The sequence below is a fragment of the Lissotriton helveticus genome, assembly GCF_964261635.1.
Source record: "Lissotriton helveticus chromosome 1_1 unlocalized genomic scaffold, aLisHel1.1 SUPER_1_unloc_84, whole genome shotgun sequence".
In the NCBI taxonomy this organism is placed as follows: domain Eukaryota; kingdom Metazoa; phylum Chordata; class Amphibia; order Caudata; family Salamandridae; genus Lissotriton; species Lissotriton helveticus.
The window spans coordinates 47822-119910 of record NW_027611730.1 but is presented as its reverse complement, the minus strand read 5'-3'; the positions used below and the strand labels follow the sequence as shown (position 1 = coordinate 119910).

Here is a 72089-nt window from a genome sequence, read left to right as displayed (position 1 = left end):
TTATTGAAATTGCTGGAACCACTTGATCACTTGTTACTTCGTTGTAGACAGGTGTTTCTTGACAAACTGTTATTTGGGTTTCAAGAGGCACAAGTTCCATAGCTTTTTTTTTTTTATATTTCTTTTAATTAAATATAAACAAAAGAGAATACAAACATAAACATTGCATCGGGAATACTTCGTCATTGATACAACAGTGCTAGGAGCAGAAGAAGTCTCGCCAACAGGATAAAAACAAAAACTGTAGAGACTTGGGATCAAGGGGAATCCAGAGTGTCCAAATCAGTTCGCCTGGCTGGGGGAACACAAATGTCTCACCGGTAAACATTCCACAGCCCCCATACCTTCGCCCATTTCTCCGGGCAGCCCCTAGCAACATATACAGCACGCTCTCTAAACATACACCAATTAAGGTCTTGGGCCCACTTGGCGCGCTGTGGAGGGATAGTGGCACCCCACAATTGTGCTATATTGCGCTTGGCAGTCATACAATCCAGTGTAACCCATTGCTTTAGATATTGAATAAGATCCGTGGGTTCCCAAACATTTAAGAGACACCTACGCGCCTCCAATCGCACTTCACAACCCAGGACATCTCGCAGAATATCATGTATGTCCCGCCAATAGGCCTGCACTCTATCACAGTGCCTCAGTATGTGAAAAAACGTTGCGAGCTCTCCACATCCTCTCTTGCATTCACCAGTCGTACTCCATCCCATCCTCACCAACCCCGGACCACAAACATAGGACCTATGTAGAATCTTCAATTGTACCAAACGCAACCTCATCTGTACAGCCACTACCTTGGGGGAGGATACCGCATCCACCCAGTCCTCATCATCCAATTCTATTCCATCGGCAACCCAAGCCTCTCTAGGAGACCTCAGCGGGTCACCCATGTGATTGATTAGCTTGCAGTAAATTAAGGCGATGGTTTTTTTCGGGCAGATGCCCATCCAACACACGATCCTCAAGGGGGGAGGCTTCGGGGAGGGAATCTCCCGGTGAAACATGGGACAAAAGGGCATGTCTGACCTGTAGGTAGCGAAAATGTTCATTGGCATGAAGGTGGTGACTATGCTGGAGGGCCTCGAAGGTCAATATCCCCTCCCTCCCCCAGACATCTTTTATCCGGCTAAGTCCAATCAACTCCCACTTATCGAAGCCCTTGGATGTACACAAATTGCCCAGTTTGGCAGAGCTAAAAAGAGGGGTCGCGAGGGTCAATCTACCTTCCCATCCCATATTTCTATTAGCCGCATGCCAAACCTTTATTGCATGCGAGGTGGGACCCGTGAGAGAAAAGCGTGCATGCGAGGTGGGACCCGTGAGAGAAAAGCGTCCCGGCCGGTTATACAGGGCCCGAAGGAAATCCCCCCCGGGGTACTGACTATGATCCACGGCATACCCAGGGTCCCCCCGCAGGCCATAAACTATCTGATTGATAGCCGCTAACTGGGAGGCCCAATAGTATTTCCGCAAATCGGGAAGCCCAATACCGCCATCATACCAGGCCAGGGTAAGTTTAGTGTAAGCAATACGGGACCTGCCACCCCAAAGGAGGAGTCTCTGGAGCGCCTCAACCTCCTTGAAGTATTTGACAGGCACTGGGTCCATAGCGTTCTGGAGAACGTACAAGAATCGCGGAAGGGCTAACATTTTAAAGAGAACCGCTCTACCCAGAAGCGACAAAGGCAACGCCCTCCAACATTCAACATCAGCGCGCAATCTAACCAATGGTGGCAATAAATTCTCAGTATACCTAGTCCTAGAGTCCAAAGCAATATAGCAATATAGATACCCAAATAAACAAAACCTTTGGTAGCTACTTGAAGAGGGCAGTTCTGCGGGACCACTGGCGGATCTCCGGACAATACCAACAATACGGACTTAGACCAATTGATCGCAAAGCCTGAGAAGTCGCCAAACACTCTGAGAATGTCAAGAAAGACATCCAAAGAGCATCTGGGTGTGGAGAGATAGAGAAGCACATCATCAGCATAGAGAGAGATCTTATCCTCCCAATCAGGAGACCACCTCAATCTACGTATCATCCTTTCCCATCTAATCCAGGCCGCCAGGGGTTCCAGTGCCAAAGCAAATTCGAAATCGCCAGACTGACAATTATTAACAATCACACGGGCCAAGGGGGCAATATAAAGCAAACAAACCCATCCAATAAACTCGGGCCCAAAGCCCAGTTTCTCCAAGACAGGAAAGAGATACAACCATTCAATCCGGTCAAATGCCATGGTAGCGTCAAGAGACACCAACACAGTGGGTTGTGACAAATCACGGGCTCTACCCAAAACGCCATGCAAACGTCGAAGATTAAGTGCGGTGTTACGGCGTGGCATGAAGCCAGACTGATCTGGGTGCACCAAGGTGGATATCACCTTGACTAACCTGATCGCCAACAACTTGGCCAATATCTTGGGCTCAGCGTTGAGCAGGGAGATGGGTCTATATGAAGAGGGGGAGGCGCGGGGCTTACCGGACTTATGTATAACGACAGCATTAGCAATACGCTGATCATAGGGGAGGATGCCAACCTTTTTACTTTGAACGAACATGGCTCTCAAATGCGGCGCAATTTTTTGAGCATTCAGTTTATAGAGCTCAATGGGAATACCATTGGGGCCCGTAGCCTCCCCGGAATTAATGCTCCTAATGGCTCTCCCTATTTCGTCATCGGTAATAGCAGAATCCATATACTTCCGGTCATCATCAGACAAATGGGGCATAATAATATCCCTAATCATCTCTGTGTGTTCAGGGCCGTCATGTGTGTCCGAAGAAGAATAGATACTTTTATAGTATGAACCAAAGGAATCCGCGCTCAACTGAGGGTCCGTCAAAGTCTCCGAACCATCACTATCAAGCTCAGGGACCAAACGTGAGGCACGATCTCCCCGCTCCAGCCACGCTATAAGTTTACCGGCCTTATCCCCATGTTCATAGATCCTACTCTGGACCTCATTATGTTGCGTTACAGTCGACTCCCTAGACAACCCACGATACTCATCTTGCTTGAGGCGCAGTTGATGCCGATTCGCATCAGTAGCATCCCCAGCGGCTCGTTTTTCCAACCGGACAATCTCAGCCTCAGCCGCAGTGATTTCCGCCAACCGCCTCTTCTTCTTACCCGCAATGAGAGACAACGCTTCTCCACGCATGACCACCTGATAGGCCTCCCATAAGGTCTGAGCCGAGCCTACCGTTCCCTGATTGTACCGGAAGTAGCGCTCGGAAGCCCCACATAGTTCCTTCTTAATAACCGGGTCCCGAAGATGCCAAGCATTGATGGATGCAATTCTACCTACTGTAGGTTGTCCCAGCTCCACACGGACCCAAACTGGAGAATGATCGGATATACCCCTACCCAGGTGACGAGCTTCCCGTACAGTATCAACCATCGCAGCGGGCAACAAGATGTAATCGAGCCATGACATAGAGCCATGTGCCGCTGAGAGATGTGTATAATAAGTGCCGGATTTAAAAGACGCCAAACATCAACTAGACCCAAAGAATCCAAGAAGTCAGAAAGCCACTGACGGGCCGGGGGGAGCGATCTCGGAGGAACACGGTCCAGGCTACCATCCAAAACAGTATTAAAGTCACCCCCCAAGATCAGGAGACCAAGCGGGAACGAGAGGAAAACCTTAGGAAGATCCTTAAAAGTGTCAGATTGGAGGGCCGGGGGAACATAGACAGAAAGGAAAGTGACAACTTTACCCCCGATTCTCCCGGACACTCCCACATATCTGCCCCGTTGGTCTGACAACACAGCCTGCACTTCAAACGGAAGGGCCCTCCTCACCAAAATCCCAACACCCCGAGAACCCGTCATGAACCCAGCATGTGCGATCAATTCATAGCCCCCTCTATGAAGGGCCATACAGCGATTGCCCATGAGATGGGTCTCCTGCAGAAGTACCACATCTGGCAAGTGACGCCTAATAAACTGGCTGACCATGCCCCTTTTAATTTTGTCTCCCAAACCATTCACGTTCCAACTCAGCACTCGAATCTCCGATCCCTGATTGAGGCTAGACATTCACCCCACTCCTCTACGCACGCTCACATCCACAACACCCAATGCAATGTGAAACTAAACCAAAAACAGGAAACAGAAAACAACCCCCCTCCCAAACTCCAAAGACCGCCCCCCTCCCTGCACCCCTGCATCAGGACTATGCCCCAACCCCAACTCGCAGTGTGCCTGTCCCCCGCCCAACAATGGCTACTAAAAGTAGGAAGAGGAGGCGCCTGCCGCGCAGCCCCTAACTCATCCCCCCGAAAACGTCCCAAGGAACAAACTTTTCAGTCCAAATCAATACAGTTACACGTTAATGAAAGGCCATACCCACCCCCCCCCCATGAGACTAACATCAAATAAACACTCGGGGCAGGAAAGTCTCATACTGGGTCGTGCTGACCCTCCTCAGTGGCCTGCTGCTGTTCTGCAGTGTTATCCGGTCTCACAGCGTCCAACCAGTCCGATGCCATCTCCGCATTATCAAAAAACCAAGTCCGCTCATTCGCTTCAGCTCGTAGCTTAGCCGGGTACAACATAGAGTATTTAATTCCTTTATCTCGCAACCTCCGTTTAACATGGAGGAAACTCTGACGCATCCTTTGTACTGTTTGCGTGAAGTCCGGGAAGAAGGACACGGTGACGTTCTCATACCGTAGCGGGCCGTCCGTCCGCGAGCCCTGCAGGATGGCGTCCCGGTTCCGAAAGTTCAGAACTCTCGCAATCATGGGCCTAGGTGGGGCACCCACTTTCGGCGGTCCGCCCGGCACTCTATGCACCCTCTCCACAGTGAAGAACTTGCTGAGTCCCTTAGGCGTCAGATGGTTAAGGATCAGGTCCTCGACAAAGAGATCAGGCGTGCGCGATTCTGCATTTTCGGGAACACCCAAAATGCGACCGTTGTTGCGACGATTACGACCCTCATAATAATCAAGCAGCCTTTTAGTCTCCTCTCGTGCAGCTTGCAAAGCCCGGACCTCTCTTTGGAGCTCAGCGGTGTCATTGACCAGACTCGACGTTTTGATGTCGAGGGACTTCACTTTCTCACTGGTTTTGGCGTGATCTGTGCGCAGAAGGTTAAAGTCAATCTTAACCGAGTCCAATTTAGAGTCGAGCGCATCCATCCTAGCCACCATAGACGTCTCAATTCTGGCAACGACTTCCATTATGTCCTGTAAGGAAGGCTCGGAGCCGATAGTCGGGGAAGTGGTCCCGGGCACAGGAGGTGGTCTCTGGTCGCTAGGAGATCCCTTCGGGAGAGTATACCTGTCCAATTTATTGGATTGGACCGATCTCTGGACCCTGCCACCCCTGGTGGAAGGTTTCTCGGAGTCCACTCTCGCTGCCATGATGGGTGAACAACCAGGATTCGGGCGACCTAGGCAATCGCTACACAAGGAAACACCTCCGACAACACTTCACACATCCCCAACGCTCCAAGATCAGGACCATGGGCAGCCGAGTCAATCAGGGAAAGCCACAATAGGAGCGCCCCACGACTAAAGGCGAGCCCAAGGGGTGGTTCCAGAAGGGGGCACCACTTCCGGTAGACTCTGCCGCTGTTGTCGCATTAGGTCCCGGCCACATCCAATACCAGTGTCCGCTGCCTAGATGACAGGAAGGCCAAAAATTTCGGACGACGATTTAAGGGGGTAGAAATGCACCCTTCGAGCCGCAATTGGACAAGGGAGCAGCAATACTATTCCACTACAGAAAACTGTCCTCGGGTCTCAGGATAAGTGACAGGATAGACGAACGGAGGAACGGGTCTCACGGAGCTACGCGATCACGCGGCCATCTTGGTCCCGTGCTAGGCTCCTCCCCAAGTTCCATAGCTTTATTGCATAGTCCTTCTTTTTGCACTGCAGATTCCTCAAAGGTGATGAGTCTCTCAGTTTGAACCTCTTGGATAGTAGCTAGAGGAGTGCACCATGGTCAGAGTCCACTTGGCCTACTGCTTAGTATCGGCCACATAGTGTGGTTTAATCAGGTCGATGGACACAAACCTGTTTTCCTTTTTACCAGCAAGGCGTGGCAGTAAAACTGTTCTTGATCCGCGGATTGCTAGGACAGGTACTGGTTGTCTGTAAGAAGGCCCAAATGCCTTCTTGTCCACGATCTTTTCTCTGACTACATCACCAAGCTTTGGGATCCAGACGGACCTTCCTGGGACGGTTGGTTTTCCCCAGTGGTGGTTGGCTTGAGGAACATGTTACTTTGTTTCGTTCTTATTTCATTTAAGTCCTGTAAAACAGCCAAACGATCTTTGATATCAAATTTCTTTTGGTCCACCACTGATGTCTGACAATCAAGGTCCGAGACCAAAATTCCTGTCCCAAAAAGGACCTCATATGGAGAGATACCCCCTAGAGAACTTCTTGGCAAGTTGTTAAGACTATGTTGGACACTTATTAGATGTTTGACCCACCCGTCACCGGAACCTAATACCCTAGCTGTTATAGATTGCTTTATGTCCCAGTTTTTTCTCTCCACAACCAAATTTCCCTCAGGATGGAATGGACTAGAATACCGCAATGCAACGCCCAAATTGGCCATGGCCTCCTTATGAGCTTGAGAGCTAAACGCAGGACCCTGGTCAGAATGTAGCGTGCTGATTGCGTATGTGCCGATAAAGACAAATCTTTTATAACAGTTTGAGCGTCAGACGAGCGCTGTGGCCACATCCAAATGAACCTTGAACACAAATCCACTGCTACCATGATATATTTATAGTTACCATCCCTTTGTAAGGGACCGCAGTGGTCCAGGTAAATACACGCTAACGGTTTATCTGAAATTAACAGTGACGTCTGCACAGGACGTTTCACAGTTGAGACTTTCATCTTTTGGCATATTTCACTTTTCAAAACATGGTTTCTGGTTTGTTTCCTCATGCGTGGCCACCAATAACTCTGTTTTAATAATGATACCATGGCGGAAACACCTGCAAGTGCAGAGGCGAACCCTTCATGTGCTGCTAGGATTAGTCCTAATCTATCCCCAATCCAGGGTTCGAGCAAACTGAACATTGTTTGCATCAGTTATATATGAGTATTTGAGTGGAAATCCTTTAGGTAACGTACTACAGCTGCCTTTGCTTGTAGCATTGACAGCCAGCATTATTTCACTGTCTATTTTCATTTTTGAACGAGTGATTGCATCTACGGAAGCTGTTGGTTCAGCTGCCTTCGCAGGTTCGTCAGCCATTGAATTCCCTTCAACGTTAACGCCATCACGTTGATGACTCAGCGTATGTATCATGTGAGTGTTTTGTAGTAGTTCTTGTAACTGAACTACTTGTTCCCAAAGAGTTTTATGCTTGATTGTGCCACCTTTTGCATCTTTGATACCGTTTTGAAGCCAGTTTTGCAAGTATTCATTGTAAGATTGAACACAATAAAATGAATCGCACACTATGAGTGTGGGGAATTTGCAATCCGTATTCTCAAGTGCCATCTTGAATGCTTGTAGTTCAGCACACTGAGCTGTACAATCTCCTAAGGATTGAGTTTTCGTGACCATTGGTCTAAATTTGCCATCGCGCCAACGACTTTTAACGATCGCGCACACTATAGGCTTATTTACCCCCCGTAGCGGGTTGAGCTGATCCGTCAGTAAAAATTATACATTCATACTGGTCAAGAGGTAGAATTTCAGTAGGCAGAGGACATTCTTGTTCGTATTGTAGAAATGTTTGTGTTTTCAAATAATAATTAAAAACGTATTCAACGTCAGTTGCAGTAAGAGAATTAACCCATTGTATCCATCTCGGATGTAAAGCTTTAGCATTAGGAATGCTCACTTTTGTCACTGCCTCTAAGGCAGGTACAGGAGTTATGACCATAATGTGTTTACCCTGTGCTAGGGCTCTTTCTTTTGCTACAGCAGTTTGAACAGCTGTCAGAATTTCTTCTGTTGATGTAAATTTCATTTCTGCTTGTGTATACATATGTGATTTGTAAGCTATTGGTACTTTTTTACCTTCATTAAAAGTTAAGTACGTAAATACGCATTGTCCTGGAATGATCCGGATCACAAAGTTGCGTCGTTTACGCGTGTTTGCAAATGTTTTGTTGCTAACATGTCTGTTTGGAGTGAACGCAAAATTTCTGTGTGTTTTTGTGTCCAATTTACTGTTTTAAAATCAGGTTTTATTGTAGAGAGGTTTAACCCTTTCTGCATAATTTAGAATGTAAGTTCTTCCAAAATGCAGGAAACCCAGAATTGACTGTAAATTTTTCAGTGGTTTTGGAGGTTAGAGCAGCGCACGCTTTTCTAAAAAGTTGGCTGCCAGACTTTTGCCTTCACTTGATAGCTCATATCCTAGAAATAGGACGCTGAGATGGGCAATTCTCGATTTTTAAAAATTGAATTTGTACCCTTCAGAGGTGAATCCAAGTATAATGGTGTTCACCTTGTTCAAGTGCCTATCCAAGTCATCGTCTGTCAGATAGATGTCATCCACATATGACAATGCTTCATCATCATAAGTGTGTATTAACTCTGTTACTCTTGCTGAGAATAACCCAGGACTATTCTTGAATCACTGAAGGAGACAACAGAAGTGACACTGTGTCACCATTATTGAGAAAGCGGTCAAATACCTACTTTCTGGTGCAATGTTTTGACAAAAGGAACCGTTAGAAATATCTAATGTGGTTTCGTACTTTTTACGCACAATGTTATTCATTAATTCTGTACTATGTGTATTTTGCACTGCAAATGTTTTGCAACAAGAATTTTGATGTCTGTAATTCAATACTAGACGATATATATTGTCTGGTTTGGAGACAGGAAACAAAGGATTGTTCATTGATTGAGGTGCATGTTTCAATCACTCCTTGGTATTCAAGTTGATCTAAGTTCTTCCTGACCTGTTTTTTAGCTTCTTGCTTAACTGGGTACTGCCTTTATGTAGTAGGTTGATTTTTTGAGCTGGATTTTATGGTGAGGTGAGTCCTCATCCCATCCTACATGATTTTTGTATAATGCTGGGGCTTGGGCAACTGCCCATTTCCTGACATAAGTATATTTTAAATAAATTGGAAAATGGTTGGAGAATGCTGGCATAATGATGTCCTCACCATGTGGGCACTCCCTGACAAATTCTGGTGGCCAGTCTTGTTCAGCTAGAAGAATGTCATAACCCTTAGAAAGTTGCTCCGAAAAGGGTGTTTTCACTTTTCGTGGTATGCCTCCGTCCATCCGGAGTGTTATTTCATATAACTTATGTGGAGAACTAACCCTGGTGCCTGCAGTTTCCACTTGAATGTATTCATTCAAGTTCACTGTCTCCAGAAGATCCTTCAGGTTCTGGCGAGCTATTGTGACTTCTATAGCGCTGTCCTACATTGTCTGGGCCCATTCTCCGTTCTGAGTTGTGTCCTCAAGATCCTCTGCATGTCTGATTTTTAGACCTGCTACCTTCTTTTTGGTGTATTGAGTTTTCTTGTTTTTCTGAACGTGTAGATTGTCTTTGGACTTCACGCGTTCTTATTTGTTTTCTGACCGTCCTCTTCTTTCGGATTTCCATGACGAAGTCTGAAAGGTACGAGAGGAACGTGTATTAGCATCTTGATATCTATCAGGTTTTCTCAAATTATCCCTATTCCTGAGGTTATACCTCTTTTCAGAGGCCTCCTTTTGAGGAGACCTACCCCGGGAATGAGAACGCTTCTCTTTAGAAATTTGTTTGTTATTTTCCTACTTCTTTTTAGAAGAGGTAGGAGTGTTTTTAGAAAAGAACTTTTCAGGACTTTCAGACAGTTGTGGTTTAACTGGTTTACCACTCAAACTGTTTCTGCCTAATTCTTCATAGGATTTTTCAATTATTCTGGCTAGTTTTTGTAGTTGCTCAGTTACATCAAATTCCCTTAACTTCTGTCGGATCGCCACTGATGCTGCTTCTCCTTTAATATTAATATTATTGCTGAGACCTGTTTGAAATCTTTTAGTAGTTTCATACCCAAATTTAATGTAGGCTCTGCCCGTATTCATTTTGAATTTGGTTCAGGACGTCAGGTATTACCGCCATAGATAGAACACCATGTGTTTTAGTGTAAATTGCAGCAAAGACTGTACCCCAAGTGGTGCAGTCCTCCAGATGTGATGTGATCCCCATTGGTAAACAGATTGTTAAAAAACTGTGTTTATCATGAGGGCTAGTATTAGGAAATACTGCTTCGATTTGAGTAATTTTTTGAGCTATGCAGAATGGAATTTGTTCACGTTTTTCAGGTAATTTACCCATGACTGAGTGTAAAGCCTGTGGTGTAATTTTTAGTGTATTACCCTGGTGAGAGGTATGTTGTGGAATAACCCTGTGCATAGTGAATCATTGGACAGGTTGGACTGTGAGAGTCCGCATGACATATTGAACCAATTGTTTATAGATTTTGATTAACTCTTTTATTTGAGTCAGAAATTCATCAGTTGACATTTCTTCAATGTCAGGATGAGGTGTGTAGCCAGCTAAAACCGGCCATGGAGCTCCTTGTCTACCTAGTGGACCGAGCCTGGTAATGTGATTACAATGTTTTAGGGTGCCTTTAAACCAGAGTTCATGCTCCTGGTATGTGAGAGGAATTTCAATATCCTCGAAAGGAATATATTCCTATGGTGGTTCATCTTCTTTGTAAAAGTGAAACACGTGTTACTGGATTAGCTTCTGGAAAGATTATCCATGAATAGAATACCTGTCTGGTGATATTCATGTGCCTCTATCACAAAAACTGCTCTACCACCTCTAGATGATAGGCCATGTTTTATAAGTTTTATAGTGATGGCTTTCCTTAATTTTGGAGGAATGATTATAACATTCTCATCGATTTCTTGGAAACTTGTTAGGTTGAAAGCTGGTACGGCGTTTTCGCCTACAGCTCCAGTCGAATTGTTGTCCTCATTTTCAGTCATTGTGAAATGAAAATTGCAGAGCAAGTTTCAAGGAAACAAAGATAAGGTGCACAATATTTTGAAACACTGTATCCTTCAACGTTGAACAAACCAAAAAGCTAATACATAGGATTTTTGTCCTACTCAGCTATGGCGGATATTATCCCTTTACCCTTTCCAGATGTCTATTGGAGTATTACGGGAAAAGGGGTTTCTGAGAAAAGCACAACTAAGTTACTTCAGTATCTAGCATTAAATTAAAGCCTTACCAAACCTTTGGCCAACATGTAGTGTAGTTCCTATATTCCCAATAGGCTCTGCGCATTGGAATATTATACACTATAGATTTGACATAGGACTGAGGTCAGTATGTCTCTATCGAGTATACTAAACTTAATTGTGTGTGCCAGCTAACTCAGAGGTCACTAGAAACTTTCTCGAGTAAACAAGAAGGGATTAGTCTCTGACAACCGCATAAACATGACAACTTTGTTTCCCCTAGAACCGGAACAATATCTTCAGAGTCGTGGAAACAATAGATAACTATTTCACTCAGTCAATCGTGAATGCTTTGTTCCTACAGAATTGCATAGAAATAGAGAGACGGGCGTTTCAATAAAAAGGGCTTATTGAACAGTCTTCTTTCTCATGCAAGAGATATGAACTGCTACAATCATTAGACAAAATGCCAAGTGTAATGTGTACAGCGTAAACAGTAATATAAAATAATACTGTAATAGCATTGTCTGTTGCTATGCCATATATGACAAGCATTTGCAATGCAATAGGTCTCGCATTTGCGAGAGTAGGAGCTATTGGCATTGTAAATGACAATGCCTTTTATTTATGCGTTTGAAAACCTGCAAGCTGTGCGTAAACAAGCACTTTGTACTTATAGCCCTTGCTTATGAGAAGCAAAGTGGTCAGTCTTTTACTGACAGCCTTGCTTCTCGTAAGTAAGGACTATACATACAAAGTGCGTGTTTATGCACCTCTTGCAGGTTTTCAAAACAAATGAATAAAAGGCATTGCCATTTACAATGCCAATAGCTCCAACTCTCACAAATGCGAGACCTATTGCATTGTAAATGCTTGTTTAAATAGTCTTTGCTGAAAAATGCTTGGTTTTTACACCTTTTTGGAACACTAAGCCCTTACCTCCCCCTCTTCTTGGCTTTGGCGACACATGCTACACCTCACAAGGCTCCCCCTCCCCCAAAGACTTTACATTTAAAGGCCTGATGCCATTATTGTTGGTTAGGTTATGCCTTGCTTGTATAGAACTGCATAGCATATGCCACTTAAACGCCCTCGATCTTTGAAGCAGGCTGTCTCTGGCCAGTCTTTTCTACGCCTTTACGCTTCTACCTGATAATCTAATGCTTTGACGTAAGCCCCGGGGTCATTTTTACATGCCTACATGTGCGATTGTGCACCAAGATGTACCTCACATTGTGGCGACTTAACACCTTTTGCCCATGCTTTACCATCTGATAACCATTCAGCAGCAAGTGGCATTACTAGGCAATGGGATTTCATTTCAGTGCTACGAAGTGGTCCCTATCACAAGCCAGCGCTATTCAAACCCTTGAAATGAGTATGTAACCCAAGGCTACAATAACATTTGAGATCAGTGCAATGATGCATTCTACATTCAGAGCCAGTGTTAACACACCACATTATGCTGAAAGGACACAATGTCTCGAGGCTTGGGCGTTGATTCCTACAATCGGTGTATTTTGGGAGTTGTTTGCTTTAATTGAACCAGCTGTACTAATGCAACTGATTATTTGTAAAACAAAAGCCAGGAATTGAAACATGGAGGCAATCAGGCGAAGCAGATCCAAGCCAGCACTAAAGACGTGCGTGGAGGCATCCGAAAAAGATACATATGTAAGCGATTGGCGTTGCAGATGCTAATTGTTTTTTTTTTTCATTTTAAAGTATGCCAGCAGTAGGCAAAGAAAGTTCTTTCATGAAGGAAAGGGTGCAGGACCAGGGACACCTAGGGACATCCTGTGCTACTGCACCCTTTTCTTCATGAAAATAATTTCTTTGAGGGAAAAACAGAGAGGCTTGTGGCAGACTCAGAAAATGTTTGTAAATGAAATCGCCGCTGCCCCAATTTCTAGTGTGAGCCTATGTAGAAGAAATCAAAATGAGCAGCGGGTGGTCGTTGCTGCAGGAAGCAAAGACTAAACCTTCAATTTGCCCGATATAAGTTAAAAGGTAGGACACAGTAAAAGGAAACAGGCAGCCATGGAGGTCAGAATAAAAAAAAAAGAGCTTAAAAGGAAGGCTGAATGTGAGGTTTCCCCTGATACAACAAAGCTGCAAAGACAAGCGGCCGCGCTGAACGGGGGAGGGGGGTCGCGCCCACAAACCAAATGGCACACTGCAGCTGCAAAGACAAGCGAGGGGAGGAGGGCCCAACCAAATGGCACTCTGCACGCAATTAAGTGCGAGTAGAGCGGAGCGAAACTGTAGTTAGGCGCTGCTACCTTGGGACTACACAGAAGTAACCTTAGGGCCAACAGCCAACAGCCAACAGAAATCAGTAAAATAAAAGCAATGATAGAATTTAACCAATGGCGATGGGCAGGAGAAATTACAAAGAGATGAAGCCAATATAGAGATTACTTAAGTCTCGCTGAGACAGCGCATGCTGCGCTGCCAAACACGAGACCTAAAAATACATACATAAATAACACAGGCTAAACTACTCAACTGGTGCTTCTAAAATACGCCTACCCCAATGTACCTAACCTAGGTCTAGTACCAGGGAAGAAGTAGGTGCTATTTAGCTTAAGTTTAGCTTTGCCAATAATCTGCCAAAGGTTTCTCTAGGTTCTAATCCGCTCCATACCTTAGAATGAGAGAGGTTGGTATCTCTTTCTCACGACTCGATTTCCCAACACCCCGCAAGGGGGTCAGAAACACTAGAGCTGGATTCTCTGCAGGAGGATGACAGCCTGTAGTCAGTGTGTCAGCTGGAGAGTTGGCTTCCTTCGGCACTTGCTATAGCGAGCTGCGTCGTGCAAGTAGGTAGTTGAACTGCACCAAGCCGCACTGTGCTTTAAAATAGCAAGTAAAGGTATATTTATACCTTGAAGGTGTTTAGGAATGCCAGTATTGACGTAAAAGTCGGGCATATGAACGTCATGAATGAACCCCTAAGGAATAACCCTGTGCGTAGTTTGCGTAGCAGCACCACCCGTAGCTTCACGTAGTATAGTTTGAACTACACGTAGTACTGCATAGCATAGCTGATGGCACTGTGTACATGTCTGCACTGTGAAAGAATTGCAAATGGCATTCTGCACAGTGCCAGTTATGAGAAAATAAGTATCTCTATCTTAATATGGTAAAGTGCATATAGTACTTTCACGAAAGTGAAATTGAAAAATTAGCAAGCAGGGAGAGAAACAAGCAGATGCCTTGAAAACAAAAAGCAAATCTTATTGAACGATTCAGTGGTGGTCCTATCCTCTTAGGAATACCCCAAGCACAGTTATTGGCAAAAAAATATCCCAACCAAAGGCCCAGCAAAACATTATGGGATGAGATTAGCAGTGGGCAGTGAATATTATATAGTATCCAATATCAAAATAATTCTACAAAGAGCTGCAGTTCAACAGTGGTTACTAGATGTCCCTCACGAGTCAAATGCAAATGCTTGATGAAAGGGTTTCAATGGTTTTGCATTTGACTTGTGAGGGACATCTAGTAACGACTAGTGGAACTGCAGCTTGATGTAAGAATAATTTCAATGCTTTGCATTGGACTTGTGAGGGACATCTAGTAACGACTAGGTGAACTGCAGCTCTTCGTAAAATTATTTTGATATTGGATACTATAATATTCACTGCCCACTACTAATCTCATCCTATAATGCCTTGCATGGCCTTTGGTTGGGAATGTTTTTTTGCCAATAACTGTGCGTGGGGTGGCCCTAAGAGGATGGGACCACCACCAAAGTTCAACAAGATGTGCTTTTTGTTTGTGCTCTTCGTGTTCAAGGCATCTGCTTGGTGCTCCCCCTAGGTTAGGAGGGACCCCAAAATCATCACCTCTCTCATTGCCTGATGTTTTCATTGAAATAGTTCACTTTTGTGAATTGGTTATTTTCTTTTAAGCATGTAAAATTGCTTTATCAAAGCATCTGAGGATGTTGTTGTTTCAGCTGCAACGCTACTTGATTAAGCACAGTTATTGTACTGTGCTACGGCAATTTGCAGAGTGTGAATTAGTACAAACTACGTATGCTCCATTAGCGTAGCATAGTACTATGCCCAGGGTTACTAAGGAATAGATGTTCATGCATAATAAAGGAGTTCTTGGAGAAATCAATATCCAGACAAGGGGAAGTCCCTAACGGCTTAAGAGTCTGGTTTTCCAAGAAATCGTTGTGACATAGATGAACTGATGGAAGTAGCCATGCCTGTATTTGGGTAGCATGGACTATGCCTAAATGAGGACTGGATTTCTGTGCCTATATAATGAATGCATGAATGAAGGGGGACTTAGTACCGCGCAACTTAGCTCAAAGGCATCAAGGCGCCAGAAAAAACATCAATCAAGGGCAATGCAAATTGTACCTCTATAAGGGCATGAATCTGGTAATTCATTTTGAATCTAAAATCGTACAAAACAGCGGTAAAGGTAGACAGTGGGCGGTAAAGGTAGACAGTGGCAGTGTCTCCCGACCCCGCTTGGCGCCAGGTATACATTTGCAGAGCAGAAGAATCTGCTGGCTTTGTTGATCTCTCCTGAATAGCTCTATGGCTTTGTTACGCTAATTTTAAAAATTGACTACGAATTTTTAAACTTCACTTATGTGTCACCTATGTGTTAGAATTGACTAATAATTTTAATACACGTATTCGCTGTGCACTTACGATTATTTTCGGAGTTGCCAGGGTCATTAAGGCTCGTTTAGGAAGTCTCTGCTCAGTGTTGCAGCCTGCCCGCCCCGGTCCGACTCGGTATCCAATACCGTTGTGCGGAGGGCGGGACAGGCAAGAGCCAGAGAGACACGCCCAGGCACTTCCTGAGAGGTTGAGTCGAGCGGTTAGCGCTCTAGCCTTCTAGCACACAGGGCTATTTAGGCTGCGAGGAGGCAAGGCTGATTGCGGTAAAGGTAGACAGTGGCAGTGTCTCCCGACCCCGCTTGGCGCCAGGTATACATTTGCAGAGCAGAAGACTCTGCTGGCTTTGTTGATCTCTCCTGAATAGCTCTATGTCTTTGTTACGCTAATTGTAAAAATTGACTACGAATTTTTAAACTTCACTTATGTGTCACCTATGTGTTAGAATTGACTAATAATTATAATACACGTATTCACTGTGCACTTACGATTATTTTCGGAGTTGCCAGGGTCATTAAGGCTCGTTTAGGAAGTCTCTGCTCAGTGTTGCAGCCTGCCCGCCCCGGTCCGACTCGGTATCCAATACCGTTGAGCGGAGGGCGGGACAGGCAAGAGCCAGAGAGACACGCCCAGGCACTTCCTGAGAGGTTGAGTCGAGCGGTTAGCGCTCTAGCCTTCTAGCAAACAGGGCTATTTAGGCTGCGAGGAGGCAAGGCTGATTGCGGTAAAGGTAGACAGTGGCAGTGTCTCCCGACCCCGCTTGGCGCCAGGTATACATTTGCAGAGCAGAAGACTCTGCTGGCTTTGTTGATCTCTCCTGAATAGCTCTATGTCTTTGTTACGCTAATTGTAAAAATTGACTACGAATTTTTAAACTTCACTTATGTGTCACCTATGTGTTAGAATTGACTAATAATTTTAATACACGTATTCACTGTGCACTTACGATTATTTTCGGAGTTGCCAGGGTCATTAAGGCTCGTTTAGGAAGTCTCTGCTCAGTGTTGCAGCCTGCCCGCCCCGGTCCGACTCGGTATCCAATACCGTTGAGCGGAGGGCGGGACAGGCAAGAGCCAGAGAGACACGCCCAGGCACTTCCTGAGAGGTTGAGTCGAGCGGTTAGCGCTCTAGCCTTCTAGCACACAGGGCTATTTAGGCTGCGAGTAGGCAAGGCTGATTGCGGTAAAGGTAGACAGTGGCAGTGTCTCCCAACCCCGCTTGGCGCCAGGTATACATTTGCAGAGCAGAAGCCTCTGCTGGCTTTGTTGATCTCTCCTGAATAGCTCCATGTCTTTGTTACGCTAATTTTAAAAATTGACTACGAATTTTTAAACTTCACTTATGTGTCACCTATGTGTTAGAATTTACTAATAATGTTAATACACGTATTCACTGTGCACTTACGATTATTTTTGGAGTTGCCAGGGTCATTAAGGCTCGTTTAGGAAGTCTCTGCTCAGTGTTGCAGCCTGCCCGCCCCGGTCCGACTCGGTTTCCAATACTGTTGAGCGGAGGGCGGGACAGGCAAGAGCCAGAGAGACACGCCCAGGCACTTCCTGAGAGGTTGAGTCGAGCGGTTAGCGCTCTAGCCTTCTAGCACACAGGGCTATTTAGCCACTCGTCGGCTCTAGCGCGCAGCGGTTGCGCGCAGGGGGGTGCCTAAGCCAGCGCCTAAGACGAGCCAAAGACCAGCCCGTCTGCGCCCGTCCGCGACAGGACGGGACCAGGGGCCATGGGGGAATCCATGCACAATGTGCACACTCCTCTCTCCTCCAGGATAACTTACTCTGCACAGGCACTTCGGATCTTACATGTAAGCCCAACAGAAGTTTGTGGTAAATACAAAAACAATTCATTGGAGGGCCCTTTCTCATGTATTCATTGCAGAGCTCAGTTTACCACTCGTTGCCAGGTAGCCTGCGTTGAGAGAAATGCTACAGCCTCTATTCCCTTCCCCAAAGTTAGGGAAAATAGTACCTATACCCCTACTCTTATTGGAAGGAAAAACATCCTTTGCAACATAAGGTCACTACCCAAACACACATCTGAAGTTTGGGACCTTATTTCCTCTAACGAGCCAGATCTGTGTTTTATCACCGACACCTGGCTCAAACCCCACTCGACCCCCGCTATCGCTTTAGCAATTCCAATTGGCTATAAAATAATTCGACTAGACCGCCCCACGAAAATAGGAGGAGGGATTGCGATCATTCATAAACAGGAAATTACCTGTACCACAGTAGCAGAAATAAGCGCTCCTGACATCGAATTACTCATTTTTAAAATTGCCCTCTCCCCTAAACAAACCAGAATGGGTGCTCTAGTGTACCGCCCTCCAGGACCCAGCACGAACTTCTCAAATATCTTACTTGAGAATCTTGCACCTTATGTCTATAATGACAGAGACTTTTTACTAGTTAGAGATTTCAACATACACAGTGAACAGAAAGACTGTAAAGAAGCACAATCTATTTTAAACGATCTTTCTCTATTAGGGCTAACACAACAAAATATAGGCCCAACACACCAGGCTGGGCACACCCCAGATTTAATATTGGCTAATTTCCCTACAGTCACCTGTACTCCTCCCATTCAAGTCAGCTGGACTGACCATTTTATCATTGAGTTTCACACCCCGTATCCCAAACCTACTCCCTATGGGCCGATTTCTCTTCCTAGCAAACAACGTCAATGGCATAAAGTCAATGAAACTATATTTTTAGATAAATTCATCGAACCCTCTTTTTCCACGTCGGAAAATATTGAAAATGCTCTTAATAAATTTGAAAGAGCCTCAAAGACTGTCATAGACATTATAGCCCCCCTAAAAAAATTTAGACCTCGGCCAGCTAATAAACAAGAAATATGGTTTTCTGACAACCTTAGGACATTAAAACAAACAGCTAGGAAGTTAGAGAAAAAATGGAGAACATCCCACCTAGCAATCGACAGAGGTCTTTATTGGGATTCATTAACCATCTATCACAAAGCTATCCGTACTGCACGGAAAACCCACATAACATCTCTTATTACAGCCGCAAACAATTCCCCCAGGGTTCTATACCAAGTAATACAATCTTTTGTTAAACCGACAGCTAGTGAAAGTCCTGACACTTCATCGCAAAAGCTTTGTGATGAGATATCTCAGTTCTTCTCAAATAAAATAGACTCTATCTACGAGAAAATAATTCACTCTAACAAAACCATGACCAGCGATGCAGGTCTGGCCTTTCACGAAACACAACGTAATCAAAATTCTCACACATTAGAGATCTTTCCCCCTATCAACTCAGAGGAGCTGTCAAAACTTACCAATCAGATTAAAAGTGGCAGCCCTGACGATATAATTCCAGCCAGACTCATGCCTATTTTACAGGAAGCACTAGGTCCTACAATTGAAAAACTTGTCAATCTGTCACTCAGTACAGGCTCTGTCCCGAAACAATGGAAACAGGCGCTAGTGAGGCCTATTAGGAAAAACACTGCTACTCCGTGGACCGAATTAGCAAACCTCAGGCCCATCTCCCTGCTTCCATTTTTGGGCAAGCTTACAGAGAAACATGTAAATCAACACTTATCCAACTATGTTGAAACCAGCGGCGGCCTAGACTATTCTCAATCTGGTTTTAGGCCGAAACACAGTACAGAGTCCACCCTCCTGTCTGTTACTGATGATTTACACATGTTCCAGGACAAAGGCCACTCGGTGATCCTAGTGCTACTAGATCTGTCGGCAGCGTTCGACACCGTGTCACATAACATTCTGGTTGACCGGTTGTCGAACATAGGAGTTAAGAACAAAGCCCTTGACTGGCTAAGGAGTTTCCTAACCGATCGCACCCAGACTGTCACCATGGGTGCATATTGATCAGCGGAGGTAGAGATTTCTAAAGGGGTGCCACAGGGCTCTTATCTGAGCCCAACACTCTTTAACATCTATGTGGCACCCCTGGCAAGAGTGATGCGCAAATTTGGTTTCATCCCCGTGTCATACGCGGATGACACGCAGCTCCTCTTCCCCTTTAAAACTCTCACCGCTGAATTATGGAACTCCTTCTCTGCAGGCATGAAGGCCGTTGCACAGTGGATGTCTACCAACTATCTACAGTGCAACGTCAGTAAGACTGAAGTTATGTTATTCGGAGAGGCCAAACTTTTGTGGACCCCGGCTTGGTGGCCTTCTGATCTTGGTATGGTCCCAGAACCCAAACAGGTCGTGAAGAACCTGGGGATCCGCCTCGATCAGGATCTGTCACTTAAACAACACGGCAACTTCGTTGCAGGCTCATGCTTTCATATCATTAGCATGTTGCGAAAAAATGTTGTCTTACTGCCAGACTCTTATAGGAAGACTCTAGTGCAAGCCCTTGTTTTGAGCCGTATTGATTACTGCAATGGCCTGCTTCTCTCTGTCAATGAGGGAGTGCTGGCTAGACTCCAGGTAGTCCAGAATACGGCGGCTCGCCTGGTTATGAATGCCCCTCCAAGAACAGCATCCAACCCTCTCTTAAACCAACTTCACTGGCTCTCCATACGACAAAGGGCAAAATTCAAAATATGCTGTATCATTCATAAGAGCATAAATGGACAAGGCCCTACCTATCTGAAACAGAAATTCACTCCCTACATCCCTTCCAGATTGCTTAGATCTAGTACAAGCCATCTACTGGTAGTGCCTCGTGCCAACAAAGCTAGGCACGGAGGTAAGGCGCTATCTGTAGTAGGACCCACATTGTGGAACCGACTTCCTTTGACTCTTAGACAGTGTACTGTACATCTCAAATTCAGAAAACTCCTCAAAACCTCACTGTTTAAAAATGGGATCTAACTCTAGCTCCACTCACTCTCCTGTGTCTGTAAACCGGCCCAAAAGCGCAGAGATACTCCAGATGGAGTCGATTCCAGCGCTATACAAACTCGCAAATAAATAAAAATAAACAGTAGATTTGTAGATTCATAGAGCGCTTCTTGTCACCCGTGAGGGTATCCAGGCACTTTGTTCCCTACTCCTCTGGTGGATGATGCTTGTCAAAGCAGCTTCAATCAATCAATCAGTAGATTTGTAGATTCATAGAGCGCTTCTTGTCACCCGTGAGGGTATCCAGGCGCTTCGTTCCCTTGCCCTGTGGTAGCTGATGGTGGTACCGGCGGCTTCTTTGAATCAATCAATAGGTAGATTTGTAGATTTATAGAGCGCTTCTTGTGACCCGTGAGGGTATCCAGGCGCTTTGTTCCCTTGTCCTCTAGTGGCTGTTGCTGGTCCCGGCAGCTTCTTTCAATCAATCAGTAGATTTGTAGATTGATAGAACACTTCATGTCACCAATCAGGGTATCTAGTCGCTTCGTTCCCTCATCATCTGGTGGCTGATGCCAGTCACGGCAGCTTCTATCAATCAATCAGCTGATTTGTAGATTTTTAGAGCTCCTCTTGTCACCCATGAGGGTATCCTGGCGCTTTGTTCACTTGTCCTCTGGTGGCTGATGCTGGTCCCGGCAGCTTCTTTCAATCAATCGGTAGATTTGTAGATTTATAGAGTGCTTCTTGTCACCCTTTAGGGTATCCAGGCGCTTCGTTCCCTTGTCATCTGGTGGCTGATGCCAGTCACGGCAGCTTCTTTCAATCAATCGGTTGATTTGTAGATTTTTAGAGCTCCTCTTGTCACCCGTGAGGGTATCCAGGCACTTTGTTCCCTTGTCCTCTGGTGGCTGATGCTGGTCCCGGCAGCTTCAATAAATCAATCTGTAGATTTGTAGAATTAAAGAGCGCTTCTTGTCACCCGTGAGGGTATTGAAAAATGAAGAACAGAACGACCAACCAAGGTCCAGCTCAAACAAGACACATGTACCATCAATAATCATAAGTTTGGTGCAAAACACTTCCCACACCTGTTTTCCCAAAGTGCAAATCGGATCAAATTGTTCATCGGAAGGTGGAAGGTGCACTCGTTGAAATCAAACACAAGTTCATTTAGTCTAATAAAATTTCTTTCTTTATTCTAGTAAAGTAGAACTGCACACAGCCAAAGCGTTTTGTTCCAAAAAGGAACTTCGTCAGGGCTGGCAATTATGTTTGAAAATCAATATGTAGACAAAAAAAAAACTTGTGAATTCCCGGTGGTAATAAACACCAGAAATGGCAAGACAGGCGGTAGCTAGCAACTATCACTCTTCGAGGGGATCAGCGATTCCCGGCATGATAACTGGAGAATCGCTGCAGTCCACGCAGAGAACCGAGAACTTCTCACATCCCCGGAGAAGCGTGCTGCATCTGGAAGATCATCACTTCTTTATTTCTTTGCACCTGAACTCTGCCGAATTTCCGGCGCTGCAACATTGCTTGTCGTGGAAGCGCAACTCTACCTAAGGTACATTGACGCAAAGTGTCGCATCATAAGAACTGAACTGAACTAAGCTAAATCTACCATCTTAAAGTAACAGTTTTGTGTATTTTTGTTGTTTATGGTCTTGTGGTAGATCTATATAAAGTATACTTATTTTTGATATAAAAACCTTGTGTGGTGTCCATCTGTAGTCTTGTCACTGAGTTACTGTATGTGGTCACAAATGCTTTACACACTGCCACTGAGATAGGCCTGTCTGCTTGTGCCAAGCTACCAAGGGGGTGAGCAGGGGTTATTTAGGAGTGTAATCCCCTTATCCTCCTGACGAGAGGTAAGGGTCCCTATGTGTCACAAGTACCTACCTCTGCCAACTATGTTATGTTATGTTAAAACAACTTATATAGCGATCAGCTGCCCCAGCAAAGGGGCGTCCCGGCGCTTCTAGCAGCTAACAAACAACTGACTACGATGGAACTCAGCAAAACAATGTCCAGGAAAACGTATTTTACTTTTCGTAGACAATCAGGAGATTTGGTCCAGGGCCTGGTGGCCAGATACGCTTTGATCTTGCCCTCGCCCTGGCCTCAGTACCAAAGATCTAGGCATCATGGTTGATACCTCCCTCTCCTTGGGCCCCCAAATAAATAGAACAGTCTCCACCTACTTCTGAATGATAAGAACCCTCAGAAAGATATGTCAATTTCTCTCCCCCTCAGCGTGGAAACAGGCAGTGGTGGCCCTTGTGTTGTCCAGATTGGATTACTGCAACACCCTTTATGTAGGGATCAATAAGGGTCTCCTACACCGACTCCAACTTGTGCAGAATGCTGCTGCCAGGCTGGTGATGGGCCTTCCTAAATTCCTCTCTGTTGCAGCTACCATCAAGAGCCTTCCTTGGCTTCCTCTGGGTCGGAGAATTGAGTTTAAAGCCCTGTGTTTGGTGCACAAGGCCTTTTATAATATGGGATCAGAAGGCATTAAAAAACTGTTTCGGAGATATGTCCCTGGTAAGCAGTTAAGATCTTCCAGCAAGAATTTGGTTACTGTGCCTAGATTCAGAAAATCTAGATGGGGGGGAGGTCCTTTTCGCTGGCTGCGGTCAACTTGTTGAACTCCCTTCCTCTTTCAATTTCGATTCTGGAAACTCATTCCTCATTCCGTAAGGCCTTGAAGACCTGGCTCTTTACCAATACGAATCTGTAACCCCTGATCATGATCCCTATCTGCAGCGCCTTGATACCCCTGGGCTAAGTTTACACTTTATAATTCCTATATTCATTCATTCATTCATTACATAATACTATCCTCCCTCTGTCCGTTCTTTCAGCATCTTTTATCTCTGGATCTGACTTCCATCTCTTTGCGTCCTCACATCCTGCCCTTTTCTGTCTTGTCTACTACAATCAAAAGACAGTACATGTGCGTGGACACACATGCACACAGGGCTTGCTTTAGGGTGGTGCGACCAGTGGAGCTGCACCTGGAGCTGACCTTGGGGGCACTGTGTTTAGAAGTAACTTATGTGTTTACAAGCATCTGCCGCAGAGTTTCCCATGCCGTACCCCTGTGGTAAAAGTGGAAGATAGCCTTTTTTCTCTTTTCTCTGTTTTGTGTTTTTCTTTTCTTGACCCTTTTTGGTTTCCTTTACTGTTGTGCTGTTAAATAAAATGTCCCTTCCTAGATCACTGGAAAAAGGATTAGATTAACAGTCTAGGTGGGCAGGGGAGTAAATAACATCTAATAATTCATTGAAAGAATTACAAATATCTCACTATGACGCCAGCCGTTGCCAGAGAAGTTGCAAATTGATAGTGTGGTCTGCTTCTGAGAATCTATGTTTCTTTCTTAAATATTCACTTCTTTTGCTCTCACATCCTTGATTTCCAGTGATTCCAAGGTCTCTGTTTCACCACTATCAGAAATGCAACTCAAACCGATTTCCAAACTTGTTTTTGTTAATACTTTCTTTGTGCAAAGTATAAGGTCACAAATATTTTTTCTTTGTGTTCATTTACAATTTTTGACTCCATTTCTACAGGTGACAGAAGCATGAACAGAAAAAAGAAGGTGTACATTTAGTGAAACACAATAAAAAGGATTATTTCAAGGAAAGTTAAAACATTCTCGAGCACTAGAGAAGAAACACATTCTATGTGCCAGGAATGGTGAGGATGTTGGAGCGGAAGAAACTGGTGAATGTGAAAGTTGTCAAATCCCTAAAGTAAAAGGACCATAAATGTTTACCAAGTGTCAGTAACTGAGATTAAGGAGAACATTGGCCACAACTGATACCCACACAGTGCACTTGAGAAAACTCAGAGGTTGTAAATTCTGTTTGATGGTTTATGAGAAATGCTTTGGAGACCGAAACCCTCCCCAACAGATCAGTATCCGTAGACATGTTGTGATGCGACAGAACCGTCAAAAAGACTAATATCCTTGGTTTACAAGTGCAAGCTTTTGTCTCCGTCTCCTGGAGACAAGAGGAAAGAAAAGATTGTTTAAAAGAAAGTCATTGTAAATGCTCTTTCTCAGATGTCGTTACAGCAAAGAGGCTGGATTATCATTTCCAATATAGGAAGATTTTCCCCCACCAACTTTGTCTCTTGGATTGATCCGAGTGGGTTCAAAGTGTCCTGTAACTCCAAAGTCGATCATGTACCTGTCTTAGCAACTGATCAAAAAAGCATATTCTGGCACAGAAAGTAGAAAAGGGGCCAGTGTTACACTATTGACAATTTATAAACCACCCTGGCATGCCCTAATCATCTGTCATTACTTGTATGAACAAACATAACTAACAGGCAAACACTAAAGCCCAAAGACCCAATCAGTGCTTTTAGAACTCCTAAATCAAATGTGATAAACTAGAAACACTAAATGAGACTAATTAAACTTGAGAGAATTCACCCGGGCATAACTTGGAGAAAATGAATCCACGAGGGGCCTCTTAATCAATACAAGGGGCTCCTCAGTGAAAGTTAATAAGACAAGTTAGGAAATGATCTCCAGGTAAAAACTATCATTAGTTAAATACATATGTTAAGAAGAGCATCTGAAATGTATTTTAGAAGTTAATGCTGAGTTGTAACATAAACACGTACACAATCAGAAATCAGATTCATTCTTAAAATGACTTGTATTCAGGAACAAACCCAACTTGGAGAAAAAAACAACTCGAATAAGAGCAATGCCTGTGAGGACTGCTGTAGTAATCAATCCCACCTCACTAAATATGAGAAAACTAGCACTGGACGAAAACCCTATCAGTGCTCTGAATGCCAGAAAGGCTTCAGTCACAAATCCAACCTTACGGTACATGGAAGAACCCACACTGGACAAAAACCTTATCAGTGCTCTGAATGCTGGAAAAGCTTCAGTCAGAAAGACACCCTTACTAAACATGAAATGACCCACACTGGGCATAAACCCTATCAGTGTTCTGAATGCCAAAAAGGTTTCTATCAAAAAGCAGGTTTAAATCTACATCAGAGAATCCATACTGGGCTCAAACGGTATCAGTGCTCTGAATGCTGCAAAAGCTTCAGTCAGAAATCCAGCCTTACTGTACATGAAAGAACCCACACTGGACAAAAACCATATCAGTGTTCCATGTGCCAAAAAAGCTTCAGTTTTAGTGGCAGTCTGATTCAACATCAGGTAACTCACACTGGACAAAAACCTTATCAGTGCTCTGAATGCTGTAAAAGCTTTAGTAACAAATACAATCTCACTTTACATGAAAGAACCCACACTGGACAAAAACCTTATCAATGCTCTGAATGCTGTAAAAGCTTCAGTCAGAAATCCAGCCTTACTGTACATAAAATGACCCACACTGGGTATAAACTGTATCAGTGCTCTGAATGCTGTAAAAGCCTCAGTAGTAAATCAGCTCTCTCTCAACATGAGAGAGCTCATACTGGACAAAAAACTTATCAGTGCTCTGAATGCTGGAAAAGCTTCAGTCAGAAAGACACCCTTACTAAACATGAAATGACCCACACTGGGCATAAACCCTATCAGTGTTCTGAATGCCAAAAAGGTTTCTATCAAAAATCAGGTTTAAATCTACATCAGAGAATCCATACTGGGCTTAAACCATATCAGTGTTCTGAATGCCAGAAAAGCTTCAGTCAGAAATCCAACCTAACTGTGCATGAAAGGACCCACACTGGGCATAAACCGTATCAGTGCTCTGAATGCACAAACACTTTCTATAAGAGATTGAGTTTAATTGAACATGAGAGAACCCACACTGGGCTCAAACCCTATCAGTGCTCTGAATGCCACAAAAGCTTCAGTCAGAAATCCAACCTAACTGTGCATGAAAGGACCCACACTGGGCATAAACCGTATCAGTGCTCTGAATGCGGGAAAGGATTCAGTTGGAAATCCAACCTTACTGTGCATGAAAGAACCCACACTGGGTATAAACCGTATCAGTGCTCTGAATGCCAAAAATGCTTCAGTCATAAAACAACTCTCACTAATCATGAGAGAACTCACACTGGGGAAAAACCCTTATTAGCTCTCTGAATGCTGGAAAACTTTCAGCCGGAAATCTGGTCTCACTCAACCTGTGAGAACTTACCTGGAAAAAAACCTTGTCATTGTTCTAAATGCCAGGGAAGTGTCTGCTGGAGATTCAGTTTCATTCAACAAGAGAGAACCCACAACGTGAAAGAAAATGATCTGTGCTCTCACTGTGACAAAAACTTCAGTTGTAAATGTAACCTTTCTACATAAGAGAGACAATGTGGGAGAATACAAGGTGCTCACTGTAACCCCTGAGAAGGAGCTTTCAGCATCGCAAAACCTTAACATGAAGCAGCCACAAAGACATCAATCCATTGATTGTCCAACAAACTCTACTGAGAAAAGCACACAGCGAGGGATGGAAATGCATGAATTAACCTCATTCCTTTGTTACTTGTTGTGGCCTCATTCCATTCAGCGTGTTTTGCTCCCTGCGTGTTAATAAGCGGTGGCTCTGACCCACAAAGTCCATTGGATCCTGAACTTTGAGGCCACGCCCCTAGGATCTGGAATCCAAGTAACCTCAAACTGTTTCCAGCTTTAATGAGCCTCCCCAGGGGGCTGCAGCAGGAGTCGCTTTGTCATAGGTCTTAATGGGACCAACATCTGTTCATGTCTGTGCCACGTCGGCTGATCATTGAGAAAAACCAAAGGTGATGGATGGACTGGTAGTTAATCTCTGCAACATCCCACCACATCATTCTCTAGTCTTTGTGTAACTACAGACATGGTCAGCCATATGCAAACCATTCTTGGCTCCATCCTAAATAGTCCTAATGACTTCTGTTCCAAAAGGACACCACCTCGTATTACAAAGATCCACACAAGAGGCCTCTTTCCATCTTTTTTTGTTTCAAATGGAACCTGCTATGCTCTTAACCATGCCTCAGGCCTGCCACGTTCCATGCTTTGGCTCTTATCAACATTGAACCATCTCCATAACTTGGAAGCTCCGAAGACTTCGCAGCTGTTGTAACTGCTTTAAGTTTCCCACATTTTGATGGCCGTGGATTCAGGTTCAACTTGATAACCCAACTCTACTCTGTGGAAATTTTGCACTTCAAGCCACTTCTGTGCAGCTCGTCACCTTCTAAAACTGATTCAGCCACAAACCTTGTTTCAAATTCCAGTGTTCATCATCATCAGAGACTAAACTTATCTTTGTCCTCTCGAGCATAGCTACCAAAGTCAGCTACAATTTTGTAGGTGACTTCCTGATTGATTCAGTGGATCTGCTTTTTTTTTACTCATTTACCTTTTTGTTTGGTTTTGACAGTTGTTTTTGCTAATTAATAATCCTTAAATCACAGCCGACCTTTGCTTCTGAATAATTATTAAATATTCTTTTTAATCTAAACTTGGTTTGAATCTTAAAGTTCCGTGTCTATTTTTAATAAACTGTATTGAAATTTGTGATTTCCACTGTTTTGCTTTACCTTCGAGTGTGCCTTAGGCCATACTCCTCAAGCCACGTTACCAAAAGCGAGCTAAGAACACTTTAGTAGAAGACACATTTACCTTTGCTGACCAAAGTTTGGGAAAAGTAAAGCAGGCTGACTCCAGGAAACACACTACCTAGCTGGAAAGGTTACTCTCTTAGGTGGCATCTGCACCAACTGTAGATGCAAAAATCAAGGATTATGAGGGAAGCTGTTGGGATCTGTGCCCCCAGAATTTGAGACTGCCTCTCAAACAGTTGAAAGAGTTAAAGATGCACCCGTCAGAGATTCATGTCTCAGCAACTAAGACTGCCCGCTCCTGTCATACAACACTCACACTGAATCACACTCCCTGTGCAATGTACAAACTTTTACATAAACAAGTTGTGTTGTGCTTTGTGAACAGGCTTTCACCCCCCTTTGTATGCAAATGAGTTTCTGTGATCTGACACCCCAGGCTCCCATCTCTTCTAGTGCAGATGATAATGTGATAACTAACGAGTTAACAAACAAGGGCTGTATTGAGAAATAATCGTCTTCCAAGTCACACAGTAGTTTGTAGTTTGTAGTTCTTTATTAGTCGTTTAAATGTACATCCCCCATCCCGTTCCAAGTTAGAGTATAGTTTGCGAAGCGCGGCTCTCTTGTGGCCCGCTCCCCAGATTAGGTCCATAAGAACAAAGTCCAATTTCCTGAAGAAGTGCAGAGGCAGGTAAACTAGAGGGATCGAGAAGCAGTATAAATGTATTAACAGCATTTTTGCAACTTCCACTCTACCCATGGGTCGATAGTTGCAGGGAGCCTCAAAACAACAGTGAGCTGCAAACCTTGGATATCACCTAAGTTGCCCTGTACACGTTCATTGTCGTGTGGGAAGTTCGTCGCTTAATACCTGAAGATGTTAGGGTGCCACCCTAGTGCTAATTGGGGCAGCACTTCCTGTTTTAAGTTGTTAGTTTGCGCATGGGATATAAGCTGGTTTGGTCAAATTTAGCCTTAGTCTATAAGTCCTACCAAAATCGTCTAGAACATCCATCACCTGTGGTAGATACGAATGCACGTTCCTGAGGTACACAAATGCATCATCAGCATACAGTGATATGTCCTCTCAATTTGGCTCACTCGGTATACCGACTGCTGGGTCCTGTGAACGAAACAGGGCAGCAAACAGATCCATGGCTAGGGCAAAAGTAATCGACAGCGGGAATCTTTGCTGCATGCTTCAAAAGAAACTGAGATCTCTGCCTGTCCGGATGCGGGCCAGCGTGTTGGTGTAGAGGAGATTTATCCAGTGTAATATTTCTGGGCCTAGTTCCATGCACATCAGCACTTTCGTTAAGTAAAACTACTCGAGGGTGTTGAAGGCCTTCTCTATATCTAGTGAGAGTGCTGTGTATGGAGACAATTCATGAAGATTCTTTTCCATCAGCCGGAGAGGCGCCATAGGTTAAGACATATTTTTCTCCCAGGTACGAAATCATTCTGGTCTTGGTGCCATTGTAGAGAGGCAGGGGAGCAACCTGTTTGCAAAGACCTTACTGCAAATCTTGTGGTCGGTGTACCGTGGCCAGTAGGACCGTAGCTCCAGGGGGTCCCTGTTGGGCTTAGGCAGTACCAATATCATAGCCTCCCATAGGGATCCCAGCAATGTGCCCTCTTGCCAGGCCTGTTGGTACATTTGGAGTAGCTTTGGAGAGAGGGTTGCTCTGTAGGTAAAGTAAAAGTCCACCAGGGACCCGTCCATCCCAGGAGTTTTGTTGCATGCGATCTAGTCAATCATGAAGCTAATTTCCTCAGTGGTTAGGGTTTTGTCTGGTGTATGTCCCTTAAGGGGGTTAAGTCTGGGGATTGTCAGTCTATTCTAATACTCATCTGATTGGGGCGCTTGCACTCCCAACACAGCATGGTATACAGACATCTGGTACTACAGGAAAGCCTGGTTTATATCTGCTTGTACATTCAATATCACTCCCACCGGGGATCTGCTGGCCTTTCTGGGGGTCTTTGAGGTCAACGACCTTAGTAGCCATTCTAGTATCTGATAGTGTAGTGTTCCTAGTCGGACCACCGCCTCTCTTTACTCCTTTCGGAGAGGGTTGATTGTGTTCTAGTTTCATGCAGCTACCCCAGATATATTTCCGTTGTTCATATTGTTTGTTGAAGAGAGAGGTTCTGGTCTTGCAAGGCATGTTTTACACAATGCGACATCTTGATGCACTGGCCTTATGTGAGACCCTTAAAGGTATCTCACTCTATCACTGTCGTAGAGGCAGTTCTTTCCTTCGCCTCAAAGATGGCGATATGTGTACCTTCCGTATCACAGAAGACTCTGTCCTGTAGGGCCGGGGCATACAGCCTCATAGTAGGTAGTGGTGCATGTTGTCTGCCCCATTGAATCATCATTTTGAGGTGGTTGTGGTCCGAAAGTGTGTGGCCTAGACATCCAGGTCACAAGACCAAGGAAGCCACAGAGGGATTGCATAGGAGCAAGCCGATTCTGGTGTGCAATTAGTGTACTGATGAGAACAACTAGTATTCTCGTGTACGAGGATTCATCTGTCACCAGATGTTGCATATCTGGGTAAGCATAAGCCAGTCCACAAACCATGGGTCATTCTGATTGCATTCTCAATTTGTGGTGGGGGAAGGATCTATCTAGGGAGGTGTCATGGGCAGAATTAAAGTCCCCACCCCATATACTCCGCGTTGCCAGGGCTTGTATCAAGGGCTTGGATGAAGCACACCTGTCTCAAACTCAACACAGACAAGATGGAAGTCCTCATTTTTGGGAACAACACCTCACCATGGAATGACTAATGGTGTCCCATGGAGCACGGCATACCCCCCGCATCAACATACCATGCCCGCAACCTCTGCATCATTCTGGATTGCAAGCTATCCATGAAGAAACAAGTCAATGCAGTCTCATCCACCTGCTCCCACACCCTTTGAAGGCTCCACAAGATCTTCAGGTGGCTCCCGGCAAACACCAGAAGGACCATTATGCAAGCTCTCATCACTAGCAGACTGGACACTGGAAACAATCTGCGTAAGAGTCACTACACGCCTCCCGACGAGACTCCAGACGATACAGATCTCAGTGGCAAGACTCATACTCAACCTCACAAAAGGACCCACGTCACACCCCATCTCAAGAAACTACACTGGCTCCTGATTCAGAAGAGATGGCAGTTCAAGATGATGAGTCATGCCTACATGGCCTTGCACAACGAAGGACCAGCATACATCCGCAAACGTCTGACCTTCCACCAACTGACCAGACACCTTCTATCAGCTTCCCTCTCCCTTGCAGACACCCCACAGATCTGCTGAGCCAACAGCAGAGGACGCCATTGGAACCGCTGCAGCACAGCGCTTACCCAGCACAAGATCCTCGCATCTACCATGGATGGCAACCTTGATGACAACACCGACACTGGCTTTGTAGGGCGTTAGTTCTATCGAAGTTCAAGCCATCATGTAACCCCGTTTCTCAGCCTCCCTTCTGCACATCAAGAGCACCTTTGCTTTCCTTCACTATGTTCAGTCTAAGGCTGTCAACGCAGGGTCCTAGTGGTGTTTCTGGGGTCATATCACCTTGTCCTCTGTCATCAGGGCAAGAGCAGGGCCCGTTCACAGTTCTACTGGAATGTTCTCCAAGGCGAGGGCCAGCTCTCAGTGTAGCAAGGCTCCCCCCTGAAGTGTGGGTGATGGTGTGGGGCTGCTGCAAGATTCCAGTTCCACCATGACCCTGGCTTGTTTGCCTGCTGCTTGCCCATTTGTAGGCTTGCTATAGCACTTGGCGCCCTGCAGTTTCCCCGGTCCACCGCCAGTCATTACCGGACTGTTTGACGTGGAGGGAGACTCCAAGGGACAGCCTACTCTTTCTGGGTGCTTCACTTCCTGCTAGAGTCATTCACAGCCGCCATCTTGGCTAGGTCAGCGGTCTAGTGTCTCCGCTACTAACCAGGCAGGGCACCATAAAGCCAGCAAATGCCGCAAACGCGGAGCGGACGTGCCGTGGGCGCGCCGAAGGCGCACCAAAGGCAAGCACATCTGCGCCCATCTGCGCCTTGACCGGGCCCAGGGCCTGTCCCCCTGGCTATTTAAAAACAACTCCAAGTATAAAAGCACTATCTTACACTAGTCTTCAGCTTATGGATCTAAACAACACTAATTACAATCATTATTGCTCCCCTTTCAGCGAGGATGCACTATTTAATAAGCCACTCTCCATATGCCCAAATTGTATGTTTAATATAGCGCCAACTAGGTCAGTCCTCCTTCCTAGCGCACATATCCCCTCCCTAAACCGAACTTGATGTATTTTGCACTTATAAATGCTCACTCCCTCCCCAAGCATAATCTTGATATACATGAACTTCTGACCAATCAGAATTTGGATTTATTATTCTTGACTGAGACGTGGGGTGACTCCTCCTCTGGTCCTGACTTCTGCGCAGCCACCCCTGAAGGTTACTGCGTATTTAGACAGGACAGAACTTTAAACAAGCATTTGCAATGCAATCAGTCTCACATTTGATGAGTAGAACTATTGGTATTGTAAATGACAATATCTTTTACCCATATGTTTTGGTTTGGAGTGGAGTGAAAAATTAGAAAAAAAGACAACAAGAAACACTTAAAATGCTTCCTTAACAGGACCTCAGACCCACTTTTAGCATGCACACATCTGGGAGAAATTACGTGCACAGAAAAAGCAACGCATAAGGTACACAGCAACAGACACGTTCGTTCCTAAGCACCTCACCATTTCCCTCTCACCGCTACTAAAAAGATATTGTAATTGGATTTATATAGCGCTTACTACCCCTTACGAGGTGTTGAAGCAAAATACGGCGCGTAGTATGTGACTCCGGAACCCAATAAGGGTCTCCTACACCGACTCCAACTTGTGCAGAATGCTGCTGCCAGGCTGGTGATGGGCCTTCCTAAATTCCACTCTGTTGCGGCTACCATCAAGAGCCTTCCTTGGCTTCCTTTGGGTCGGAGAATTGAGTTTAAAGCCCTGTGTTTGGTGCACAAGGTCTTTTACAATATGTGATCAGAAGGCATTAAAAAACTGTTTCGGAGATATGTCCCTGGTAAGCAGTTAAGATCTTCCAGCAATAATTTGGTGACTGTGCCTAGATTCAGGAAATCTAGATGGGGGGGAGGGCCTTTTCGCTGGCTGTGGACAATTTTTTGAACTCCCTTCCTCTTTCAATTTCGATTCTGGAAACTCATTCCTCATTCCGTAAGGCCTTGAAGACCTGGCGCTTTAATAATAATAATAATAATAATAATCTTTATTCGGTTTTTACAATTCGAAAAGCCATAAAAGATAACAAATTAATTTAAAAAACATTAAATTTAAAAGGTGAATTATACATTTGATTTCTTAGCTCGGACACATTATTTGTAAGGCAGTTTAGAAAAAATAGCAGAAGATGGAAAGTTGCAGTTTTACAGATTGTTTCTGTGTCTCATGATGCATTTTAAAAAATTTAATACATGATATACCGTACATTCTGAGTCCAAAAATTGAAGTGATAACATCGCTGGGCGGCATTGTCTATGGCCCCATTTTTTTAATAGGGGAAAAAGCCAAGTTTTTCGGTGCGATTGATAGAACTTACAAAAAAGTACTGTATGAATGGTGGACTGTTGGGAATGTTCGTCACAAGGACACAGTGCCATATCGGTACTCCAATTGTTCTTTTCGGGGAAGGTCACCAGTCTGAAAAATGAATTCAACCTGAACCTTGTTAGGAGCATCTTCTCGTAGGTGGAAATCCCTAAGGTAAGATATAGCTGAATTTTCATGGTCTGCTGAATAATAATTGCATGCATGACAGATTTTTTTGTAGTCAGCGTTGCTAGTCTCAGGGAATCCAAGTGACTCAATGCTACCTGTTTTAGATCTTTTTTAGAGATTTCTTTCATTAGTTCTGGATTATAATAGTATTTTTCAAATCCCAGATCTTGTAGAAAATTTCTGATGTAAGAAATCCAAGGAATTTTTTTAGCATGGTCCAACTCCATGATGTCTTGTATAATGTTTTTTGTCAGGTTATTTTCAACAGATAACCAAACTCTTCTCCAAAGCATTAGAGGTTGGATTTTTATCAGGTCTTCGATAAATGGGATTCCCAATTCTATATGCGAGGCATAGATGGAAGTGCCTCGTGGTGTTGACAGAAGGAATCTCGTGAAGATGTTTTCCTCTTTTTGGATTGGGACAGTATTTGTATGACCCCAGATCCCGGCACCATATAATGCTGTGGATTGGCACTTCGCCGCATATATTTGCAACAGTTCCACTGGGGGTTTTTTCCCTAGTTTGTTGGAAAATTTCATTAGGGCCATGTTCGCTCTTTTAAAAAGGTGCCTCCTAGCTTCTACCGCCGGCTTCCAATTTTGGGCATCATCAATCATGATACCCAAGTAGGGGTATTGCGAGGTTCTCTCAATTTTTTGGTCTTTTAAAAAGATGGATTTTGCGGGTTTTTTTGAGCCACCGACTACCATAGAGAAGGTTTTTTTAACATTAATATGCAGATCCAGAGCTGCCATGAAGTCTGCATATTTAGTTAAAGATTTCTGTAGTTCAATTGGAGTTCGGGCTAAAATGACAGCGTCGTCCGCATAGAGCAGGGCGGGGATTAGGCGATCTTTTACTTTTGGGAGGTCTCTTCCCCCCTTCAACATACACTCTTCCAAACCGTTGGTGTATAAAGAAAAAAGAAAGGGGGCAAGGACGCAGCCTTGCCTCACTCCCCGCTCTACCCTGAATGGTGCTGTCAGTTCTCCTCCTGTCCCGAACCTCACTCTCGCTGTGGCCCCGCTGTAGAGTTCTCTTAAGAAGTCAAGGAGAGGAGGGTCTACTCCCATCTTGCTTAGTAATGACCAGAGCTTGGTATGTGAGACACAGTCAAATGCGGAGGAGAGATCCACGTATGTCATAAATATAGAACCTGATTTTGCCAATGTGTACTTAGAAATGAGCAAAGAGAGGTTTAAAGCTTGCTCGATGGTTCCAAAGCCCTCCCTGAAGCCGAACTGTAGGTCTGAGAGGATGTTTTCGTCAGCCACCCACTGTTGCAGCTTGCCAAGAAGGACTCTGCCAACTACTTTGCCCAGAGAGTCAAGAAGGGAGATTGGGCGGTAGCACTTGACATCTTGCCTATCCCCCTTCTTGAAAATAGGGACCATTATTGACGAAGACCATGAGTCCAGCAGTCCAAGTTCCATGGTTGCGAAACAGACCCTCGTGATTATTGGAATCCACAAGTCGGGAAGAAATTTAAATAGGTCGACGGGGACCCCGTCAGGGCCAGGGGCTTTTCCGGGTCTACTTAAGGATAACGCTTCTTCGAAATCTTGTAAGTCAACTTCCAGATGAATAGGGAAGGTGACTGGGTTGCAGCTAGACTGATGCAAACCTCTGTTAGATGTAGTTTGGAAGATTTTCGAAAAATGGCTCGTCCATGTAGCCTCGTCTATGGCCACATCTATTTTTGGTCCAGTTGAGTTAGATAGAAAAGGCGATTTGACTATTTTCCAGAAAGCCTGGGAGTTCTTCGAGAGTGCACTCTCGTGTAAGGCCTTCCACAAGGATGTTTTTAGGTCCTTTTTCCTCGTCTTTCTAATGGTAGAGTATTCTCTTCTGAGATTTTGGATCTTTGTTGCATCTCTGTTGGGTTCCCTAAGAGCTTTCCTCAGATTTGACTGCGCTTTCGTGCAGTCTCGACTAAACCAGCCTGTGGTCTTTCTATTGTTTTGTTTGAGAGTTCTGGTTAATAGGCTTTTGACAAGTTCTATAATGGCGTTGAAGTTTTCCAGTATTTGCTTAGCCTCTGCTTGAGGATCAAGACAGATCAAAATGTTTTTGTAAGCAAGAGTAACTAGTTTCTTCGTTAGAATATTGGGATCCACTTTCTCCCATTTGATTGTAAAGCCGTTAGTCTTGTTCAGCACGAGCCTATTCTGAGATAGGGTGTTGGCTATGGTTACCATCGGAGAGATCGAGAGATGTATTTGGAAGTTTAGACTTAGCGCTGAGTGATCGCTGAGGCAATTTTCTAAGATTTTAAATGGTCCCAGTTGCGATTTTAGAACTTCTGTAGCTAATATATAATCCACTGTTGTTTCGTAGCCCCTTCCTCTATAGGTAGGCTCTAGCTTGTCAGTTGATTGTAGTGTGGGATTCAGAATTTGCAGGTCCAGGTCTGCGATTACTTTGTTCATGGCGGATCCTGCTTCTGAATGGATAAAGTGCATTAAAGGACTGTCAGACTCGTCTACTATTCCACAGGTATCGATAATGGGGCAGGGGTGCAAATTGAAGTCACCGCCCCAGATTATGTGAGCGGTATCCCCTTTCTGTTTATAGTGAATGTGTTCCGTTATTTTGTATTGAATTTGGTCGAGAACATTCACAAAATTTTCTAGATCCAGGTTGTTGTATATATTTACTGCTGTAACACGGATTTTTTTCCCTACGGAGAAAGTAAGAATTTGAAAATTCGGAAGGAGGTCTGTCTTGATGATCTTTAAATCTACAATAGTGTTTGCCATGTAAATTACCAGACCCCCCTTCGGTCTGCCTGAAGTGCTAGGAAGGGCAGGAGAAGTGAAGGTTCTGTATCCCAGTAGGTGGAGCGCTGCCGTTGACCATGTTTCCTGGAGAAAAATGAATTGAAAGCCCTTCAGAAAAACCGCTGCCGAACCGTCTTCGATCTTATTACGGAGACCGGCAACGTTCCAGAAAACCATGGGAAACTGAGTGGGTCCGCGATCATATACATCCTTATGCGGTATGGATGGGATGGGCATTGACTTTACAAATACGAATCTGTAAACCCTGTATCTATGGACACCCCTGATCATGATCCCGATCCGCAGCGCTTTGATGCCCCTGGGCTAAGTTCGATCCTTCTGTCTGTTCTATCGGCATCTTTCATCTCTGGATCTGACTTTCATCTCTTTACGTCCTCCCATCCTGCCCTTTTCTGTCTTGTCTACTACAAGCAAAAGACACAGTACATGTGTGTGGACACACATGCACACAGGGCTTGCTTTAGAGTGGTGCGACCGGTGGAGCCACACCTGGTGCTGACCTTGGGGCACTGTGTTTAGAAGTAACTTATATGTTTACAAGCATCTGCCGCAGAGTTTCCTGTGTTGGACCCCTGTGGTGAAAGTGGAAGATAGCCTTTTTTCTCTTTCCTTTGTTTTGTGTTTTTCTTTTCTTGACCCTTTTTGGTTTCCTTTACTGTTGTGCCGTTAAATAAAATGTCCCTACCTAGATCACTGGAAAAAGGATTAGATTAACAGTCTAGGTGGGCAGGGGACTAAATAACATCTAATAATTCATAGAAAGAATTACAAATATCTCACTATGACGCCAGCCGTTGCCACAGAACTTGCAAATTGATAGTGGTGGCTGCTTCTGAGAATCTGTGTTTCTTTCTTAAATATTCACTTCTTTTGCTCTCACATCCTTGATTTCCAGTGATTCCAATGTCTCTGTTTCACCACTATCAGAAATGCAACTCAAACTGATTTCCAAACTTGTTTTTGTTAATACTTTCTTTGTGCAAAGTATAAGGTTACAAATATTTCTTCTTTGTGTTCATTTACAATTTTTGACTCCATTTCTACAGGTGACAGAAGCATGAACAGAAAAAATAAGGTGTAAATTTAGTGAAACACAATGAAAAGGATTATTTCAAGGAAAGTTAAAACATTCTCGAGCTCTTGAGAAGAAACACATTCTATGTGCCAGGAATGTTGAGGATGTTGGAGCGGAAGAAGCTGGTGAATGTGAAAGTTGTCAAATCCCTAAAGTAAAAGGACCATAAATGTTTACCAAGTGTCAGTAACTGAGATTAAGGAGTACAATTTCCACAACTGATCCCCACGCAGTGCACTTGAGAAAACTCAGAGGATGTAAATTCTGTTTGATGGTTTATGAGAAATGCTTTGGAGACCGAAACCCTCCCCAACAGATCAGTTTCCGTAGACGTGTTGTGATGTGACAGAACCGCCAAAAAGACTAATATCCTCGGTTTACAAGTGCAAGCTTTTGTCCCGTCTCCTGGAGATAAGAGGAAAGAAAAGATTGTTTAAAAGAAAGTCATTGTAAATACGCTTTCTCAGATGTCATTACAGCAAAGAGGCTGGATTATCATTTCCAATATAGGAAGATTTTCCTCCACAAACTCTGTCTCTTGGGTTGATCCGAGTGGTTTCAAAGTGTCCTGTACCTCCAAAGTGGATCATGTACCTGTCTTAGCCACTGAGCAAAAAAGTATGTACTGGCACAGAAAGTAGAAAAGGGGCCAGTGTTACGCTATTGATAATTCATAAACCACCCTGGCATGCCCTAATCATCTGTCATTACTTGTATGAACAAACATACCTTACAGGCAAACACTAAAGCCCAAATACCTTATCAGTGCTTTTAAAACTTCTAAATCAAATGTGATGAAGTAGGATCACTAAATGAGACTAATTAAACAAGAGAAACTTCACCCGGGCATAACTTGGAGAAAATGAATCCATGAGAGGCCTCGTAATCAATACAAGGGGCTCCTCAGTGAAAGTTAATAAGACAAGTTAGATCGGTGCCTTTAAAGGTAGGAAAATGATCTCCAGGTAAAAACTATCATTAGTTAAACACATATGTTAAGAAGAGCATCTGAAATGTATTTTAGAAGTTAATGCTGCGTTGTAACATAAACAAGTACACACTCAGAAATCAGATTCAGTCTTAAGATGGCATGTATCCAGGAACAAACCCAACTTGGAGAAACAAACAACTCGAATAAGAGCAATGACTGTGAGAATAGCTTTAGTCATCAATCCCACCTCACTAAACATGAGAAAACTAGCACTGGACGAAAACCCTATCAGTGTCCAGAATGCAGGAAAGGCTTCAATCACAAATCCAGCCTTACTGTACATGAAAGAACCCACACTGGGCTTAAACCGTATCAGTGCTCTGAATGCTGTAAAAGCTTCAGTAGCAAATCCTATCTCACTTTACATGAAAGAACCCACACTGGACAAAAACCTTATCAGTGCTCTGAATGTTGTAAAAGCTTCAGTCAGAAATCCAGCCTTACTAAACATGAAAGAACCCACACTGGACAAAAACCATATCAGTGCTCCATGTGCCAAAGAAGCTTCAGTTTTAGTAGCAGTCTGATTCAACATCAGGTAACTCACACTGGACAAAAACCTTATCAGTGCTCTGAATGCTTTAAAAGCTTTAGTAACAAATCCAGTCTCACTTTACATGAAAGAACCCACACTGGACAAAAACCTTATCAATGCTCTGAATGCTGTAAAAGCTTCAGTCAGAAATCCAGCCTTACTGTACATAAAATGACTCACACTGGGTATAAACTGTATCAGTGCTCTGAATGCTGTAAAAACTTCAGTAGTAAATCAGCTCTCTCTCAACACGAGAGAGCTCATACTGGACAAAAAAAGTATCAGTGCTCTGAATGCTGGAAAAGCTTCAGTCAGAAAGACACCCTTACTAAACATGAAAGGACGCACACTGGACATAAACCGTATCAGTGCTCTGAATGCCAAAAAGGTTTCTATCAAAAATCCGGTTTAAATCTACATCAGAGAATCCATACTGGGCTTAAACCGTATCAGTGCTCTGAAAGCCAGAAAAGCTTCAGACTGAAAAAGACTCTCACTCACCATGAGAGAACTCACACGGGGCACAAACCTTATCAGTGCTCTGAATGCTCGAAAAGCTTCAGTCAGAAATCCAACCTTACTGTCCATCAAAGGACCCACACTGGGCATAAACCGTATCAGTGCTCTGAATGCACAAAAACATTCTATAAGAGATTGAGTTTAATTGAACATGAGAGAACCCACACTGGGCTCAAACCCTATCAGTGCTCTGAATGCCACAAAAGCTTCAGATTGAAAATAAATCTCACTAGACAAGAAAGAACCCACACTGGACAAAAACCGTATCAGTGCTCTGAATGCCGGAAAGGATTCAGTTGGAAATCCAACCTTACTGTGCATGAAAGAACCCACACTGGGTATAAACCGTATCAGTGTTCTGAATGCCAGAAAAGCTTCAGTTATAAAATAACACTCACTAGACATGAGAGAACTCACGCTAGGGATAAACCTTATAAGCTCTCTGAATGCTGGAAAAGTTTCAGCCGGAAATCTGGTCTCACTCAACCTGTGACAACTTACCTGGAAGAAACCTTGTCATTTTTCTAAATGCCAGAGAAGCGACAACGTGAAAGAAAATGATCTGTGCTCTCAATGTGACAAAAACTTCAGTTGTAAATGTAACATTTCTACGTAAGAGAGGCAATGTGGGGAGAATAAAAGGTGCTCACAGTCAACCCCGAGGAGGAGCTTTCAGCATCGCTAAACATTTACATGACGCAGCCCCAAAGACATCACTCCATTGATTGTCCAACAAACTGTACTGAGAAAAGCACACAGCGAGGGATGGAAATGCTTGAATTAACCTCATTCCTTTGTTACTATTTGTGGCCTCATTCCATTCAGCGTGTTTTGCTCCCTGAGTGTTAATAAGCTATGGCTCCAACACACAAAGTCCATTAAATCCTGAACTTTGAGGCCACGCTGTTATATTCAGGAATGCATGTAACCTCAAATTGTTTCCAGCCTTAGTGAGCCTCACCAGGGGGCTGCAGCAGGCGTTTGTTTATTGTTTAGTGTCCGTCTTTTCATTTTTGTATATTATATATTTTCATATATGGTGTTTTTGCGTGAGGTGATTATTATTGTCCTCATTTCAAGTATGTTATGCTTTGTATGTTTCTCCCATGGGCCGCTGTTTCTGTATAGTTCATGCAATTTTTAACATGTTTTTAAGTGTTTATCTTTATTTAGCCTTTTGATATCAATAAAATGTGAAATTACATTATGTGGAAATGTTTTATTATCTGCAGGACAATTGATTATTGTGTGGAGTAGTTACCCATAATATTTATTAATTGGAGGAAGTTTTTGTTCTTTAACATTTAGGCTGCAGCAGGAGTCCCTGTGCCGTAGGTCTCTATGGGACCAACATCTGTTCATGTCTGTACCACGTAGGGCTGATCATTGAGAAAAACTAAAGGTGATGGATGTACTGGTAGTTAATCTCGGCAACATCCCGCCACATCATTCTCCAGTCTTTGAATAACTACAGCCAAGGTCAGCCATATGGAAACCATTCTTGGCCCCATCCTAAATAGTCCTAATTACTTCTGTTCCAAGAGGACACAGCCTCATATTACAAAGATCCACATGAGTGGCCTCTTTCCATCTTCTTTTTGTTTCAAATGGATCCTGCTATCCCCTTAACCATGCCTCAGGCCTGCCACGTTCCATGCTTTGGCTCTTTTCTCATCTTCAACCATGAACCATCTCCATAACTTGGAAGCTACGAAGACTTCGCAGCTGTTGTAACTGCTCGAAATTTCAAACATTTTGATGGCCGTGGATTCAGGTTCACTTTGATGACCCAACTCTACTCTGTGGGAATTTTGCACTTCAAGCCACTTCTGTGCAGCTCGTCACCTTCTGAGACTGATTCAGCCAAAAACCTCACATCAAATTCCAGTGCTAATCCTCACTAGAAACTAAACTTATCTTTGGCCTCTCGAGCATAGCTACCGAAGTCAGCTACAATTTTGTAGGTGACTTCCTGATTGATTCAGTGGAACTGCTTGTTTTTTATTCATTTACCTTTTTGTTTGGTTTTGACAGTTGTTTTTGCTAATTAATAATCCTTAAATCACAGCCCACCTTTAGATTTTGCTTCTGAATAATTATTGAATATTCTATTTGATCTAAACTTGGTTTGAATCTTTAAGTTCCTTGTCTATTTTCAATAAACTGTATTGAAATGTGTGACTTCCACTGTTTTGCTTTACCTTCGAGCGCCCCTTAGGCCATACTGCTCAAGCCACTTTACCAAAAGCGAGCTAAGAACACTTTAGTAGAAGACCTATTTACCTTTGCTGACCAAAGTTTGGATAAAGCAAAGCAGGCTGACTCCAAAAAGCACACTAAGGTTACTCTTTTAGGTGGCATCTGCACCACCTGTAGATGCAAAAAGCAAGGATTATGAGGGAAGCTGTTGGTATCTGTGCCCCCAGAATTTGAGACTGCCACCCTCTCTCAAACAGTTGAAAGAGCTAAAGATCCACCCGTCAGAGATTCATGTCTCAGCAACTAAGACTGCTTGCTCCTGCCATACAACACTCACACTGTTACCTGAATCACACTCCCTGTGCAATGTACAAACTTTTACATAAACAAGTTGTGTTGTGCGTTGTGAACAGGCTTTCACCCCCCCTTTTTATGTAAAAGAGTTTCTGTGATCAGACGCCCCCCGACTCCCATTTCTTCTAGTGCGGATGATAATGTGAGAACTGTAACGAGATCACAAACAAGGGCTATATTGAGAAATAATCGTCTTCCAAGTCACACAGTAGTTTGTAGTTCTTTATTAGTCTTTTATATGTACATCCCCATCCCGTTCCAAGGTAGGGTAAAGTTTGCGAAGCACGACTCTCTTGTGGCCCGCTCCCCTGATTAAGTCCATAAGAACAGAAACAGAGTCCAATTTCCTGAAGAAGCGGCGGGTGGGTAAACTGGGGGGGTCGAGAAGCAGTATAAATGTATTAACAGCATTTTTGCAACTGCCACTCTATCCATGGGTCGATAGTGGCAGCGAGCCCCAAAACGACAAGGAGCTGCAAACATTGGACATCACCTAAGTTGCCCTGTATTGTCTGTGTGGTACATTCACCCCTAAATACCTATATCACCTGCGGTAGATACGCATGCACTTACCTGAGTTACACAAATGCGTAATCAGCATACGGTGTTATGACCTCTCAATTTGGCTCACTCGTTATACCGACTGCTGGGTCCTGCAAACAAAACAGTCCATGGCTAGAGTGAAAGTAATCGACAGCGGGCATGTTTTCCACATCCTTCTAAAGAAACTGAGATCTCTACCTGTCCAGATGCGGGACAGCGGGTTGGTGTAGAGGAGATTATTCCAGTGCAGTATTTCTGCTCCTTGTTTCATGCACATCACCATTTTCGTTAAGTAAAACTACCCAAGGGTGTCGAAGGTCTTCTCTATATCTAGGCCTTCTCTTTATCTAGTGAGAGTGCTGTGTATGGAGGCAATTCATGAAGATTCTCCTCCATCAGCCGCAGAGGCGTCATAGGTTTAGACACATTTTTTTCCCAGGTACGAAACCATTCTGATCTTGGTGCCAATGTAGAGAGGCAGGGGAGCAACCTGTTTGCAAGGACCTTCCTGCGAATCTTGTTGTCGGTGTACCATGGCCAGTAGGAGCATAGCTCCAGGGGGTCCCTGTTGGTCTTAGGCAGGACAAATCTCATAGCCTCCCATAGGGATCCCGGCAATGTGCCCTCTTCCGGGCCTGTTGGTACATTTGGAGTAGCTTTGGAGAGAGGGTTGCTCTGTAGGTGAAGTAAAAGTCCACCGGGAACCCGTCCATCCCAGGAGTTTTGTTGCACGTGATATAGTCAATCATGAAGCCAATTTCCTCAGTGGTCAGGGTTTCGTCTGGTGTATGTCCCTGAAGGGGGTTTAGTCTGGGGGTCGACAGTCTATTCAAATACTCATCTAATTGGGGAGCTTGCACTCCCAACACAGCCTGGTACACAGACGTCTGGTACTACAGGAAAGCCTGGTTTATATCTGCTTGCACAATCAATATCTCTCCCACCGGGGATCTGCTGGCCTTTCTGGGTGTCTTTGGGGTCAACGGCCTTAGGAGCCATGCTAGTATCTGATCGTGTAGTGTTCCTAGTCTGACCACCACCTCTCTTGACTCCTTTCAGAGAGGGTTGATTGTGTTCTAGTTTCATGCAGGTACCCCAGATATATTTCCGTTGTTTGTATCGGTCGTTCAAGGGAGAGGTTCTGGGCTTGCAAGGCATGTTTTACACCGTGCTACATCTTGATACACAGGCCTTGTGTGACACCCTTAAAGGTGTGCCACTCTATCACAGTCGTAGAGACCGTCCCTTCATTCTCCTCAAAGATGGCGATATGTGTACCTTGAGTATCACAGAAGACTCTGTCCTCTAGGGCCGGGGCATACAGCCTCCTAGTAGGTACTGGTGCATGTCGTCTGCCCCACTGAATATTCAGTTTGAGGTGGTTGTGGTACAAAAGTGTGTGGCCTAGACATTCAGGTCACAAGACCAAGGAAGCCACAGAGGGATTTTATAGGAGCAAGCCGATTCTGGTGTGCAGTTAGTGTGCTGGTGAGAACGAGTATTCTCGTGTACGAGGATTTATCTGTCACCAGATGTTTCACATCTGGGTAAGCATAAGCCAGTCCACAATGAATGGGTCATTCTGATTGCATTCCCAGCTTGTGGTGGGGGGAGGGTCAATATAGCGAGGTGTCATGGGCAGAATTAAAGTCCCCACCTCATATACTCGGCATTGCCAGGGCTTGTATCAAGGACTTGGATGAAGTACACCTGTCTCAAACTCAACACAGACAAGATGGAAGTCCTCATTTTTGGGAACAACACCTCACTATGGAATGACACATGGTGTCCCATGGAGCACGGCATACCCCCCGCATCAACATACCATGCCCGCAACCTCTGCATCATTCTGGATTGCAAGCTATCCATGAAGAAACAAGTCAATGCAGTCTCATCCACCTGCTCCCACACCCTTTGCAGGCTCCACAAGAGCTTCAGGTCGCTCCCAGCAAACACCAGAAGGACCATCATGCAAGCCCTCATCACCAGCAGACTGGACACTGGAAAGACAATCTGTGTAAGAATCACTGCACGCCTCCCGACGAGACTACAGACAATACAGAACTCAGTGGCAAGACTCATACTCACCCTCACAAAAGGACCCACGTCACACCCCATCTCAAGAAACTATACTGACTCCCGATTCAGAAGAGATGCCAGTTCAAGATGATGAGTCATGCCTACATGGCCTTGCACAACGAAGGACCAGCATACACAACAAATGCCTGACCTTCCACTATCAATCAATCAATTAATCAATCAATCAAAATTACTTTATTCGGTATACAGCAATACCATAAAAGTACAATACAATTAGAATAAAAAAAAACAAGAAATAAAACCTTCTACCGGGTACCTAGACAGTTGGTACAAAATATTAGCAAATAACAGAGCAAATCATCGTGGGTAATAAGGTTGAAAATGTGCTGAAAGTTAGAAAGTCTAACACTCCTGAGCAGATTACACTCAAAAAGGGCAAGTTACGAAACAAGGGTAATATAAAACCAACATGGTAAAAAAGGAAAAAACCCCAAGCATAAAATTCATCTGTGTAAAAAACAAGGAGAAGGGCATCATAAGTGTTGGTACCAAAGAGAAAAAAGGATAATTTAACGACCAGTGTCATAATCCCCTGTCCTTAGTATTTCTCAGTCTTGCGGCCATCCTTAGGAAATTAACAGTGCAAAAAAGTGTGAAGGCCTCCTCAGACAATTTCAAGAACAATAGCGCAACCTTTGCGTGTTTGAACCTAGCATTCTTTAAAATGCTCTTTAAAAACAACTTCCTGGGGTGACCGTAATAGGGGCACAACAAAACAAAATGGAGCATGTCCTGCGGAGACTTATAGTCGCAGCCGCAGGGGCCCCTCAACTCTATGGATGATAGAAACCCCGAAGGACACCCTAGTGTGTTATGGAGTAGGTTCAACCTAAATCTAGTCATCAGGAATCTGTCCTGAGCATTATAAAAATAAGACAGGTATGGTTCCAAACCTGGGCTGGATTTAGCCAAGAGTTGGGCTCTCACGGATGGTTTTTACCATCTCTGTGTCTTCCCTGATGGAGGCCTTGTTCTTTAAGAAAGCGGACTGAACAATCGCCTTGTCCCGGGCTAACAAAGATCTTGGGGTGTTAAAATAATCAGCAAAACCCAGGCCCAACAGGGTCTCCCTTACATATTTAGGCCAAGGGATATTGTACCCGTGCTCCCTGGTAATGCAATCAGTTAATTTCTGTTTGCTTCGAGCCGCTTCAAGGTTAGTCCATATTTTAAGCCAGCAAGTGAGAGGTTTCAATTGAATCCCATCTCTGATGTAAGTGAGACCTAACTCTTCGTGGATTGAATAGGAGGGGGTGCTCTGTGGGACTCTAAGTAACCGTCAAAGGAATTTATTTTCTTCTATTTGGATCCTTAATGGGTCAATGAAACCCCAAACCTCACTGTCATATAGTGTTTTGGCATTACAGATGGCCCTATACAAATTCAAGATTTGCTCAGGAGCCCAGCGACCCAACCTGTGTGCAAAATTCATGATTGCCCCGGAAGAGCTGATAAGAAATCTGCATTTCTCATCTGACAGAGTATTAAACCTGATGCGGCTATCAAATAAAATTCCCAGATAAGAAAATGCCTGCACTTTTTCTAGACAGTGGGTGCCGATCCTTAAGGTGAATTTCCTGCCTGGCCTTTTTCCCATCTCCATGATGTATGATTTGGAGAGATTAGCGGACAGGTCCAGGTTCTCCATGAAGATGACAAAGCCATCAATGAGGTGCTGAAGGCCCCGCGCAGTACGTGACAGAAGTACTAGTCGTCCGCGTAAAGCAGAACCGGGTTCCCTCTTCTACCTATCCTCGGACAGTCCACCCCTAATGCTCCCAGTGCCTTATCTAAACCATTAATATATAAAGTAAATAAGAAAGGCGCCAGGATGCAGCCCTGTCTCACTCCCCTAGAGCAAGGGAAATAATCAGAAATGTCTCCCTCGTCATTGTATCTGCCCTGGGCTGAAGTGTACTGGTGCAAAGTGCTTAAAATATTAACCAGTCCTGAATCCACGCCCAAGGCCCCCAATAGCTCCCACAGTTTCTTATGGTTAACCCGGTCGAATGCTGCTGTGAGGTCCATGAAAACCAAGTACACCGTCTCATCGCTGGCGACAGTGTACTTGGCGACACGGAGATAAAGGTTGAGACATTGGTCAGAGGTTGAGCGACCCGGCCTGAAGCCATACTGTATATCCGAAATGATGTCATGTTCGTCTGTCCAATCCATAAGCCGATTAAGAATAGCTCTCCCATGACTTTCACTGTGACATCAATGAGGGAAATATGCCTGTAACATTGTGGGTTATCTTTGTTACCCTTTTTGAAGATTGGGACAATTGTCGCAGTGGACCAGGATGACGGCATACCTGCCTCCACTGCCGTATTGATCACTCTTAATAAAATAGAAGCCCACAAGTCTACCTGGGTTAATAGGAGATCTGGAGGGATCCCATCCGGGCCCGGGGCCTTATTCCGGGTTAAGCCCTCAATTCCCGCTTTTATCTCACCCAAAGAAAATGGGGTTTCAACACCCCTTTGATTTCCTATCCCTGCTGATGGTACTAAATTGCTCATACTATCATGATTATAGAGGCCTTGAAAGTGCTCCACCCAAGCCTCTGGCAGGACGTGGCAGACAGGCTTTGATTTATTCTTATCCTGAAAACAGGGTTTATTTAGAATTTTCCAGAAGGCAGTCATATCCCTTGATTAGGCCGCTTCCCTCAGATTCTCCCAAGCCTGCTATTGCAATGAGGTTTTGCATTGTTTTAGTGCATGTTTATACGTCCCCCGGCAAGTGAACACCGTTGTTTTATCTTTGGGAACAATCTTTAAAGCTGCCTTCAGTTCCCTCAAGGCACTAGAGCATTGCTGATCAAACCACCTGTGAGTATCCTCATCATCTTTTGGAGTTCTACGTCTAAGCAGGCTGTCCATACAATGTGCTACTCCCTCAAATGCATTGATTAGGTCCACCTCCTCTACTGTTGGGTCTCGACACTTCCAGACCTGCTGGGTTTTCTCCGTCAGTAGTGCCCTGTAGAATTTATCACAATTGATGTTTGACCATCTCAGTCTACTTCCCTGGTCCATGGCTGTAAAGGAGCCTCTGGTCTGCTTACGATGGGAATGTTTTACTGAGTCAGGGTCCCTTAGGATCAACACCAGGGGGTTATGGCCACTGAAGGTGCTAAACTCCACATTCAAACTTAAAATCCGACATATTAAGGAGCTTGGAACAAAAATAAAATCAATAACAGAGCCCCTTCCCTTCCCTTTAAAGGTTGGGAGGATACGTCCCTGCTGCTCCTATCAAAACTATCATGTGAGTAAGGGCATGTGTGCCCAACAGCTTGCTTAACTCAAATCCCTCCCTGCTGTGTTCCATGTGCAGTCCCTGTTCCCTTGGGCAAGCGGACCATTCTCCCTTACTGCTAATTAAGTGGGGGCACAATTGACAACTAAAATCTCCCAACACCACCAGTTGGGCGCTAGCAACCCCATGCGATTCTAATCCTATCAACCTGTGTTCCAGCTCTACCAAGCTGGCTAATGTCTGTCCGCCCTTGATGGCATTACAAAAATTAATACAAATTAATTTTAATCCCTTGTTCGTAAACCGTATTCCTTGTGTGCATACTGAATCCCAAACTAAGTCCTCCCATTTCCCATTTAACCTCAAATCCCCATAAGTAATTAGGCCTCCCTTGGCTCGCCCTGAAGAGGATCTACATGCTGGAACAGAATACATTTTGTAGCCTTCCAGTGCTAGTGCGCTACAAACTGCCTCCCACGTTTCTTGCAGACAAATAATGTTAAATCTCCTGATATATCCTAGCCAGTCCTGATTTTTTAGTTTACTGGACAGGCCTGCTATGTTCCAGGAGATTATATTAATATTTTCCTGCCCTCCTACTACTGGGGGTTAGACCTTTGGTCAATGTGCCCAGTTAAAGATGCAACTAATCTACGTGGATTTGTCTCTATATCCAGAGTGCTATGGGCTCCATGAATAAGGGGCGTTTTTGACATCACCGTCATCTCCTAGACTAATGCTCCATTATCCCTGCTGTGGTGCACATCCTCCTGTGCCACCCCTTGTCCTAGGATTGGCCCCCCAACTAGTCAATCTAATTCACTTAGGGCGGAAACACTTTGGAGTGGCGCGTATCGATTAAATAACGGTGCTGGACGATCCTTCCAGGTTGACCTCGCAGGCTTTCGCCTCGGATCTTCCCTGTTCATAGGGTGCATCAGGTCTCTGTAAAAGAAACTAAGTGGGAGCAGTCTGATGCTAGTACCGCACTCCTTCTGGTATGTCCCCTTCTTTTGGTAATACAAAAGCTCTCTGGCCATTTCCGGATACCTAAAGTTTAAAATTACACAGTCTCCCGGGTAACCCTTCCTGCTATTTCCGATCCATGACACTCTTCTGGCAATTAGAATATGCCTGTGATTTCTAATGTTAAAGCCTAAATTATTGGCCAATCAATGAACTGCTTTGTTGATCAAGGAGCTTGTGGTTTCTTCCCTCGCGTCTCTACATGCTGGGATCCCTGTCAGAACTATTGTGTAGGGGCTTGCAGCTGGTGGGAGGTCTAGTACGGGTAAATCCCGGGTGTCCACTGCCTGGTCCTCTAATGACGACCCTGGTTCTTCGGGCTTAGCAGGTCTACTCCCGGGAGATCTAGTTATAGCACCACTGTTAGATCTGTGCTCTAACCTCTCCTACCTTGTCTTCCCATTGTCTTCCCTAGAACTAGATGGGCCTAGTACCTTGCTCCTATTGGTTCCCTCTGTTGGATTCTTCTTTACCACCTCTTGCCTAGACATGTGCAGGACTTTTTCATTGTTTGCCCCTCCCATGCGATCTATCGACTGTGCTACCTTGGGGTGTATACTAGTCTCAGCGTAGGCCGTGGCCCCTTCTCCATTGAGGCCACAGTACTACCTTGTGTGAGTAGCCACGAAAGTTGCCCTTCTATCACGTTCAGTCTCTCATACAGGGGCCCCAGATGAGAGGTTAATAGGGTCTCCAACTTTGACATTAGTTCTCTATCCCTTCCCTGCAGCGTCGCTGTCTCTCTGCAGTTCTGACACAGGGTGGGGGTTGTAGATAGCCGTTCTTCAGTAACCCCCTTCACTTTCACTCCTCCTCAATGTCTTGGTTTTTTCGAAATATGTTGTCCCCCTCTCCTTGAGCTGTTAGCTAGTGCCTTGGCCTCAGCTAAGGCGGTGGTCGTAGTTGATGTACCCTTGGCCTGCAGGGCCTTTTTGGATCGGGTGACCACCTCGCCACTGGACCTTGGGGTGAGTATTTTGTCTGCCACGTCTATAGATATGACATCCTCCTCTTCCCCTAACCCTACTAAGTCAGGTGTCATGGAAATGCGGCCTGTTATACCCTCCCCCTCTTGTGTGGTGTTATGCGTCTGATTAAGGTCATCGTCCATTGACTCAATGGCTTGTAGAGATAGGTCCACCCTCAATGGTGATAAGGTAGTATGAATTGTAGCCTTAGTGATGGCACTGGCTACCGTGTTGTGTTGACCAGGGGGAATCCTAGTAGTGGGGGATGGACACCTAGCTATAGAACCTATGGACGATCTCTAGTGTTCTATTAGCTTATCCAGGGAGAGCCTCTTTTCAGTCAACTGAATTTCATGGATTAACAGGGACTCAGCCCTTAATTGAAAAGCGTCCAAAGTCCTCTTTGCCCCCCCACCCCCCAAGCTGAGCTTGCCTCTTTGCGTTTACTCATATCACAGGTAATGGCAACAATCCCCAGAATATGACGAGAATGATCCCCTTTAGGAGGACAATATTCAGTACCTTATGATAGAAAACACTCTGGCGTTTCTCAGTCCTGCACAACCTCTTTATAGCCGCCTCCTGGGGCTTGGCGGTACAAATCTGGGCCTGTGGATATTACACCCGACTCCAACCCCCAACCTTGATTGGAGTTCCTCTTAGTCCTGAGGATTCTGTAAGTACATAGATGACAATTAAGGGGGGTGGCCCAGCCCGGCCTCTTTCGGCCCTTGATGGGCGCGGGCGGGTTCCGCCCTTGGCCCGGGCTTAGCCCGGCCAGCGCCCGGGCACCCCCACAGGCGCCATGCACTGCATGGGGCCTCGGTCGATTAAATGCGCCTCCTGGCGCTGAGCGATGACGCGGTCAGCTAGCGCCACCACAGGCCTCTGGGGAATGCAGTTCCTTACTGCGAGAGGCTGGCGAGTCCGTGATTAGATGCGGCGGCCGCCGCAGGATAGCAGCGTTTCCCCCTTCACGGGCACAAGGAGCCGGTAAAAGAAACAGGTAGCAGACTGCATCTTGGTAAGTGTAGTGCGCATTCCTACCAAGGCACACTCATGTGTCTCCAGCCTGACTGTAAGGTTGATCTGGTCAGCCCGAGGCAGCCCCACCTCCATTGCCAGAGCGTCCAGTTTAGGTCGGAGTGTGGCCTTCACATCTTTGATTGCTCGCAAATGTTTGTCAAAGTGCTCTCCCTGGGCTTGTGAACTCTGTGGGCAGTGGTCTGTAGTGCCTCTTGATGGATGAGAGGATACTGAGGTTCCTTCCTCCCACTGTCCCTGTCTCCCTTGTGCTGCCGTTTCTTGACGGTCTTTGTGCCGGAGTGAGTCGAGAGGGGTCTGCATCTGAAGTGCTGCGATTGCTTAGTGTGCAACCCTCTAATCAATAGGACACGTCCACCCCAGCAATCACTGCTGCCAGGTAGGTGTAAGGAATCTCCTCTCTGGCGCCCGCTCTTCACCCCTCTAATCAATAGGACATGTCCACCCCAGCAGTCACTGCTGCCAGGTAGGTGTAAGGAATCTCCTCTCTGGCGCCCGCTCTTCACCCCTCTAATCAATAGGACGTGTTCACCCCAGCAGTCACTGCTACCAGGTAGGTGTAAGGAATCTCCCCTCTGGCGCCCGCTCTTCACCCCTCTAATCAATAGGACGTGTTCACCCCAGCAGTCACTGCTGCCAGGTAGGTGTAAGGAATCTCCCCTCTGGCGCCCGCTCTTTCTCCTTTGTTCCTCATCAGTGCGATGAAGTAGTCAATGTTGATGTGCCCAGCTACGGCACTGTCTAAGTGCAGGAGTGGTGATTGGTTCCCTGCCTTCTAGTAAGGGGAGAAGGTCAGCACATGTGGGACCCTTTACGTGGGTCTGAATGCTCCATATCCTCCTCGGTCCGGCCGGCTCAGGGCATCAGGCTCACTAGGTGTTCTCAGTGCATCCCAAGGTGTTAGTCTATACTGAGAAAGAGAGCAACAATTTGTATTCACCGGCTATGCTATGGGGAAGCCTCAAGCCCAGCCTTCCGTGCCTCTTCCAATGATCAGGGTCCTCTGTTTCGCATAGTAGCCTCCGAGGGCGATGGGAGGATGGTGCACCTTGTTGTAGTGGATGGGGACGGCCTGCTCGGCATGTATCACAGGCCTGGATCCTGCGATCAAGCAGAGTGCCTCTTGCCCATGCCTGTCTCTTAGTGGGCATCTCCTGCTGGGGGTGCCCCACCGGTGTTATCTAGCCCAGCTGCCCTCCAGGCCAGTCTCTGCGATATCTCCCCCTCTACCATTGCCGACCGGCCCCAGCCTCAGGTGGCCAGAGCAATCCATGGGAGACCACGGCTCCAGATGCACGCAGGCTGCGGCTCTCTGGGTGGGTCATGGCACACTGGAGAGTCTTTCAATAGTGGGGACACTCTGACTGCACCTCCGCAGCATCAGTGTGGTCCCTGATGTGAGACGGTGCCTCTTATGTGTGTAGGGAGCTGTCAGGATGATGTCAGATAGGCTCGCCTCAAGAAGCTTCTTCAATCCACGCCCTGCTCAGTCACCATCTAAGCCAAATAAGAGCTCCGACTTAGGGTCATGGAACGTAGAGGTGACATGAAATATACTGCCCACTGTGCAGTGCTGTGCAGGAAGTGTTTTCTGGTCGTTATCATTCCCACTAGGTGATTCAGGGAGATAGCGAAACTCCAAGCCCTCTTTCATAAGTGAATAACACACTCAAAAGTGCATTAAGAAGCATGGGGTATGATTTAAAGTATGTACTTATATAGCCCAAGTGTATTGCATAAAATATGAACAGTAACCACACTGAATGCGAAAATAAATGTAGTAGTGCATGACATGGTCAGGGAAAATAGCATGAACATTTCTAATATAGTAGGAAAGTTCTATCATCCTACCACCCTAGATCTATTTCAAAGCTCTATGCTAAAATGTAGCACAAGCATTACAAAGAAACCCTGTGAATCGAGTTTCTTGAGATGGATCGCTCAGCATACCTTCCCTGGCTGTTCTCTATCACAACTTTGCCCAGGTATGATATCAATCAATCAATCAATTAATCAATCAGTAATCTTATAAAGCGCAACTACTCACCTATGAGGGTCTCAAGGCGCTGAGTGTGGAGGTGATGGGTGGACTTGTGGTTCAGTGGAAGAGCCAGGTCTTGAGGTCATTCCTGAATTGAGGCAGCGATAGTGATTGCCTGAGGTGCAGAGGCCGAGAGCTCCAGGTCTTCGCAGCGAGGTAGGAGAAGGATCTTCCTCCAGCCGTGGTCTTGCGGATCCATGGGATGGTTGCCAGGGCCACTTGGGCAGAGCGTAGATGTCTAGTGGGAACGTAGAAGGAGCAGCGGTGGTTGAGGTATGCAGGTCTGGTATTGTGGAGGGCTTTGTAGGCATGCGTGAGAAGCTTGAAGGTGATTCTTTTATTGCCAGGTAGCCAGTGAATGTCTCGCAGGTGGCTGGTGATGTGCTTGCAGCATGGGATGTTCAGAATGAGTCTGGCGGAGGCGTTCTGGGAAGTCTGCAGTTTTGTTGGGAGTTTCTGGGTGGTGCTGGCGTATAATGCGTTGGCGTAGCCTAGTCTGCTGCTGACGAGCGCATCGGTGACCATTTTCCTGGACTCAGTGGGGATCCAGGGTCTTGTCAAGTTTTTCGGGCTTGGTACCAGATTGTGGTGCTCAAAATCCGAGATGCTAAATAGTCATCAAGTAATAAGAGATACAGAGGAGAGGCAGGTGAGTAAACTGCAGATAATAGTCTACAGAGAAAGTGGAAAGAAACCCATCAGCCCACCAGTTGGCAGAACTTCATCATCTGGGTCATGTCACAATTTCCGCTTGATTCAACCTCAATGCGTTTAGTTGAGGTTTACTAAAACCGGAATGTGAAAAAGAGTTGTCAACCAGACAAAGAGTGTAGTAAAGGGCTGAAAAAGAGGTTTGGTTGCAGTGCTCAAAAATGTGAAAACAAACTTTAATGTGAATTAAAAATGCCTGTATTGATGTCTACAGAAATTTTATTGTGGACGACCATCAAGACGGCATGTTTAAAAGCAGAGTGGATGTAGTATGACAATATTACTATACATCAAGAATATTAATTGGTCGACATGTTTCAGCCCATCCGGGCTTTCATCAGGACCTATGGTACACACTACCGCAACACTTACCACTGTTAGTGATAAAGAATCTAAAGACCTACCAGTGGTGTAGTCTGTTATTTCGCAGCCTCTCCTATGTAACCAAAACACAGAAAAGAAAAATATACACAAAACAGAACAATTCATCAATAAATCTTTTGACAATTGTGTTACTTCTACAGCAGTGTTCTTCAATCTGTGGGGCGTGCCCCCCTGGGGGGGCTCGACGCCATCCCAGGGGGGGCGCGACGCCATCCTAAACTCTTACCATTGTTTCCCACTTCGCAAGTCGTTTTCTCTCCGGTATTTCTTTACCCATTACAAATGGGGATTTTAGATTGGCCAGCTCCGGAACAGCAGCCCAATCAACAAACGTCACCACTGACGTTTCACCAATGTTTTCTACCCAACGGTATCCTCACACAAAGAACGTTCTTTAGAGTTTTGCATACGCAGGCAGCCGTCACCATAGTGATGAGCACGAGTCCTCATATTGACAAACACCTGCCTGCTCCTCTGCACCACACCACGGGGCGCACAGAGGGCCTTTTCATACCGCCTCGGAGTGGGCGTGAAATCCAAGACCAATTAATTAGGCACGGCAGGGATTCTATTAGAGGCTGTCAACAGCAGATAAGAAGCAAAAAGTGAGCGTCGATAAAAAATGTGCGATTGAAATGACTTCTACAGTTTAGTTGGTCTAAAAACGTTCTTTGTGTGAGGATACCGTTGGGTAGAAGCTTCTCCCCAAGTGGCTGATAGCAGGAATGAGGGAAACTGAGCATATTTATAAAACAGGAGGCGATGGGCCCGATTGTTCTTCCTCCACTGCAAATGTGGGAGTATAGAGACGCGTCAACAGCAACTATTAGTGAATGCCTTTTCTTCTGCTTTATTATTATTTAAACAAGCAAGTGTTGAAAAAGCATTCTCGTGCTTCCAACCTCCTCCTTGAAGTATGAACGGTCTCAACTTACAGATTCCGTTTGGACTTCAAGGAGGAATCACGCACTCCAGTGGTGACTTAATTATACTTACATAAATAATCAAATTATCTTCAAACCTGCTTCGTTGGATCGTCTTTATTTTGGCAAGAAGCACTTCATTTCACACAGTGAAGTAGTTTGCTGGTCTCTTGGCGCCTCACCAACAGGTAAGTGGAGTGAGCTTTTGTAATGGAATTGTGCCCTAATATACTGCTGGGCCATTTAGTGCTGCCCAGTTTTCGATGGTGGGTGAGTGAGTGAGTAAGTGAAGGGGTGGGTGGATGTCAGAGTGGTTTAGTGAAAGGGTGAATGAAAAGGGTGGATGGGTAATGAGAGAACGTATGGATGGGTGAATGGGGGGGTGGATGGATGAGAGAAAAGATAAATAGATGGATGGATGGGTGGATGGATGAGTGAAATGATGGATGGATTGATAAGTGAAAGGGTGGATGGATGAATGAAAGGGTGGACGTAAGGATGGATGAGTGAGTGAAAGGGAGGGTAGAAGAGTGAAGGAGTGAAAGGGTGGATGGATGAGAGAGGATGGATGAGTGATAGGGTCAATGGATGGATTCATGAGTGGATGAGTAGATGGTTGGGTGGGTGGATGGAAGGCTGGATGATGCCTAAGAGAAAGGGGGATGGAGAGAAAGGGAGGATAGATGGATGACTAAAAGGGTGAATGGGTGGATGGATGAGTAAGTGAAAGAATGGGTGGATGAGTATACAGATGGATATGGGGAAAGGGTGGATGGAGGGATGGATGAGTGAAACGGTGGATTGAAGGATATATGATGAATAGGTTTGCAAATGGTTGAATATGTGTGGCCATGGATGGGTACACAGATGGAAGGACATGGTGAAATCAATGAATGGTGAAAGACTGAATGATGGATGAAAGAATGATTACACCTTGTAGCCCCATTATCTTCAGAACATTGACGTTCACATTTATATGAGTCATTGTCTTTATAAAATGTATGTGATGTAAAGCACTCCAACTCCCTGCCGTACATACTTGGGATGAGTAGCACTATAAAATAAATCAAATACACATGAGGGACGGTCTATACGAAGATGAGGGGCACCATTGGAGGGTGGTAGTAGCAAGGCGGACTGGCCGCACCGAGTATTAGGAGTTTCTCTGAGAGGCTGGAAAGGTGGGGGCGGGTTTGTTACTGGGGTCCGGCACTGCAAAGTTCTGTGTATATCCAGCATTCTTTAGGCAACATTAAAAGGGGCATCACATATTCAGGTGTGGTTCACCAGGGTCTGGTGACTAATGTACCTGCTGGAAGATTGAGTTTTGAGCTGTGTAATAAGCCTCTGTTATTCAACCGCACCCACTCACAAACCTGCAGTTAGCCTAACACACTTATTGTGTTGGACATTATTTGCCGGATATGGCCCGGGATATGAAGGTGGCGGTTGGTTATGTGGTGTACGATTCCAGAAATTTGTGTCAGGTGGCGGGGGGCCCGACATTTAAAACAAATCCGCTGGGGGGGGCTCAGCCTACAAAAGTTTGAAGACCTCTGTTCTACAGTGTTTTACATCAAGTGAATTCTACTTGGGAGCATATTTGTACTCACCCAACATTGTAGGGAGGACAAGCCTCACCTCACCTGGCACTCGCTCAGGAAAAGGGAGGCCACGCACTGAGTAGACAAGGGTTAAAAATACAAACAAGTCTACATCAGTTATCAACAAAGAAATATGTATCTCACAGAATGCACACAGGTGGACAGAGACTTTGGTCAATGGTAACACATGAGAGAAAATCTCCAGTATTCATGTGTTCGTTATTTATGAGGGCAATTGGACACCTAGAGTAGATAGGAGACCCATTCTAGATTTCTATCTCAGGAGTCCTATTTCAAAATTTTTGACAACAAATTAAAAATATTTTCAAAGATTCTTTACCATGTACGAGAGTGTTGAAGAACACCCTCGTTCCAAAACAAGTTTCAGCTATAATCAGTATAGGTTGTAACTCAGAGAATAGCATATGGCTCTGTCTAAGTTAGAAAATGCTCGTAGCACAAGGTATCAGCGTCTAGTTTGAAAGAACAACACAGCGGGACTCACCTCTCCGTCGTTGCTTCGGTCAAAGGGCTGAGGGGGAGGTGCTGGAACCGCGTATTGCTTCCGCCTAAAAGGGCTTCTAGCGGACCTGAAAGGAAGCTGCAAAAACCAATGTGTGCATTGGTTGTTGAGTAGTCGTATCAGCGTCTTTGTGACAAGCTGGGTCATACTGTTCTGTAATGTATGCGTTCTTATGATTGGGAGGGTAGACCGGAACCGGAAATAGACCACCGCACCTCGACCAAAACATGATCGCAAACGTGTCATTTCTGGCGCGCTAAAACGTAATATGTTTGGTAAATTCCTCATAAATCATTTGAAAATGTGGGGAGTATTGATCAAAAGCACACAACAAAGGGCAAGCGAACATTTGTTAATGAGCCCTTTATGCATTTGTTTGTTTGGCAATGTACCGGCATCTTCGTGCCAATGCACGCTAGTGAGATCTCATCAAAATGGCTTAAAACGGCCATGTATTTATTCATTTCTTGATTGGCATCCACCCATTTAGATGCGACTCCTTGTAATATCCAGTAGCAATATCTGAATTCAATATGCGTTCAAATACAAGAGAGTTATTGATCAAGCTGTGCCACTTTCCTGCTCAGAATGATTATAATCAAATGTAAATTTTGTGTTTGTGAGGGATTATACATGGTTCGTATCTCCTTGTTTATTCAGGCAGTGATAGGATCCATGATGAGCACATAGCCATGATATCGGGGACTATGGTTACTGTGAAAAGGATGATATATGGGGTGGACCATACTATGACCATATATACTCTTTTGTAATAGCAGTATATTGTTCCTTTTCAGCAGTTAGTCCGTAGTATAGGTCATCAAAAATCCGCTACCGCTGTAACCATGGTATAGCATCATTAAGCCCCCCTACGTCACATTTAAGTTTGAAAACCCATTTCTGCTCTTTTCTCAGCAGGAATTGAGAGATGTCACTTATATGTGGTGGTATGTAGGGTTGTTCCAGTATCACCCATTGTAAATCGTCTGCAGAGTGTTTCATGGTTAGAAAATGACTAGTCAGCCGTGTTGCTTGTCTATTGCATCAGATGGTACTCTTGTGTTCCTGTATCCTCAGCTTTATTTTTCTGGTGGTCATCCCTATATAGCGGAGGGTGCATGGACATGTTATTTGATAGATCACTCTTTCACTATTGCAGTTTGTGTGATGTGTCAACTGCCAAGGGCGTGCCGTCTCTATGTCTACAGATAATGTCTTCTGCGTCTGAGGACACACCGAACAACTCCCACAGGGATAGTGGCCCTGTACAGGGGGGAGGTTCCACAGTCTTGGTGCAATGTCATGACTTGTATTAGATGGTCTGGTATGAACTAGTTCATCCTTTAGATTGGTACTTCTCTTAAAAGAGAAAAGAGGTAAAGGGATGTTGTCTCCTGCACTGTTTAGTATGCGCCACTTTTGTCTGATAATTTTTTTAATCTTAGTTGACAAAGTGCAAGTTTCGTGGATAGATCTCTCGATTGATTACGAAAGTCTAGTTTCTCTGAACAGTTCCTTCTCAGGGTCCGAAGGAACTGTTCAGAGAAACTAGACTTTCGTAATCAATCGAGAGATCTATCCACGAAACTTGCACAACGCTTGTATCCCAGTACCCTGATCAAGAATTCGTGCAAAAGAGCATCAAATAACCATCGGGAGGCACTTCTTGCACCTCCGATTGAAAAACCTCCTTTGAATAGACTGGCATGTGTGACCACGTTTTGTACTTTGTCAACTAAGATTCAAAAAATTACAATGTTGGGTGAGTACAAATATGCTCCCAAGTAGAATTCACTTGATGTAAAACACTGTAGAAGTAACACAATTGTCAAAAGATTTATTGATGAATTGTTCTGTTTTGTGTATATTTTTCTTTTCTGTGTTTTGGTTACATAGGAGAGGCTGCGAAATAACAGACTACACCACTGGTAGGTCTTTATATTCTTTATCACTAACAGTGGTAAGTGTTGCGGTAGTGTGTACCATAGGTCCTGATGAAAGCCCGGATGGGCTGAAACATGTCGACCAATTAATATTCTTGATGTATAGTAATATTGTCATACTACATCCACTCTGCTTTTAAACATGCCGTCTTGATGGTCGTCCACAATAATATTTCTGTAGACATCAATACAGGCATTTTTAATTCACATTAAAGTTTGTTTTCACATTTTTGAGCACTGCAACCAAACCTCTTTTTCAGCCCTTTACTACACTCTTTGTCTGGTTGACAACTCTTTTTCACATTCCGGTTTTAGTAAACCTCAACTAAACACATTGAGGTTGAATCAAGCGGAAATTGTGACATGACCCAGATGATGAAGTTCTGCCAACTGGTGGGCTGATGGGTTTCTTTCCACTTTCTCTGTAGACTATTATCTGCAGTTTACTCACCTGCCTCTCCTCTGTATCTCTTATTACTTGATGACTATTTAGCATCTCGGATTTTGAGCACCACAATCTGGTACCAAGCCCGAAAAACTTGACAAGACCCTTGTTACCTCTCGTGTAGTTCTATATTGTTCAGTTGGGGGACAAGGTACAAGCAGGTCTATAAAGATTAAAACATTTCCCCTGAGACCCTCATTTTCAAATTGCAGGTTTTTGTTACTCAGTGGGGATCCTACAAAGGAGGCGGAGCGTGTGGAAGCAGGAGGATGAAACAGCGTTGATTTGGTGGTTCATTGAAAGCGAGAAGTCCAGGATGATGCTGAGGTTTCATGCCTGGTCTGTGGGTGTGGGGGGAGTCCGAGAGCTGCGGGCCACCAAGATCCATCCCAGGTGGAGGGAGAGGAGCCCAGGATTAGGACTTCTGTTTTGTCTGAGTTAAGCTTGAGGCAGCTGTCCTTCATCCATCGTTGTTGAAGTTGCTCTTGGCGGCTGTGGGTTCATCTGTGAGGGAGAGAATCTGCTGGATGTTGTCGGCGTTGGAGTCAATGGTGAGTCTGTGGCTTCTGACGATGGCTGCAAGCAGAGCCATGTTGATATTGAAGAGGGTGGGGATCAGGGAGGATCCCCGAGGCATTCCGCAGCTGATCTCTGTTGGTTCTGAGTTGAACGGTAGAAGTCTGACTCTCTCTGTTCAGCCGTAAGGAAGAAGCAGATCCATTCGAGGGCTTTGTTGCGGATGCTGGCGACGTGGATTCTTGAGCAGAGGTTGTGGTGGGAGACGGTGTCAAAGGTGGCCAAGAGGTTTAGGAGGATGAGGGTAGCAGTCTCACCTCAGTCGAAGAGAGTGTGGGTGTCATCTGAGCAGTGAGGAGAGTGGTCTTGGTGCAGTGGTTACTTCTGAAGCCCGATTGGGTGAGTTCCAGGATGTTGTTCATTTTGATAAACTCTCAGAGTTGGGCGCTGAGGGCTTTCTCAATTACTTTGGCTGGGAAGGGGAGCAGAGAGTTGAATATGTAGTTCTTGAAGTCCGTCGGGTCAGGTCGGCAGAGGTTTTCTTCAGCAGGGGGTTGAGCAGGAGGGTTGATCTCTGCATGTTTCCAGTCTTCGGGGAAGGTGGCGGACTCGATAGAGTAGTTGATGTTGTGGCAGAGCTTGTATGCAATGGACGTGCAGGCACTGTTGAAGATGTGGTGAGGGCAGGGATCCGAGGGGGCTCTGGAGTGGATGTTCTTCCTCAAACTGAGGATGTCTTCAGAGGTGATGGTCGTCCGGGTGGTCAAAGTCTGCTGGGGCTGGAGCCATTAGGTGTGGTGGTGGCTGGTGAGTCTTGGACTTGGTAGGATTTTGCATACCAGGATTGCGCCTTATTGCAGCCTTGTTTATACGCCTGCATATATGCACTGTTTTAGCACCATGGTAGAGCTGTACCTACTATTTACTATTTTGGTGCTTGTAATCACTTCCATCTTCTGTTTACTGATTATCGCAGCACATGAATTCTTCACAAGAATAACACTGGTTCAATAAATATATTGAAAGCGTCCCACTGTGTATTCTATATATTTCTCTGAGCACTAGTAATCTTTCTGTAGGATGTAAAGAGATTCAAAATTACTAAATGAAAACATAATGGAATGTGAATAAACAATATTCAACAGGTTGTAAATGACATCTATTCTTTACCATCTTTGAAACATAGCACGGAGTATTGCATCTTACACTGATATTTAACTAAAGTTCTGTTGATCATGTCACTTCTCATTAAAGTAAAAAAAGGAGGTGATTTACCAGTGTTCACAGAGTAATGCAGTGAAGAAAGGGCGCACATGGAGCACCCACATGCTACAGATTCTGTTTTAGGTAGAAGCACATGGACAAGATTTCAGTTACACAAGATCGGATTGTGAAAAAAGAGGGATCAGGGTGGGCTGCTGTTAATTCAGTAACTCTTCAGGAAGTGTATAACAAAGGTAACTCTTCAGGAAGTATATAACAAAGGTAACTCTTCAGGACGTACATAACAAAGGTAACTCTTCAGGACGTAAATAACAAAGGTAACTCTTCAGGACATATATAACAAAGGTAACTCTTCAGGACGTATATAACAAAGGTAACTCTTCAGGACGTATATAACAAAGGTAACTTTTCAGGAAGTGTAAAACCAAGGTAACTCTTCAGGAAGTGTATAACAAAGGTAACTCTTCAGGAAGTATATAACAAAGGTAACACTTCAGGAAGTATATAACAAAGGTAACTCTTCAGGAAGTATATAATAAAAGCAACTCCACTCACACACTTCTCAATGCTTTCCTGTTCACACTGGATCCGCTGAAATGCCAACTCCTCTCTTTACCTCGCTGTTCATTAAGATTAGATTAGATTAGATTAGATTTAGATTTATAGAGCGCATGGCTGCCCTGGAGCGTCCCAGCGCTGAAATTGACCTGAACATAGTGAACTAAAAAGGGACGGAATTAGGAAATAGTAGGGAAGAGAAAGGTTTTGAGTGCTTTTCTGAATTTAAGGTGAACGGGTTCCATCCGGAGGTCTCTAGGAAGGGCGTTCCATTTGTTTGATGCATTCAGCGAGAACCGGCGGCCTCCCGTACGTGCCTTCCTCACTCTTGGGATGATGGCCAAATTTTCCCTATCTGAGCGGAGGGCCCTGGCCGACTTGTAGGGGCGAATCAGTCCTCTCAAGGCCGGGGGGCCTTTGCCCTGCAGAGTTTTGTGGGCGATGCAGAGTGACTTAAAAGTGATCCGCTCTTGGATAGGGAGCCAGTGAAGGGCTTTTAACAGTGGTTTGGCTGATGCCCGTCTCGGTGCCCCCATAAGCAACCTGGCTGCTGCATTCTGGGCTCGCTGGAGAGTATTAATAGTGGCCCGGGGAGCAGCGAGGAAGAGGGCATTGCCATAATCCAGTTTAGACAGAATCAAGCCCTGGATTAGCAGCTTTCTGGATTGAAAAGGAAGGAGGGGGAGAACCTTCCGGGCTGCTCGTAACAGACCGAAGCAGCCTCCTGCAACCTTCTGCGCATGGGTCTTGAAGGTTAGTTGGGGTTCGAACCAGATCCCCAAGCTCTTAATTTGCTCCTTGGGGGGAGGAAGGTCGCCCATACAGGGAGGCCACAACTCAGGGGGCAGGGAGGTGAGTTGATTGCCTAAGAACATGATCTCTGTCTTAGTTCCATTTAATTTGAGTTTTGAGCTAGACATCCAGGAAGAAATGGCTGTGAGGCACTCCGGGAGGTCGGCCGGGCGGCCCCCTTGTTGTGACAGCGAGACGACGAGCTGAGTGTCGTCAGCATAGCTGATGGATTTAATCCCAAATGGGGCTACTACCTTCTCTAACGGGGCCATGTAGACATTAAACAGTGTGGGGCTGAGGGAGGAGCCCTGCGGCACCCCACACTGGAGGGGGGTGGAATTGGACATGGACCCATTTTCCCAAATCCTGAAGGATCGCTCTTCCAGGAAGGACTGCAGCCATCTAAGGGCTGATCCTGTAATGCCCAGCATGGACAGGCGATGGGCCAGAACTGCATGATCTACGGTATCGAATGCAGCGCTTAGATCCAGGAGGATCAGGGCAACCGATCCCCCTGAATCCAAGATGCATCTTACCTCTTCAGTCACCGCCAAGAGGGCGGTGTCTGTGCCCTGACCAGGGCGAAAGCCCGTTTGGGAGTCACTTAGGAGATGGTTAGACTCCAGGAACTCTGAGATCTGCCTATTCACCACTTTTTCGGCCACTTTGCTCAATCCAGGTAAAAGAGAGATTGGGCGAAAGTTGGCCAGATCGGAGGTGTCTAGTCCCGGTTTCTTAAGGAGCGTTTTGACTCTGGCCTGCTTCCAATTTGGGGGCACTATGCCCGTAGATAGTGACATATTAAGTAGCTCGGTGGCTGCAGGGGCGATGGTGTTCATGATTTGTTTTAGGATGTGCATCGGGATTGGGTCAGAGGGAGAGCCACTTTTTATGTTGGATAAGATGTTACAGAAGTCTTCCCTGGAAATGCAGCTAAATGCCTCAAACTGAGGGCAGGAAGGGGCAGAGGAAGGAGCCTCGATGGACCTTGTAGCGGAGGATTGAGGGAGGCTGTCAAGGATTTTCCGTATTTTAGCATCGAAAAATTCAGCTAGCTGATTGCATTTTAATACAGGGTCGTTATGAACCAGAGTTGGAGCCGGGACTTTGAGGAGCTGGTTGACAATTTTAAATGTTTCTCTGGCAGAGTTGGCCGACAGTCTAATCTTTTCCTCAAAATAGACAGCTTTAGAATTTTGCCGTGCCAGTTTGTAGAGTCTAAGGGCGGCTTTATATGCGGTTTTGTTAGTGGGTGCCCAGTCTTTCCGCCACGCGCGCTCCGCTCTTTTACAATCTTTTCTAAGTTCTCTTAGTTCGGGCGAGAACCAGGGGGATTTAAAAATATTGCTCTTTTTAGTACTAGGTTTAAGGGGCAGAACCGAGTCCAAGGACTTAATAAGCCAGTCGTGAAAGTTTATATCTGCTTGTAGGACATCAGATTCTGCAGGAGGTATCGATTGTTCTAGAGCCATTGTCAGGTTCTCTACTGATAGCCTTGGCCACGGCCTTTGGAGTATGCGGGGACAGGATGCCTTGGTTTTTTCAGTATGGAACTCCCAAGAGAATGGTACTACGAAATGGTCTGACCATAGTAAGGGCAGTGGGGGTTTGGCTACAAGCTGGGGGATGTTGGAAAAGATCGGATCCAACAAATGGCCTTTGTTGTGGGTGACTTCCTTGCTTGCCAGCTCAAGGTCAAAGGAGTTAAGGTTGGTGATCAACTCCACAGCTAAGTTGTTCTTGGGGTCGTCGAAATGTAGATTCAAATCACCCAAGATCAGGAAATTAGGGGCCTGGGCGGCTGCTGATAAGGTAGTTTCTAGTAGGGAGTCAGAGAAGTGTTTTAGGCTCCCCGGGGGTCTATAGATGAGGAGACCTGACAGAGAGTGAGTGGGTGAAAGCTGAATATTAAAGCTTGCGCTTTCAGCGTCTGAAATTCCACCCTCCTGCAGTCTGCAGGTCAGAGACTCCCTGTGGATTATAGCAAGCCCCCCACCCTTGCCTTTCTCCCTATTCAAACATTGAATATTAAAGCCACTGGGAAGCGCAGAGATGATATCGAAGTCTGTATGGGGGGATAACCATGTCTCCGTCAGAAAGAGCAGGTCGATATTGCTGTCTTCTATCAGCAGGTTGATCTCGACCGCATGCTTAGGCAGCGATCTGCAGTTAAGGAGTGCCATCTGAAGTATTCGACCAGCCTTCTTAACATCTGTTTCCCCCCTGCTGGAAACGGGGCAGGCTGGGCAGCGACAAAAAGGGGAAATTGAGCAGTCCCGCTGTAGACAACCTGGGTCGGCAGAACGCCGTAGTGACAAGAGTTCCTCCCTTGAGATCCTTGTGGGTCTGAGAGGGACCACGGGCATAGTAACTGGCCCTAGACCCGTTCTGGCCCGGACGGGCCCAGACGGGCTTGCCTCTGGCGCGCCTCTGGCGCGCCATCGGCGCGCCCGCTGCGCCCGCCCGCTGCGCGGACGGGAAACGGACTTCATTAAGTAACGCCCGGGCCGTGATTCGCCTGACCGCTAGAGCGCTGACCGTGCTTTTTCCCCAGCAATGGCGGCCAAACTCGTCGCCCTCTGGAAGCCTTTCTTCCACCGAGTGTGGCCCTAAAATCGGCCCCCGGTGTGTTTAAATGCAGGTAGGAGTAAGCCCCCGTCTGTCCCAGACAGCGTGAGTGCACAAATACAATTAAGCACAAAATTCGTTCCACAACACAATTTTTAAAAAGTAAAGTGCAATGGTGATATTAAAAAGTAAAGGCAGGAGGGGATTGCCTAACTCCCGGCTTTCCGCCTCAGGAGCGCTTTTGACTCTTTTAACAGTTCCCCTTGTTCAAGCATTTCTGATTTCTTCTAACCTGGAAGATTGGAGTGTTATTGTGAGTTGAGGTGGGTTTCCTATCACCATAACATCTGTCCTTCTCCCTAAAACTAGTACAGCTTACAGTGCCCAGTTCTGGTCCTGAAAGACAACTTACAAAAGCTAGTCTTTATTTCTTTCTAAAGTAGATAAAGTTCTGTAAGATGCAGCTCCTTCCGGGGCTTTTTTGTAAAACAGAACGAGGGGTTCACTGTAAGGCCCGTCCTTTACATTATATGCTCAGATTAGGCAAACAAACATTGATTCAGATCGTTTAAACATCTCCTACGCCGACGATACCCAGCTGATCCTCTCCCTTACCAACGACCCCGCCGCTGCCAGAGCCAACCTCCACGAAGGAATGAAAGAAGTAGCCGAGTGAATGTCGACCAGCCGCCTGAAGCTGAACTCGGACAAGACGGAAGTCCTCATCCTGGGATCCTCGCCCTCCGCCTGGGACGACTCCTGGTGGCCCCCCGCCCTGGGAACTGCACCCAAACCGACAGACCACGCACGCAACCTGGGCTTCATCCTGGACTCCTCCCTCTCCATGACCAAGCATGTCAACGCAGTCTCCTCGTCGTGCTTCAACATCCTGCGCATGCTACGGAAAATCTTCCGGTGGATCCCCACCGAGACCAGGAAGACTGTCACCCAGGCCCTCGTCACCAGCCGACTGGACTACGGCAACGCCCTCTACGCCGGAACCACCGCCAAGCTCCAGAAGAGACTCCAACGGATCCAGAACGCCTCAGCCAGACTCATCCTCGACATCCCACGACACAGCCACATCTCCGGACACCTAAGAGACCTGCACTGGCTCCCGGTCAACAAGAGAATAACCTTCCGTCTCCTCACCCACACACACAAAGCCCTACACGATCAAGGCCCGAGCTACCTCAACAACCGCATCAACTTCTACGCTCCCAAACGACACCTCCGATCAGCCAGTCACGCCCTCGCCGCCGTCCCCCGCATCCGAAGAACGACAACAGGAGGAAGGTCCTTCTCCTACCTGGCTGCCAAGACCTGGAACTCCCTCCCGACCGACCTGCGCCTGACCCAAGACCACCTCGCCTTCAGGAAGAAGCTCAAGACCTGGCTGTTCGGGCAGTAGCAGCACCCCCCCCCTAGCGCCTTGAGACCCTCTGGGTAAGTAGAGCGCTCTATAAATGTCTATGATTGATTGATTGATTGATTCAATGATATCCGTCCTTTAGTCCTTATAGAGGATCCATCACAACCAATAATTTACCTGACATATCCCCGCATCAGATGTCTGCATATTAATCTCTTTTCCCCTTTTTCTACCTTTACATGGTATCTGGCACAATGTTGTCCGTTTGGGGCCCAGGAAGCCACTTTGTGACTTGATGGGCATTTGGTAGAGCGGGAGGAGGTGTCAGTTATCCACAGGTGATGCAGCATTTCTACCGTTCCATATTTCTCATATTCAAGTTTACCTCATTTCATGTCCTTCAGCACCCCAACTCCCCTCTGTCTGCACACTCACTATGTGGGGTTCAGCAGAAGTCAGATAATGGCCTGATAGTCAAAAGGCCATGGTTGTCAGAGCAGGGATTACAAGCTTCATTTCAGAAGCTCGCCTGGGAGGTACAAACAGAGGAGGGGCACAGGTAGGTGCTTGTGAGGTACAAACAGAGGTAGTGCACAAGTAGGTCCTTGAGACGTACAAAAGAGCAGCCCCGTCCATGTGTGATTACCATTTGCTCTTCAAAGGCAGCTTCACCTTTGAAGCTCGCTTTTTGGGTGCACAACTACTCTGGCCATCCTTTCAGGAAGAAGCCACCTCTCTTCCCTCTGCAGGTCCTTTGATTGTTGAGTGGTTCTCACATCTCCCCAGGAGGGCAGAAGGCTACCTAGAGGATGGCAGCTTTTGTACAATGTGAACGGCTACTGGAAAACTTTGGGCGACAATTACATTAAATTCTGCTTGAACAATAAGTCAGTTTAATGCAATGATTTGTTTGATAACTTGAAGTAACATATTTAGTAGTCCCATCTGGAAGGTAACCCTGCTGAGTTGCTAGAGGTAGAGCTAGTTGCCCAATCAGGCTACTAACCTTTCCACAGCAAAAACAAGAATGTGGAGCTTTACTGTCAGGACATTTGAAGTCAATAAAACAGAAGCCATTCTTTTTATGTTTCGCCTGGCGTTTACTGCGCAAGCAGTATCGCGCAGGCGAAAACTTTTGTTTAGAAGTATGGAGCTTTCTCCCGCCTCTGTCTTCCATTGGCTAGCTCCATAAATGGAGGCTAGCCATTGGAAGACAGATCTGCCCGTCATTGCCGGAGCAGATTCGTGGGCGTTCCCACAATTTTTACTCATCCCACCCCTTTTCCTACGTCATGCGGCGGTGGGTGGTGTTTTTTTCTTTTCTTTTTCAAGCCATGTTTTTGTCATTTGGAAGGTGTCTGTTGCACGGATGAGCTGCGCTATTTCTGTTGCCTGTGGTCTCCGTGTTATGTTGTGCTTGGCTCGTGGCTGTCGTCTCCGTCTTCCGTCTTTGCCCGGTATGTATGCTCCGGTTTTCGTGCGTGGCTGTCGTCTTTGTACGTGTGCTCCGGTTTTCGTGCGTGGCTGTTGTTTTTGTGCCTGTGGTCTCTGTGTTATGTTGTGCGTGGCTGCTTTCAGGAGCTGCTCGGCTCTGCTGGCCTCCCCCCCTTCTCTCTACCCTCCTCCGTCACGCTTTGCCGCTCCCCCGGGCCCCCACCCCTCCCCTCCCTCCCTCTCCAGCGGCCATGCTGCCTCTGCTTGTTTAATCCTACTGCAGCGGCGGGAGGAGAAGAAAGCTGTGTGGTATGTGAGATGCTGGGCGTGGGGACCGTGTGTGCGAGTTGTGGTGCTTGTTACATTGAGACTTTGCCAGCGTGGCTTGAACGTGCCCCAAAGCTTAGGACGAGGCGCCGCCGGGGGGTGGAGTGCAGACAGGCAGGCAGGAGGCTCGGCAATTACAAGCACACGCCGGCAGCGAGCCACACACCTCCCCGGCCCCCTCCCGTGGAGCCTGTTTACTGAGCAGAAAAGGCCAACCATGGAGCATCACAACCGGCCTGCCGAGGAGACGGCACAGTCTGGCAGCGATATAGGCTCCTAGATGTATGCACGTCAACATGCACACTGCAGAGGCTGGTGGACGACCTGGCGGGCACAAGACATGGGGCAGTGATCACTTTCAACCTTCACTAACAGATTCCCCCAACTACTGCCTGATGCCTCAGTCCATCCATCATGAACCTTCTCCAAGCCCCCTGTTTCTGTCTGCTCCAGTGTGTGTGTGTGTGTGTATGTGACTGCTCCAGAGTGTGTGTTTGTGTGACTTCTCCAGAGTGTGTGTGTATGTGACTGCTCCAGAGTGTGTGTTTGTGTGACTTCTCCAGAGTGTGTGTGTGTGTGACTGCTCCAGAGTGTGTGTGTGTGTGTGTGTGACTGCTCCTGTGTGTGTGTGTGTGTGTGTGTGACTGCGCCAGTGTGTGTATGTGTGTGTGTATGTGACTGCTCCAGAATGTGTGCGTGTGTGACTGCTCCAGTGTGTGTGTGTATGTGACTGATCCCGAGTGTGTGTATGTGTGACTGCTCCAGTGTGTGTATGTGACTGCTCCAGAGTGTGTGTGTGTGTGACTGCTCCAGAGTGTGTGTGTGTGTGTGTGACTGCTCCAGAGTATGTGTGTGTGTGACTGCTCCAGTGTGTGTGTGTGTGTGTGTATGACTGCTCCAGTGTGTGTGTATGTGTGTGTGTATGTGACTGCTCCAGAATGTGTGCGTGTGTGACTGCTCCAGTGTGTGTGTGTATATGACTGATCCCGAGTGTTTGCGTGTGTGACTGCTCCAGTGTGTGGGTGCATGTGACTGCTCCAGAGTGTGTGTGTGTGTGTGTGAGTGACTGCTCCTGGGTGTGTGTGTGTGTGTGACTGCTCCAGGGTGTGTGTTTATGTGACTGCTCCAGAGTGTGTGTGTGTTTATGTGACTGCTCCAGAGTGTGTGTGTGAGTGTATGTATGTGACTGCTCCAGAGTGTGTGTGTGTGTATGTGACTGCTCCAGAGTGTGTGTGTGTGTGTGTGTATGTGACTGCTCCAGTGTGTGTGTGTGTGTGTGTGTGTGTGACTGCTCCAGTGTGTGTGTGTGTGACTGCTCCCGTGGGTGTGTGTATGTGACTGCTCTGGTTGTGTGTGTGTGGGGGACTCTGTGTGTGTGTGTGGCTCTGGCTGTGGCTGGCTCTGGGTGTGTGTGGCTGGCTCTGGGTGTGTGTGGCTGGCTCTGGGTGTGTGTGTGTGTGGTAGTAATTGCTGTCTGCTGAGCTCGTCCGTAGGGTACAATAGTTCTCACATTTGCGAGAGATTAAGCTATTGGCAATGTAAATGACAATGCCATTCATTTATCTGTTTTCAAAACCAACACATAAATACAAATTTTGTCATTTACAATGCCAATAGCTCTAACTTCTCCAAAGGCGAAACCGTTGCATTGTAAATACTTGTTAGTATAATATATCCTACCTTCAGAAAAAGGAAGGTTTTAGGCTTTGCCATTGGATTGAATGGCAAACTCGAGTTAGCAAGTTAAAAATACTCTGCCAGCCAGCAGTGGTGGACTGGGAGTCATGCTTTACTTGGTGGTGGCACAATAACTTCTGCACTCCACGGGGGCAGTTAAGTTACCGGGACTAGATACCCTTGGTACCACATACATGGGGCATATGAGTAGGTTAACTTATGCTAATTGTGGGTAAACATGTTAGACATATACATTTGAAGGGTCAAAGCTCTGGCACTGAGGTCTGATTGGCAGGACTCAGTGCACCTTCAGAGTCAAAAAACCAGCAGCATCAGTCCAAAGGTTTGGGGGTGACCATGCAAACGCTCTGGCTATGTCCTTTAAACTGGATTTACAATGAAGAAGTACTTTTCACTAACCGGTGACTGACCGGGAATTCATCTGTCTCGAAAATGTTGTTGCGCTGTTCATCTCTCCCATGCGATCTGCATGTGAATAACAAACAAGGAACACTTGGGACTTGCAGTGCTCAATGTTGATAGACTAAATGCAAGAGATATTGTGATTGCTGGCACTTTTATAGGAGTAATACGTGTCATATAGTAAACTGGAATTATGCTTGAAATATGGAATTCTTTTATGTTGTATTCATGTGTGAATTGTGAGTTTTGTGCCAATTGATAGCACCAGGAGGCAAACTCCATAATATTCAGTAACCACATGTGCAGCAAGTGCAATACGATTACGCCATAACTTCCTTCTTTGTAGTATATGCCACCCTTGCCATGTTTCTTCTCTTTCTTGTTCTAGCTCTTGTCACTCATGGTCATGAATTGTCCAGAGTTGATTTCACTATTGGTTCCCTCTGATGTTTCCAGTGATCGATGCTCTTTACAGTACTGATTTTTCTCCATTATGTCTCCAATGTGCGACGACAGAGACACGAACTGAATACATCAAGAGAGCCGTTGACGGTGCATCTGGTTTAGTCTTTTGTAATCATGAATTCCAATGGCTTCTTTGATCCGTAGTCTTTTTGTAACAGCGTTTAACTTGACTACCGTACAGACAAAGAAAATAAAGTAAAGTATAATACTTGCCTCTGTGCTTTTAATAAAGTTGACAGTTTCCATCATTTCACACTCAGGAAAATATAAACTCAGAGCATTTATACAAGATGTGTGATGGGCAGGGCATACTGGGTCAAGCACATAATTAGACAGTAGAAAAGAAAGGTGGAGAATTTGAATTTAAAAACATTTGTACAGCGCTCGCATACCCATGGCGCTAGTGGTGATCAGTGGATGGCAGCAGCAGAGAAATTTAGGGGTAGGCTTGAGTAAACAAAAAAGTTTTAAGATTTTTCCTGAAAAGGGGGTAGGAAAGTGAGGTACGCAGAGCAATCGGGAGGGAGTTCCAAAACGTTGGAGCCAGGACAGCGAATCTCGCTCCGCCCGCCCTCTGCTTTTTAAAGCGAGGGATGGTGAGGAGGGCCAGATGGGCCGAGCGGAGTTCTCTGCCTGGACAGTATGGTTTAATGAGGGAGCAAATAAACTTGGGAGCAGTGCCCGCTCTGGCTTGATAGGTAAGACATCCGAGTTTAAACAGGGCACGCTCTCTTATGGGGAGCCAATGCAGGGTCTTGAGTAAAGGGGTGACCCGATGATATCTGGGAAGGCCATGGATCAGACG

At 45.5% G+C, this 72089-nt stretch overlaps 1 protein-coding gene across 1 annotated transcript; it reads left to right on the top strand.

Annotated features, from left to right (window-relative positions):
- The first annotated feature begins 24180 nt into the window (after positions 1-24180).
- On the top strand, positions 24181-40384 carry LOC144806549 (uncharacterized). Its single transcript, XM_078672886.1, has 2 exons — positions 24181-26666; positions 39035-40384. The coding sequence occupies exons 1-2, from the start codon at positions 25269-25271 to the stop codon at positions 40382-40384; spliced, it is 2748 nt and encodes a 915-aa protein (XP_078529012.1). The 5' UTR covers positions 24181-25268.
- Positions 40385-72089: the final 31705 nt, after the last annotated feature.

What these genes read in the sequence shown, in the direction of transcription:
- LOC144806549 (XM_078672886.1), top strand. Translation starts at nt 25,269, where the DNA reads ATGACTTGTATTCAGGAACAAACCCAACTTGGAGAAAAAAACAACTCG. An exon ending in CTGGGGAAAAACCCTTATTA is followed by an intron (nt 26,667 to 39,034) that starts GCTCTCTGAATG and finishes AAACCCTATCAG; the next exon opens with TGTCCAGAATGCAGGAAAGG.